Raw genomic sequence first — 72,089 nt, forward strand, 5'->3', positions numbered from 1 at the left:
CTGACTCATGGTCCAGCAGGCATTGACAGGGACGCTACCGATCTTTCATGGCCCATTGGGTCACTCTTCCGGCAGCTGGGAAGGATGCAGGACAAGGTTCAGTAGTGTTGGAGGTTGTTCCACTACCACTCCTCCAAAATGCTACTACTGGTTGTAACACACCACTCTCCTCCACCCCCTCCTCTTCTTCTTCTTCCTCCATGGCCTCTTCCTATGCTTTGTCCTCAGAACCAGCGGTGATTGGCCATGCTTCAGCGGCTGCACATGCAGCAGAGGGCCATCAATGAGTACCTGTGTGACTACGGCACCAGGACAGGGTCAGGAGAGCTCGGTTTTTTTTCACCACGCCAGTGGGGCATGATCAGGGATGCATGCACTGTACTGTCACCATTTGAGGAGGCCATGAGGATGGTGAGCAGTGTCAGTGCATGCATCAGTGACACTGTACCTCTTGTCCACCTGTTGGAGCATACGCTGCATGGAATAATGGACAGGGCACTTGAGGCAGAACAGAGGCAGGAAGAGGAGGACTTCCTTGCCTCTCAAGGCCCCCTTTATCCAGACAGTGTTCCTGCTGTCCCACCCATCACACAGGAAGAGGAGGAGGAGGATTGTGTTAGCATGGAGGTGGAGCCTGGCACACAGCATCAGCATCAGCAGTCTTTTAAGGATGATTTATAGTCCCAAGAAACCAGTGGACTTGTATGTGGCTGGGAGGAGGTGGCTGCGGATCATGTTATCCTTAGTGACCCAGAGGACTCTGGACCGAATGCCTCAGCTAACCTACGCTGCATGGCTTCCCTGATCCCGCAAAGCCTGAGGAAGGATCCTCGTATTCTTTGGGTCAAGGAGAAGGACCATTAGTGGCTGGCAACTCTCCTTGATCCACAGTACAAGGGTAAGGTTGCGGACCTTATCTTGCCGTCGCAGAGGGAGCAGAGGATGAGACATCTCCGGGAGGCCTTGCAGAAAGGTCTGTGCAACGCGTTCCCAGAGACTGGGAGGTTACAAACTCCTGGTCCTGGACGTGTTGCTAAGGCTTCGGTCAGTCACAGAAGGAGCGGTGGAGAAGGTGGCTGTCTGACCGATGCGTTTAGAAATGTATTTAGTCCGCAGCCCCAATGTATGATCGGTTCCAGCAACCATCGCCAGCGTCTGATTTACATGGAGCAGGAATACCTAGGGGCAAGGTCAGACTTGGACACCTTTCCCACCGAAAATCCTCTGGCTTACTGGGTCTTGAGGATGGATCACTGGCCAGAGCTTGCACAGTATGCAATTGAGCTACTGGCCTATCCTGCATCCAGTGTTCTTTCGGAATGCACATTCAATGCTGCTGGAGGCTTTGTAACCGATCACAGGGTGCGCCTGTCCACCGACTCGGTTGATCGACTGACATTCATAAAGTAAAATCAGTCTTGGATCACCACCAACTACCAAGCACCTGAAGCTGATGTAACCGAATATTTTTTTTTTAAATGACACATCCCTTCAAGACTGCCTATGCTGATGCTGAGTGACTGTCCTGTTATGTTGACTGACTATCCTCTTCCTCCTCAATGATCCTGCTGATAGCTTGGAAGAACATTTTTGGTTCTGTGTGCCGCCACCAGTGGCTAAGGCCTAATTTTTCAGCCCCTGTTTAACAGAGGCATGTAATTACAATTTTTGATGCAATACTTTGCAGCAGGGCTCATTCCTGCACTCCAACTAGAGTATCTGGGAGAGGTTGCAGTGTCGTGTCACCAGCACCAGTGCATAAGGCCCAATTCTTCAGCCCCTGAGGGGCATGTAATTACAATATTTGATGCAATGCTTTGCAGCAGGGCTCATTCCTGCACTCCAACTATAGTATCTGGGAGAGGTTGCAGTGTCGTTGCACCAGCACCAGTGCCTAAGGCCCAATTTTTCAGCCCCTGTTTAACAGGGGCGTCTAATTACAATTTTTGATGCAATGCTTTGCAGCAGGGCTCATTCCTGCACTCAAACTAGAGTATCTGGGAGAGGTTGCAGTGTCGTAGCACCAGCACCAGTGCCTAAGGCCCGATTTTTCAGCCCCTGTTTAACAGGGGCATGTAATTACAATTTTTGATGCAATGCTTTGCAGCAGGGCTCATTCCTGCACTCCAACTAGAGTATCTGGGAGAGGTTGCAGTGTCGTGGCACCAGAACCAGTGCCTAAGGCCCAATTTTTCAGCCCTTGTTTAACAGGGGCATGTAATTATCATTTTTGATGCAATACTTTGCAGCAGGGCTCATTCCTGTGCTCCAATTAGAGTATCTGTAAAGGGTTGCAGTGTTATGGCACCAGTGCCTAAGGTCCAATTTTTCAGCCTCTGTTTAACAGGTACATGCAATTACAATTCTTGATATAATATTTCACAGCAGGGCAGGGCCCACTGAGAGTAACTGTGAGGACTTACAGTGTTCTGGCACCAGCACCACCACCACCACAACCACCAAAGGCCCAATTTTTCTACCACTGGTCAACAATGGCATGTAATTACAATTCTGGATATAATAGTTTACAGCAGGGCGCTCCAGCACCCACCAAGAGTCACTTTGAGGGCTTACAGTGTTAACTTGTGGCAACACCAACACCTTAGGGCCAAATTTCTGCAGAGCATATAGGGCAGGCCCCTACTTTCAAACATCCAATTACAAACACCTCCTACTTGCAAATGGAAGGAGACAACAGGAAGTGAGATGAAAAAAGACGGACGGCCAAAAAAATTATACAGGGGTGATAACCCTTCCCTATGTTTTCCAAAAAGCTTAAAAAATAGATTTTTTGAGTGGAGCTACACTTTAAAAATGTACCAGTTCAAAATTACAAACTGATTCTACTTAACACAACAAACCTACACAGTCCCTGTCTTGTTTGCACCGCCTGTATACTGCTGTTTTGAGTATATGGGGCCAGGGGGCCCCACGCCTTTCCCTTTTTAAATTTGGGTACGGGGTTCCCCTTAATATCTGTACAAGACCCAAAGGGGCTGGTAATGGGCAGGGGGGCTAACCATGCCATTTTTCTTAATGATTTTCATCCGTATTGCCGGAACCAGACATGACATTAAAAACGCAAGCAGTTTTAACCACTTTCAGACCGGACCATTTTGCTGGTAAATGACCAGAGGTCTTTTTACACTTTGGCACTGCGCTGCTTTAACTGGTAATTGCGCGGTCATGCAATGTTGTACCCAAACAAAATTTGCGTCCTTTTCTTCCCACAAATAGAGCTTTCTTTTGATGGTATTTGATTGCCTCTGCGATTTTTATTTTTTGCGATATAAACGTAAAAAGACCGCAAATTTTGAAAAAAAATGATATTTTCTACTTTTTGTTATTAGAAAAATCCAATAAACTCAATTTTAGTCATACATTTAGGCCAAAATGTATTCAGCCACATGTCTTTGGTAAAAAAAAAGTCAATAACTGTATATTTATTGGTTTGCGCAAAAGTTGTCACATCTACAAACTAAGGTACGTTTTCTGGAATTTACGCAGCTTTTAGTTTACGACTGCCTATCTCAATTCTTGAGGTGCTAAAATGGCAGGGCAGTACAAAACCCCCCCAAATGACCCCATTTTGGAAAGTAGACCCCCTAAGGAAATTGATAAGTGGCATGTTGAGCCCATTGAATATTTTATTTTTTTGCCTCAAGCGATTGAATAATGACAAAAAAAAAATTTATTTTTTTTTTTACACAAAGTTGTCACTAAATGATATATTGCTCACACATGCTATGGGCATATGTGAAATGACACCCCAAAATAAATTCTGCTGCTTCTCCTGAGTACGGGGATACCACATGTGTGGAATTTTTTGGGAGCCTAGCCGCGTACGGGGCCCCGAAAGCCACGAACCGCCTTCAGGTTTTCTAAGGGCGTAAATATTTGACTTCACTCCTCACTACCTATTACAGTTTTGAAGGCCATAAAAGGCCAAGATGGCACAAAACCCCCACAAATGACCCCATTTTAGAAATTAGACACCCCAAGCTATTTGCTGAGAGGCATGTTGAGTCCATGGAATATTTTATATTTTGCCACAAGTTGCGGGAAAATTACAAACTTTTTTTTTTTTTTTCACAAAGTTGTCACTAAATGATATATTGCTCACGCATGCCATTGGCATATGTGAAATGACACCCCAAAATAAATTCTGCTGCTTCTCCTGAGTACGGGGATACCACATACGTGGGACTTTTTGGGAGCCTAGCCGCGTACGGGGCCCCGAAAACCAAGCACCGCCTTCAGGCTTTCTAAGGGCGTTACAGTTTTGAAGGCCATAAAATGCCAAGATGGCACAAACCCCCCCCAAATGACCCCATTTTGGAAAGTAGACACCCCTAAATTTAGGGGTACACTAGTGAGCCTAGGTAATAAATGGCGGGTACCCTGAAACTATAAAAAAATAACTAACCAACCAGCGTCACCTGTAACAGTTATATGGTGATCACTGGTGAAAGGGTTAACTAGGGGGCAATCAGGGGGCTTTATGCGGTAGTATATGGGGGTCCCTGGCGCTATAAAAAGCTGCGGCGAACCTAAATACCTACCTGCCTAACTAGCGTCACCTGTGACACTAATACAGCGATCAGAAAAACGATCGCTTATTAGGCTGGGTTCACACTGGAGTGATGCGGGAACGCCACGAATCCGCGGCGGGTTCCCGCATCGCATGCCTCCCGGCGGCAGTTCACACTGCCCTATGCGAACTGCTGGGAGTGTCAGTGAAATGTTAATGACACCCCCAGATCAGTTCGCATATCGCAGTGCGATCTGCAAACTCGGATCGCATGGTGTGAACACCCATGCGATCCGATTCTGCTGCGGACCAAAAAAAGGGTCCCGTGCGAGTTTGCGGCGGGTGCGGCGGGTGCGGCGAATGGCTGAACTCGAATCGCAGAGATCGGATGTGATTTGCACTGCAGTGCGGTGCGAATCACATCCGTTCTCATAAACCGCTGCAATGTGAACCCAGCCTTAGTAACACTGGCGACGGGGGGTGATCACGGGGTTAAACCTTTATTGGGGGGGGGTTAGGGGGGTACATTAGAACTAAAGGGGGCTAACCCTAACTGCCCTAACAGTTAGTACAGTCACAAATGACACCAATGCAAAAAAAATAAAAAATGCATTGGTGTCACTGTGACTGGGGGGGCAGGGGTAATTGGGGGGGTGATCGGGGGGGTGTGAGTGTGCCTGGCATGTTCTACTGTGAAGTGTCGTGTTGGTGCAACTCACCGATCCTCTCTCCTCGGTGCCGGAACGAAAAATACCGACACGGAGGAGAGATTACATCACTTCCTCTCCTCTGTTTACATTACAGGAGAGGAAGTGATGCAATGCTTCACTCCCATTCGTCAGGAGCGATTGCGAGGGGGTGGCCATGAATGAATGGCCGCCCCCTCATCCCGGATCGCTCCTGCATAGATACCGACCGCCGCTGGCACCAGGGGGGGGGCCCGATCGGGCCCCCCACCCGCGGGAAGGCAGGGACGTACAGGTACGCCCATATGCCTGCCCGTGCCATTCTGTCGACGTACATCGTCGTGCGGCGGTCGGGAAGTGGTTAAATGACTTTTTTTCTGTTAAATGTCATTTTGTGCAGGGACTGTTCTAAACACGGGAAACACGTGCCACTTACCAGGCATACTATAGACACCCCCCAGGCACCATATTTAAAGGAATATTTTTCACTTTAATTGTCATTAACATCAGTGCTCCCGAAAAAAATGCAGTTTTTAAAAAAAAAATTGCATTGATCCATGTCCCCTGGGGCAGGAGCCAGGTCCCCAAACCCTTTTTAGGACAATATCTTGCATATTAGCCATTAAAATTAGCACTTTTTATTTTGAACGTTCGAGTCCCATAGACTTCAATGGGGTTCTAAAGTCTGCACGAATTTTCAGTCCGTTCGAAAGTTCTGGTGCGAACCGAACCTGGGGGTGTTCAGCTCATCCCTAGTCAGAGCTATATAAATGTATAATAATAATAATAGTGTGTGACTGTGAGGGGAATTAGAGTGTAAGCTCCTCTGGTACAGAGACTGATGTGACTGGCTCAGTGATGTCTGTACAGCACTGCAGTATATGTCAGAGCTATATAAATGTATAATAATAATAGTGTGTGACTGTGTGGGGAATTAGAGTGTAAGCTCCTCTGTTACAGAGGACATTATGGGCGGGGGACATCTGTCACAAGCAGAGAAGGAGGCGGGGGCGGGGAGTGAGTGGGCGGGGCAATCCTCTGTACAGGTAGAACAGTCAGGAACATACAGATAGAGTGGGTGGCACGCGCACAGTGAGAGGGGGCGGGGACTTGACACATCCTCCCTGGTAGATGGAGGGGGGCGGGGACATCCACAGGGGAAGAGCTGAGCGGCCGAGAGCTCCCTTTACAGGTGAGAGGGGCGGGGACACCTGCCTCCCCCCCCTACTTGCGCGGTGATTGGAGGAGGGAGCGGCGGGCGCGCGCGTAGCGAGCGACCGATTGGTGAAGCAGGACCGCGTCGGATCGGCGCGCGCGCTCCCGAGCTGCCAGCGTGGTGACGTTGCTAGAAGGAGGAAGTGAAGCGTTCTTCCATAATGGCGGAGGTGAGAAAGAAGCCGCGGTTCAGGAGGTGAAGTGGGCGCTCGCTGCATCCATCCCCGGCTCGGGTGTGTATGATCGGGGGGGGAGGGCGTCAGCATCACGTGACTCAGCGCCGCCCTGGAGGTCCCATCCAGGTGTGTATGTAGAGAGGACACCTGTAATACCCCTCCCCCCCCACCACCAGATATACCAGTGTCGGGGGGAGACCTGACATCTGGGACACCCGAGGGTGATACATTGTCACGTTCCCTGAACCCCCCCCCCATGTGTAAATATGATACATTGTAACACCCCCATAAATAATATACTCTGCACCCCCAACATATTCAGTCTGATGTATCATAATAAACCTTGATCCACCCAATATATAATACATTCTAATATACTGCCCCGTATATGATACATTGTAACATACCCTGAACCCCCCCCCCCCCCCCGCCAATATGTAATGCATTATAATATACCCCCCATGTATAATATATAATACATTTTAAAGTACCCTGAACCCCCCCAATATATAATATACATCGTAAGATACCCTGAACCCCCCCCCCGGGACAATATTTAGTATATGATGCATTATAATAAACCTTGAACCACCCAATATATAATACGTTCTAATATACTCCCCCATATACGATGCATTGTAAAATACCCTGAACCCCCCCGCCAATATATAATGCATTATAATATACCCCCCCATGTATAATATATGATACATTGTAAAAGTACCCTGATGCCACAATCTATAATATACATTGTAACATGCCCTGAACCCCCCAATATAATACGTTATAATATACGCTGGAACACCCCCCCAATATAATGTACTCTGACCCCCCCCCCCCCCCCCCACACACCAATATTTAGTATATGATGCATTATAATATACCCTGCACCCCACAGTATATAATAGGATACATTGTAACATACCCTGAAACCTCCCCCCCCCCCCCCAGTCAATATATAACTTAAGATGCATTATACTCCCCCCCCCCCCCCCCAATATATAATATTATATACCTTGAACCATGTATAGTACATTGTAATATTTCCCCCCCCCCCCCCCCATATGATACAATGTTACTCGGTCCCATGTATTGTATGTTATCATATATGGAGTATGGGTGATCTCAGTATAACGTACATTGTAGAATGCACAGTGTATGTACAGCATGTTCTTATCATATATATGGGGTAGATTGTACTACGTCTGTATTATACAGGGAGATCCTCATATACAGTGTGATATATGGCCCCACTGAATGTTCTCTTCCAGCTCAATAATGCATAGTACGGGGGATGGGAATGTGATTGCACTGCGCTCTGTCGCTTCCTGTATGGAGTGGTGTGTAGTGCCCCCCCTCATATGGAATACACACACTGGGATCTCTATGGATATGTACTCCTCCCAGTATGGGGGATGGGTGAAAAAAAAATCCACATTTAGCAAATCTCTGCAATACATAAAACCCTGCAAGCACAGAAATAGTCCTGAGCGTCTGTCACCGAACGGTGTATGTCTCCCCCTTGGTGGCATTCGTTCACAGGGTGGGGCAGTGTATATCTATGCTGCTGCCCTTGTTTACATTCCTCCTGAATGAGTCATTTGCAGGACAGTGACAATGCCGATGCAGAAAAACGTTGGCCTTCCATCATTCACAGGCAGAATGTAAACATAAAGGCAGCAGCACATTGAGACTTCTCCAGATTCTGGGAATGGGCTTCACCACAGGGCCCAGGCAAATGTAAACAGCAGCGGCACATATAGACTTCACCACAGGACCCTGGGGAATGTAAACACCGGCAACAGCAGTGGCGCAAATGGATTTAACCACAGGGCCCAGGGGAATGTAAACACAGGCAACAGCAGCGGCACATATAGACTTCACCACAGGGCCCAGGGGTATGTAAATGTAAACACGGGCAACGGCACACATAGACTTCACCACAGGGCCCAGGGGTATGTAAATGTAAACACGGGCAACGGCACATATAGACTTCACCACAGGGCCCAAGGGAATGTAAACACAGGCAACAACAGCGGTACATATAGACTTCACAGTGCTCAGGTGTAAATGTAAACAAAGGCAGCAGTGTCGGCACATATCGATTCTAGAAGACTCTAGATGGACTTCACCAAGGGACCCGGGGGAATGTAAACATAAAATGCAGCAGCAATGGCGCATAGGGACTGTACCACATTCTCGGGATGAACTCCAGCACAGGAGCTATATAAATGTACACAGACAGAGGTACTTCTAGATTCTACCCCACTCCGAGGATGGACTTCACCCAGGGGCCAGTTGGAATGTAAACAAAGGCAGCAGATATGGACCCAGGGCCAGGAGGAATGTAAACATTAACAAAGGCAGCAGCAACGGCACATATGGACTTCACCACACTTTCAGACTTAACTCCACCTTTTCAGACTTAACTCCACCAGGAGAAATGTAAATGTACGCAAAGGCAGCACCAGTGACACCGTCACAGGGCTTGGGAGACTGGAAACTTCAGCAGCACATATGGACCCCAGAACCCCCCAGCCAAACTACAACTTATAAGCATTTCCAGGTGTGCTCATCTCCATGACACACGGTAGGGAGGTGTTCTGTAGTCTTGCAGAAAGGGCTGACCACACTGCTCGGGATCTCAGTGCAGCAGAGGCAGTGTTGTCAGCTCACTACAGGAATGATCGGTACCTGTAGCATTTTGTAAAGAGAAATGAACACGGGTAATCGCAGAGGTTTCTGCGTTGTTTTTGTTGTGGATTTTTGGGAGGAGAACCGGGCGCTGTGTGTAATGGATTTGCTCTGCCGGTGGATGTGTACATTAAATGGCTTGCAGAGGCACCATCCATCCTGTGTGACGTCTGAGCGATCCAGCAGCCTTTCACGGGAAAAGTTCTGTTCAGCAGTTCTGTTCCTCACCTCTTCATCATTGTGATTGATAACACATTTACATACCGCGCCGCCATGCATCCTACAAATTGGCAGAAAAGCGGTATGTATATTTTTTCTGCCACCGTCCAAAATGCGTCCTAAAAGATGGATTACAGAACTTGTCAGGAGAGATGGGGAGCTCTGCTTTTGCTGACCTCTTGAAAAGGTTGCCTGGCTGTTGTTCTGAACCACCGGCTTCAGTATTTTGAGCCAATGGCCCAAAACAAATTTACCCCTTCTTGTCCATCCCTGCCATCCGTTTAAATTGGGTGGGGGGGATTACCATTTACTGGCTTTCACAGTAGTCACATGAGGAGGCCAATCCTGCTGGCTCCCATTCGTGACTAGAGACTGAGGGCACAGAAATCTCAGCTGTCCATGGGTGCATGGCTCACATTCTGTATGCGTTACACAGATGGCGAGAGGTTACCAAAGACTTTGGCATCGGATATATATAGATAGATGTTTTTTTGCAGTAATGTCTCAATGTAATCTTTCCAGGTACCGTGCATCCAGAAAGTATTCACATCGCTTCACTTTTTCCACGTTTTATGTTACAGCCTTATTCCAAAATGGGTTACATTTATTATTTTCCTCAAAGTTCTACAAACAATACCCCATAATGACAACTTGAGGAGAGAAATCTTTGCAAATTTATTAAAAATAAAAAAGGAAAGAAATCCCATCTACATAAGTATTCACAGCCTTTGCTCAATACTTTGGTGAAGCACCTTTGGCACCAATTACAGCCTCAAGGCTTTTTGAGTATGATGCTACAAGCATGACACATCTATTTTTGGGCATATTCTCTTATTCTTTGCAGGGCCTCTCAAGCTTCATCAGGTTGGGTGGGGGACGTCAGTGCACAGCCATTTTCAGATCTCTCCAGAGATGTTCAATCGGGTTCAAGTCTGGGCTCTGGCTGTGCCACCCAAGGACATTTACAGAGTTGTCCTGTAGCCACTCCTTTTGTTATCTTGGCTGTGTGCTTAGGGTCGTTGTCCTGTTGGAAGATGAACCTTCACCCCAGTCTGAGGTCCAGAGCGCTCGGGAGCAGGTTTTCATCAAGGATGTGTCTGTACATTACTGCTTCATCTTTCCCTCGATCCTCACTAGTCCCCCCCCCAGTTCCTGCCACTGAGAAACATCCCCACAGCATAATGCTGCCACCACCATGCTTCACTGAGGGATGGTATTGGCCAGGTGATGAGCGGTGCCTGGCTTCCTCCAGACATGGCGTTTGCCATTCAGGCCAAAGAGTTCAATGTTTGTTTTATCAGACCAGAGAATTTTGTTTCTCATGTTCTTAGAGTCCTCCAGGTGGGCTGTCATGTGCCCTTTACTGAGGCGTGTCTTCCGTCTGACCACCCTACAATACAGCTCTGATTGGTGGAGTGCTGCAGAGATGGTTGTTCTCCTCTCTCCATAGAGAAACGTTGGAGCACTGTCAGAGTGACCATTGGGTTCTTGGTCACCTCCCTAAGACCCTTCTCCCCCGATCGCTCAGTTTGGTCGGGCAGCCCGCTCTAGGAAGTGTCCTGGGGGGTTCCAAACTTCTTCCTTTTACGGATCATGGAGGCCACTGTGCTCATTGGGACCTTCAATGCTGCAGACATTTTGTTGTACTCTTCCCCAGATCTGTGCCTCTCTTAGCCTTCATAGCTTGGTTTGTGCCCTGACATGCACTGTTAATTGTGGGACCGTATATAGACAGGGGTGTGCCTTTCCAAATCATGTCCAATCAACTTAATTTACCACAGGTGGACTCCCAAGTTGTAGAAACATCTCAAGGATGATCAGTGGAAACTTGATTGCACCTGAGCTAAATTTTGAGTGTCATAGCAAATGCTGTGAATACTTATGTACATGGGATTTTCGTTTTTTATTTTTAACTTTTCACATTGTCATTATGGGGTCTGGTGTGTAGAATTGAGGGAAAGTAATAAATTAAATTTATTTTGGAATAAGGCTGTAACACAAAAAAAGAAAAAAAGTGAAGCGCTATGAATACTTTCCCGGATGCAGTGCATCTATTTGCAGGGATCACTCCCCCTGTGTTCATCTGCTTTCCTCTCTGGAAGGACGGCTCCATCTTCAATTGAGCATTATCCAATTATGTAAATCCTGGTATCTGCAGTTCTTGGCTGTGTTTGCAATGTATAGTCTGCTTACAAGAGGAGAGGAGACTGATGAAATGCTTCCTCCTGCCTGCAGCAGACTAATTACCTCATATAAGCCTAGTTACCAGTTGAAGCTCCAGGATGTATTTTTAATGATAAAAGGTGGATTTTTTTTTATTATTTTTTGATGATGATGCTGCTGCTGTATATTGTGACCTTTCGAAAATATATTCATGCAACCAGGTCCATTTTTAACGGCCCTTTCACATTGGGGCGGTGGGTGCACCGGCAGTAAAGCACCACTATTTTTAGCGGTGCTTTACCATCGATTTCGTGGCGCTATTTGACTGCTGGCAGGGTGCTCCCCCCCCCCCCCCCCCCCGCTAGCGGCCGAGAGGGTTAAAACCACCCGCAAGGCTCAGCTGCAGCAGTGCTTTGCCGGTGGTATAGCTGCGCTGCCCATTGACTTCAATGGGCAGGAGCGGTATACACACCACTCCTTCACCGCTCCAAAGATGCTGCTAGCAGGACTTTTTTTTTTTTTAGCGTCCTGTTAGTGCACCGCTCCAGTGTGAAAGCCTTCGGGCGATGGTACGAAGCATTGAAAAGTTATTTACAAATGAAATACGTTTTATTTTTAATTTAATTTAGCGCTTTTTCCATGGGAAATGTGTAAATATGTGTAAAAATATTCCCAAGCAAACGCAAAAAAAAGTTTTGTTTCTCTTTTTATAAAATAGACATGAAAAAAGCAGGGAAATAATAATTACATGGAGAATATGGGTTAATTAAGGCTGAATAAAGGTTATGAAGGGGTTAAACAGTTATGTTCTTCCCTTTTGAGCTGCAGATGGAGAAACAGAAATATACATAAAAAATGTTTTCTGTTTATTTTAGTGTTTCAGGGCTGAGAAATGTTGGTAATAAAAAAGCAGCCATGTTTTTTTTTTTTTTTTTTTTTTTTTTGACAGCTCCAATTACTGGACCTCTTTAACACAGGGGAGACCCGCTGACAGCTCAAAGAGCCGAGCCTGAAAGTATCAGTTTCAAGTATTGGTGCATTTGCACGACTACCGATACTTGTACTTGTGCAAATACTCGGTATCAGTACCGATACTAGTATCGGTACAACCCTAATTTTTACGTTTTGTCTTAAAGGCCAAAGCCACAAGTATGAATGTTAGGCAAGTTAAGACGTTCTTGTTTTTGGGCTAGGGACTCATAGAATGGACACGAGGGTCAATACGAGGGCTAGGTGAGGTACATTTTCAGGAGGAGATGTCAGTAACGGGCAACCTTCTGTTCCTCTATGGTGCAAGCATTTCCCTTCACAGTGGGAAATCTCTGCTTTTCCTCTAGAGCAGGGGTCTCGAAACTTCTAAAACAATGGGCTCTAGCAGTGTTGTCAGCTCTACCTGGTGTCAACCTGGATCACCCGCTGGTGGAACTGTGCTTCCCAGAGCCGAAAACTTGTAGTTCCGGTGTTCACCAGTGGGTGTCTCCCAGCAGATCCCAGTAATCAGTTTCCACCTGGTGCTGGCTGCTGGGATGGTGTTTAGTTCCTCCTCTACATTTTCCCCTCGCTTTAGGATGGGTTCACACCTATGCGAATTGGATGCGGGTCCCCCCCTCCTCATCCACTTCGCATAGCAGCAGATTGTGACAGGCTCTCTATGGAGATGGTTCACACATCTCCGCAGCGGCTCTGGAGCCCTGTGTGTCCTTTTGTATATTTCAGGTCCGGATTCAACCCATAATTCTGGCTGAAATTGGACCTGGAACGGTGAATAGAGATGCACCACACTCTTGCTGGGAGCCACTGCGTGTTCCAGTGTGAACTCAGCCTTAAGCCCCATACACACTATTAGTTTTTCTACAGATTTTTGTCTTCAGATTTACCAAAACCATATAATATGATATCAAACAATAAGCGTTTCAATTTGTATGCAATCAAGCAGGCCCTTGCACTACATGGTTTTGGAAAATCTGACAACAAAAGTTGTATAGTGTGTATGGGGTCTAAATGTTTTTTTGCTTTGCCGACAGATATTGCTAGCTGTTTATCCTGTTCCTGCTTTGCCTTGTACATATGCCTTAAACACTGCTGCCTTCTTCCTACTCCCCACTTGTTCCTGATCCCAGTTTAAGTTTCTCCTTCCTATATGTTCCTTGCATCTGTTGTACCCTGCTTTTCTGTGTCCCCCGTTTTGTATATGTTAGGTAGGCTAGGCTTTCTGTTAAAGGTTGTTTAATTAGGTATGTTGTCACTTCATTTTTGGTTTACATATATTTCTGTCTGTTTGGATGGATTTTGGTTTCACCCTAACTAAATCTTAACTACTTCAGCCCCGGAAGGTTTTACCCCCTTCATGACCAGACCATTTTTTGCAATACGGCACTGAGTCACTTTAACTGACAGTTGTGTGACGTTGAACATAAACAAAATTGACTTCCTTTTTTTTTCCCTCCACAAATAGAGCTTTCTTTTGGTGGTATTTGATCCTCTGCAGTTTTTATTTTTTGCGCTATAAACAAAAAAGACAGACCATTTTGAAAAAAATACATTTTTTTTTTTTTACTTTCTGCTATATCCCAAAACAAATTTCTTAAATTTAGGCTGATATGTATTCTTTTACATAGTTTTGGTAAAACAAAATCACAATAAGTGTATATTGATTGGTTTGCGCAAAAGTTAGCGGCTACAAAATAGGGGATAGATTTAGGGGCTTTAAATATTTTTTTTTAATTTTTTTATTGTTTACTGGTAATGGCAGGTATCTGCGTTTTTTAAGCGTGACTGTGACATTGAGGCGGAACAGTGACACCAGTACAGTGATCAGTGTTATAAAAATGCACTGATCAATGTCTAAATGACACTGGCAGGGAAGGGGTTAACACTAGGGGGTGATCAAGGGGGTTAACTATGTCCTCTAAATGTGTTCTGTGTGGGGTTCTGGGCTCACTGGGACAACACTATCACATGCACAGACCGATGTACAGGTACGTTGGTTTGGGCAGCCGGGCCACCTTGCTGCAGTATATCTGTCTGGTCTCAGAATCCTAGTGTAGCCACATGCTGCTTCTGTGAATATTCGCAGCAGAAGCCAATCTGCGGGTGTCAGGGCACTGCATGTCCTCTGGCAACCACTGATAGTCTGTAAAGAACACGGGGATTAGAATCCATTTTTTCCCCAGTACAAACAGCACACAAAAACACTGGCTAGGCACACAATTAACACTTTAATCCCACTGATGTTTAACCCCTTCCCAGTCAGCATATTTTTAGCACTGATCACTGTATTGGTGTCACTGGTTCCCACAAAGTGTCAGAATGTCTGCCGCAATAACGCAGTCCTGCTATAAGTGTCTGATCTTGCCATTACTAGTAAAAATAAATAAAAATTCCAGTATATACCCCATTGTTTGTAGATGCTATAACATTTTCTTTTCCCCAAAATTGTCAGTGTTTTTTGGTTTATAGCGCAAACAGTAACACAGGTGATCAAATACCACCAAATAAAAGTTCCTTTTGTGAGAAAAAAACAACATAAATGTTATTTGGGTACAGCGTCGCACGACTGCGCAATTGTCAGTTAAAGTAGCACAGTGCTGTATCGCAAAAAATAGCCTAGTCATGGGGGGGGGGCGGTAAATCTTCCAGGTCAAGTGGTTTAAGGATTACAGCTTCACCCTAATTTATAACATCTCTGAAAAATATGGGTGGTTTCTGATTCCCAAGGATTAGGGAGAAGATTATTTATGTTCATTTAGACATTTTAATTGAAACTATAATGTGGCAGTCTGCATGTTAACATTGAATTGCAGACCAAAGCTTTTTTTGGCTGTACTTCTATGTAATACATCTCTATGTCATTTCTATCCATACCATATGTAGAGAGCAGAGCTGTGGGAGGGGCCTCATCAGACTCCACTGTCTACAGGCTGCCTGCCAAAAATGACAGGAAAGGGCGGAGACAAGACCAGGCACCCTGTAGAAGGTGAGAGAGCAGCAGGGGGCCGGTCTTTATTACAGGAAGTCTCGCACTGGATGACTGCGCAGATCCGGAAGAAGTACACAAAGCTCTGAGATTCAAGAAAGAACGCATGTGACAACTGTACTTGGACAATATTTATTGATCCCCGGAGCTTCAGAGCTGTGGGACCTCTAAGATTGGCTGAGCAGCAGTTGGCAGGAGTGTCGCCCTAGTGCAGGGATATGAAATTGGCTGACCTCCAGCTGTTGCAAAACTACAAGTCCCATCATGCCTCTGCCCCTGGTTGTCAGGCTTGTGGCTATCAGTCTTGCTACGCCTCATGGGACTTGTAGTTCTGCAACAGCTGGAGGTCCGCTAATTGCATATCCCTGATCTAATGCATCAGTGAGTGATGGTTGCAGCAGGACAATCCTGCAGCGATTTGCTTTGCAGTGCATTTGTTTCCTCCAATATGAAGATGATGCAACCATCTGATGAAAGCATTAGACGGAGCTGGTTCTTGTAGTGTCTTATTGGAGCAGATAGATTGATAGATGAGACAGGATACATGTGTGCTGAGTACAGATTCTCACATCGTTTTGTACAATATTGAATGTGACTTCCTGTAGCTGTTGTGACTGGGCCGGAGCGGCGGTGGGGAATTTCGGAGATGTAGAAAACCCCTGGGTTTATTCACACTCATTAAATAGAAGCAGGAAACCATTGCTCAGAATGGCAATATTTAAGGTGTGATCTCATATCATAATGGAAATACTATACTTTGTTTTCATTATGACTCCATCTAAACCCAATGTGACTGAACGCCCTTTATATCTGACAAGCAATACTTTTACTGCTGAAATGTACTGCTTTGGGCTTTGGGGTTGTCGTGAAGTCTCACTAGCCATATGATTGGACCACAGTGGCTCAAGGCTGACATTGCATCCCATTAGGCCCCCTCTGCTATGTATCCCAGGCTCTACTTGCCCATCTGTGGGCCCTGGCATCATGGACCGCTTCTCTTCCCCTTCTAGTTGTTGACCCAGAAGTGACGTCACTTTCAGATCCCTGTTGACAGTTTCTTCGGCTATCAAGGCCAGTGTCTCGTCGAATACTGTCCCTCGTTGGATAGTGTCCGCCCTGTACTGTACGGAGGAAAATGGAGATGCCGAAAGTCTCCGAAGATGAACGGCGCCTGCGCACTTAAAAGTACCTTCTGCCCTGAATCCAGGTTCAAGCCCCACCATCCAAGTGGACAAAGAGAATAAAAATTTGCCAAATGTAGCGAGGCCGTGCCGGAAGAGTGGCGAGCGAATCCAGCCCGCGAGGGGCCCTGTTACGAAGTGCTGTTTTACATCTTCTATGTCCACTTGGATGGTGGGGCTTGAACCTGGCATCAGGGCAGAAGGTACTATTAAGTGCGCAGGCGCCGTTGATCTTCAGAGACTTTCAGTCTCTCCTTGTCCTCCATACTGCGCAAGCGCTGCACCTGCGCAGGATGGGGTGGGGGCGCTTCTCGGCAGAACACCGGGAAAGAATGTAACAGGTTAATGCGGAGCACAGGGGAGACATTGGGGGGGTCCTGAGACTCCTGATCTTTCATTAAAGAGAACCTGTCACCAAAAAAAAAAAAAAAAAATCACAAAGGGGACTTTAAAGCAGTTCTCCACCCTAAAGTGGAAGTTCCGCTAATCTGATCCCTCCCCCCCCCCCCCCTCCGGTGCCACAATCGGCACCTTTCAGGGGGGAGGGGGGTGCAGTTACCTGGATAATCCAGGTATCTGCACCCACTTCCGGGACTGACCGCCGCAGATCCCCCCCGTTGTGTTCTGGGAAACACACCGTTCCCAGGACACAGCGGGGACCAGAAGAGACGCGCAGCGCGACTTGCGCATGCGCAGTAGGGAACCGGGCAGTGAAGCCGCAATGCTTCACTTCCCGATTCCCTGACAGAGGATGGCGGCGGGGGCAGCAGAGAGATGAGCGATCGCTCGTCATGTGCCGCCAACATCGCTGGACCCTGGGACAGGTAAGTGTCAATTTATTAAGTCAGCAGCTGCAATATTAGTAGCTGCTGGCTTTTAATATTTTTATTTTTTTAGGTGCAGAACCGCTTTAAGGCCTAAATTATTTTTTTTTTTTTTTTTTTTTTTTTTTTTTTTTTAACCGTGTGCAAAAAAAAAAAACCCACAACGAAAGCGTTCAAGGATAAGTTCATCTTCGGGAACATGTTACGTCTTCTACTCATAAGCTGTGTTAAAAAAAACAAAAAACTGGCTCATAGATCCAAATTAAATTTGTCAAGGCCTGCGTTAGGCTAATTAAATACGTTCATTAAAGGCTAAATATGACCTGGTATCGGTCTCTTGCAGTCCACTATACAGCAGAGCTCAGACTGGGAGATGGAGAAGCAGCACAAGCCAGTCAGTTGTAATGCTGTGCTCATAGGCTGACATTTTCTGGCACTAGAGGCCAAACTGTTCAGGTTTCTTTCTGGAAGAGCAAAGTTCAGAAAGGGCTTCACCAGCCACAGAATGCTCTTATAACATCTAGTGGGCAGGTAGGAGATACAGGAAGCTGCAGATATGTGGATGTGAAGCCTGAATCTAGCCTGTCTGATCTGGGGGTGCAAAGCATCAACACCTCTTCATTTTATCCTTGTGGCTATCTCATTATAGTGCTGAGGCAACTGGTCCGGGGGGAGGGGTGGCGCATAGTCGCCCCCCCCCCCCCCCGGCTAAGAAGTATGCCTGTTCTATACATGGCCCATGAGATTGGACTGTGCTAGATGGTTCAGTACACGTGCCAATGTTCAGTAGGCATGGCTCTGCATTGAGCTGGCAATGTGTGGGCTGCAGTGGGCCATATAAAACATTGCTTTGAAGACTTAAGCCTCATAACGATTGTTGGCGGGGAATGTCTGTCAACAGACTGTTGTCCGTAAAATCTTACAGTTAGTAGCGCTCCTTTTGACAATTGTTGTCCAACTTTCGGCCAACAAATGTTATGTTATGTTAAATCGTATGGTCCATATTCAAATCTGTCGCACAAGTCGAAAGTACAAACACGCATGCTCAGAATCGGTGCTCACCAAACATGAAATTAGCAGAAGGGGCCCAAAGGGTGGCGCTCAAGCTGAAATTCCTCTTAGTACGTCACTACGTTCATGTTTGTGGCACGACAATTGTGTACCGTTAGTATGCAAGGCAAGGTTCTGGCACACGCCCTTGAGACAAAATCGGACGCTCTATTTACCAACAATCGTACCTTGTGTATGAGGCTTTAGGCTAGGTTTACAGTTACACCAGAAGTTGGGGGTGACAAAAACAGGATGACAATGCATAGAAGCAGGGTAGTCTTAGATGGACATGTAGTTTTAAATTGACTTTTTAAATGGTGACAAACTGGGCTTTAAATTGTTTGCAAGGAAGTACAAGTCACGTGTCAGATTCTTGATTCTCCGTGTGCTTTGTGTGTTTCTTCCAGATCTGTGCAGTAATCCAGTGTGTGACTTTGTGTAATAAAGACCACTCACTGCTGCGCTCTCTCCTTGTGCAGGGGGATTGGTTTTGTTTTCGCCCACTGCTGTCGTTTTTAGCAGGCAGTCTGTGGTTGGTGGAGCCTGCTGGGCCCCTCTCACACTTATGCTTTTTGCATAGCCTATGTATAGTGATGATGTCATAGCTACTTTTTACAAATAAATATCTGGGTTTGCAAAGGCTTTTGGTGCAGACTAAGTAGATTGATATCCTTTGTGTTTAAAGCGGAGGTTCACACAAAAATTTAACCTCTGCTTTTCGGAACCCTCCCCCCTCCGGTGTCACATTTGGCACCTTTCAGGGGGGAGGCGGTGCAGATACCTATCTAAGTCAGGTATTTGCACCAACTTCTGGGCATAGATACCCACGGGAGTCTGTCTCTTCCCGTCCTCCTGCGCTGTATGCTGGGACAAACGTGGGTCCCAGAGACAGCAGGGACCATTCGGATTGCACAGCGCGACTCAAGCATGCACAGTAGGGAACAGAAGTGAAGCCAAGCCAAGGCTTGGCTTCATTTCCTGATTCTCTTACCAAAGATGGCGGCGGCAGCACCCGAGGGATGGTTCGGCCATCTCTGGACCCTGGGACAGGTAAGTGTCCTTATTTTAAAAGTCAGCAGCTGCAGTAGTTGTAGCTGCTGACTTTAAAAAAATAAAATAAAAAAATTCACTGAACTTCCGCTTTAATGAAAATACTAAAGTCTAGTTTTTTTTTTTTTTTTTTTTTTTTTATAAAAAACCTGTTATACTTGCCTTGCTCTGTGTAAATGGTTTTGCACAGAGCAGCCCAGATCCTCCTCTTCTTGGGTTCCTTGCTGGCACTCCCGGCCCCTCCCTCCTGAGTGCCCCCGACAGAAAGCTGCTTCCTATGGGGGCACCCAAGCTGATGCTCTATCTCCATTCAGACATGGAGCCGCAGCTTGGTCCCTCCCCATCTCTCCTCATTGATTCACTGACTTTGAATGATAGCAGCGGGAGCCAATGAGGAGGGAACTTCCCAGACAGCCAAGACTCTCAAGCAACATCGCTGGATAGAGATGGGGCTCTGGTAAGTATGGGGGGGGGGGGGGTTGCTGCAAATGGGTTTTTTATCTTCATGCATATTATGCTTTAATATAGAGCTGCACGATTAATTGTCAAGAATCGTTATCACAATTTATTTTTTTTCCCGTTCAGATCTTGACACAAGTGTTTCATGATTCTGTCTATGCAAAGAATTCTCTCTGCTCTTCTGGAAGCCACAGCCATCAAAAGAAAGGAAGAAAAAAAAAAAAAAAACAGGGCAGTGCCAAGAATCGCAACATTCTTAAAGCGGGAGTCCAACGGGACTCCGCGTTTTTTTTTTTTTTTTTTTTTTTTTTTTTTTTTTTTAAAAAGCCAGCAGCTACAAATACTGCAGCTGCTGACTTTTAAAATAGTGACACTTACCTGTCCAGCGCGCCCGCGATCGCGATGTCGGCACCCGAAGCCGATCTCTAGGTCGCCTGTCGGGTCCTGCCGCCGCCATCTTGGGTATGGGAATCAGGAAATGGAGCCTTTCGGCTTCATTTCCCGGTTCCCTACTGCGCATGTGCGAATCGCGCTGCGCAATAAGGACGCTCCCCACTGCCTCTGGGATCTGTGTGTTTCCCAGCAGGCAGCGGGGCACTTGCGGGAAGGGGCGGGCACTTGCGGAAAGGGGCGTAAGTTACGCCCCTTTCCGCAGAGAGCTATCCCGGAAGTGGGTGCAGTTACCTGGATTATCCAGGTAACTGCACCCCCCTCCCCCCTGAAAGGTGCCGATTGTGGCACCGGAGGAGGGGAGGGTTCCGATGAGCGGAAGGTCCACTTTAGGGTGGACCTCCGCTTTAAGTCTAAATGTTGTAACAATTTGTCAATGGAATAGACTTTTGTGTGTAAGTGAAGAAAGGTTTTTAACCACTTAAACACCAAACCTTTTTCTGACATTTGTTGGTTTCTAAGTGTTGGGAAATTACTTAGAACTATATATATATATATAATTTATTTTATTTGTAGAGCATAACATGGTAGTTGTTGCAATAGTTTGCCACACTGTATTTGCGCATTTCAAATGCAATATTTTGGGGAAAAAATAATGAATAAAAAAAAAAAACTAACCAGTAAAGTTAGCCCAATTTTTTTTTTTTTTTTGGTATAATGTGAAAGATTTTACGTCGCGAGAATCGTGATCTTTTTATTGTAAGCAAAAAAATTGTGATTCTCCAATTCTCATTTTGGCCAGAATTTGTGTAGCTCTATTTTAAGATAAAAAACCTTCTGCCCTTTTAGAACCGCTTTTAACATCCAGCAAGGATGACTGGTGAGCACAGTGAAGTCATCCCTTTAACTACTGATGAGTGTGATTTACATAAGTTCTGTAGCTCTTTAAAATTTGGGTAGGGCACGGACTCTAATAAAACCCAGAACCTTTATTGCATAGATCTGTCAGCAATTCCAGGGAGGAGATGGCTATTGTGATAAAGCGATCTTGTGACATGGATAATTTTCACTGAGCATTCCTAGAGAAACTTCTCCTACGTATATCTAATGACTCCTTTCCTTTTCCTCCAGAGTCATCTTCAGCAGAATGACTGATCGCCCCCTCTCTTCATTACATCCTGACGTGACAGGAAAGCCATGGATGAGATGAGGTAACTGCCGAGCCGTCACCAGAACCCTTTTTCAATGGATACAAAGTACAAAGAAGACCTCTTCAGAAAATATGTACAGTTCCATGAGTCCAAACTGGAAGCCTCAGACAGCAAACAGCGAGCCATCAGCGATGAGTACCTACGTACAGCCGCTTCGGCCTTACTCAGCCTCCCCAAAATCGACCCCGCTCATCGATTCCGGCTGATCCGCTTCTATGACGTGTGCGAGAATTCTCTCAAATCCCTGCGGACTTCCAATCTGCGCTCACTTCACAATGCTGCGGCTTTGCTGGAGACTGTCGGTATTAATCTTTTCCTTTATCCCTGGAAGAAAGAATACAAGAATATCAAGGTGAGGAGATGTTTTATTTTGGAGATATATTCTTTTATTTTTTTGCAGCTGTAGACTGCAGAAAGGCGATTGCATTTATTTATTTTTTTACAGGTCAGACACTGACCACATGAACCGTGTACACGCTGCTTGTATAAAGACGGGGGGGGAGGGGTCGCAACTGCGGCCTGGCCCCATGCATACCTGGATAGTAGGGGTGCCATTTAGAAGACCCAATCCATCTACAGTTTCCTCCAAGAGCCTTGCAGTGGCTGCAGGAGGAACATTGAAGAGGATCGGTTTCTCTACATCAGATCAGGGGTCTCCAAACTATGGCCCTCCAGTTCTGGAACTACAGTTCCCATCATGCCTAGTCATGTCTGTGACTGGAACTAAAATTCCCATCATGCCTAGCCAGGTCTGTGACTGGAAGAGTTTTAAAATGCCTCATGGGATGTGTAATCTCTGCAACAGCTGGAGGGCTGTAGTTTGGAGATGCCTTGTCAAACACAAGGCCGCAAAACGCGCTCCCACTCACCAAGAGCTCTGGACCCTATACTAACGAACAAGACCCGGAGCTCCCGATTTCGGGTGACCTGATCGTTGTAATAGCCCCTGATTTGGCTATCATAGCCATCGGTCACTGTGAAGCACGCCTCTGACACTGATACTAATAAAAAATACTGAAACTGACCTAGATCAGGGTTTGATCTAGGTTGTGGTCGGTAAATGTATGTATTTTTAATTTTTTATTAGTGTGTGTGTGTGTGTGTGTGTGTGGGGGGGGGGGGCGGTTGTTGGGTAGGATAAAAATAAATGTGCATGATAGTTTCTGGGCTGTACTACAGTTACCTACAACAACTAACATACACATGTGGTATATCTGCGATTTTGTCAGGAGCAGGAAAAATAATTTTGGGTTGTTGTTTGGTGGAAAGTTATGGTAGTGGCAAATATACAGCTAAATAAAAAAAGTGTGTTTTTCTTCTTCCTCCTTTCTTTTTTTTTTTTTTTTCTTTTTTTTTATAATTTGGGCCTGTTTTAATTTGATAATAGAAAAATATATATATAAAAATAGATATCCATTACAATTTACCACCAAATGAAAGCCCCATTTGTCCTGACAAAATGCAGTATAATCCACTTGGATGCACAAAGTAGTTGTGGTGATATGTACAGTTTTAATAACGCATGTCAAAGTTGCTAAATTGTGCTTCGGCATTTAGATTGGTTTTTTAGGGATTAAACATTGTTACTTTATTCTTTCCATTTACTCTGCAACGTGTCTAGATTTTATTCCACATCTCTGTTGGTGTTTTCTGTTTTGACATTTGTTTCTTATATTGCAGACTTACACCGGGCCGTTTGTTTACTACGTTAGAGCTGCTTTAATTGACGATGACATCAGGCATATATTAAATAACATGGGCTACGTTCAAGAATACGGCACGGTCTACAGGCTTAAAGACCACGTGGACACCACGCAAGTCAAAAGAGTGGCCTTTGAGCTTTTCCTGGCACGAGTGGAATGCGAGCTTCTGCTGGAAATTTACTTGCAAGTCAAGGCTAAAGGCTACTTAGAGGTGGACGTGGTGAACGAGCGCAAGAACAGCAATGAGGACGTGAGGGGCTGCACGGACGAAATGAAGAGGCGGTCAGAATGTAAAGAGAGCCTGAACATATCCATGACTAGGATGGTCCTTCAGAAGTCAGCCAGCGAGAGAGCGCCGTCTAAGGACTTTTTAAAACAGAAGGTCACAAAGCCATCGAAATCGGTCGACACGTACGACAGCTACTGGGACAGCAAAAACAAGCTTCCTTTGACGGCCTCCCTTAACTTGAGAAAGGAGCCCATTCTGGTAGACTTAGAAGATGACCTCAAGGATGAGATTATACGCCCCTCTCCGTCTTTACTGGCCATGTCTAGCTCCATGCACGGCTGCTCCGACGAATTTTTAAATATTTCCTCCAACCCCAACGGACTTATCCGAGCAAACCACACCTACGGTTATTACCCTGCTGACGATGAGGTAGATTTATACACCGACATTGATTCTAGAATGATCGGAGTGAAGCGGCAGGAACTTGCCAAAACCGACTTCTGGCTCTTTGAAAACAAGATTAATCCGTCTCATCACAAGCGTTCACTTTTAGCCAAAGAGACAGTATTCATGAAGTGCCAAAGCTGCGGCCTGTCTTCTGGTGGTCCCTTATGCCAAAAGTGCGAGAGCTTGCCTATCTATCGCCCGGAGGGTACTACGCTCAAGCAGAGCAACCTGTCTATCAATACTTCGGCTCAAATTGACAGTTACTCCTCGGGTTTGGGGCTGCGCGAAAAGTCTCCTTACGTCAGTTCCTCCCAAGACCCGTCGTCTCAACCCAACCCCAAAATGAAGTTTTCTTCTTCTTCTTCTGTGCGCTGCAGTTTCTGCAACAGGCCCGGTGCCTCTCTCACCTGCACAGTCTGCTCCAAAGTTTCCTGCGAAGCTTGTGTCAGCGCTTACACTCGCGATTACTGCTGCCGGAAAAGCGAATATCATAAATTTGCACCAAACAATCAGCTAAATTACAAATCCTCCCAGCTAGCCCACCTTGTGTACAGATAAACTTTTTCTTTTTTTTTTTTTTTTTGAAAGGGCTAAAAGGACTTGGACCTCGAGACTGAATATATCCTACTGACTGCTTGAACAAAAAAAATATATACACGCAACAAACAGGAGTGGAGAGTATAATTTTATCAGTGTTCAAAGTCATTTGTGATTCTTGCTGCTACACCATGGTGCAATAAATCCTTACGGCTTGCTATCTAAATTAAAATTTGAAGGTAAAGTGATGCATATTTCCATTTTAAAAATTTTTTTTTCCTTTTACAGGAAAAAAATCTCATATATGGTTTTGTTTCTGGTTTTATAAAATCTTAGCTGAAGAATTGGTATTCTCCCAGTTACAAAATTTGCATTTAATTTCTATAGCAAGCGGGCACTCCCCAGGATTTAAGTAAGCGCGTGTCAAAAGCTCAATTCTAAGAGATATTTTTTTATTTTACAGAGGTATATACCAGAATTATATCTAGTTCCCCCCTTTCCTGCGTAACTGACTTTTTTTTTTTTTTTTTTATATTTATGCAATTGTAACCTTGTAAGCTATTTCTAAATTAATCAACATTAGCTGTACCTGTCTGGTTTGCATGCGGTGATCCTGCAAAGTGACCTTCGAGATTCAGTGTCTGTTCTTTCTGAGAAGGCCGTGCCCACCTTCCCCTCCCCCCCCCCCCCTCCCCCTGATCTAAGGCAGTTTAACCATCTACATTGTAAGCTGTTGGAGCTGAGAAACCATTTATTTAGTCTGTGGCCTCGCAGATAAAGACTAGTTTATAAAATGGCACAAAACAAAGTTTGTTTTTTTGTTTTTGGGTTTAAAAAAAATAAATCCTTGTTTTGCTGGATAAATAAAACATCATTATTATTATATATAATAAAGGCAGAGAGAGCGCCTCTGGGAAAGGATACATTTAACTTGTTTGTCCTGTACAATCGTTTAAATCTATACACTACCATATTACCTATTGTTAAGCTAGCTGAGCCAGAGAGAATTTAATCCCAGACAATATTAAAAAAGAAAAAGAGAAAAAAAAAAAGCACTTTCTAATCCAGATGCGTGGATTAGGTAAAAGGAAAATAAATGTATTAATACTGCATGGGGATAAAAAATACCCGGGGTTCTGTTTTTATATTGGCTTCCTGTCATTTTCTGCATGCCGGGTCTTGGGCAGAGCCAAACAGATGGCAGGGTGACCGAGTCGGTTAATGTGGCACAATGCTGTCAGTCTAACACTGGCAGCTTGGTCACAGAAGTGGGCTGGGGGTGCAGAGATGATAAAGGAAGCCGATCTACAGTATTTTAGTACACCTACCCATCAGAGGAGTCGAATTTGGAGCATATTTCCAGTCGTGTAACAGTTTGTTGTGCTGTGGTACAGGTCAGTTAATCTATGCAGTGTGTACACTTATCTTGGTTGATATCCGCAGCACTAATGTTGGCGGGCAAATCCCCATGTAGTCCTTGCCACTTGACAAATCTGTGTGGTTCACGCACAGAATTGAGGGTTACAACCCTACCACTGAATTTATTTGCACCTTATGCCAGATGACTTAAAGTAACATTAAAAGTAAATGTAAAAAAATAAACATGTTATCCTTGCCCACTGTGTAATAGTTTTGCACAGAGCAGCCCCGATCCTCCTCTTCTCAGGTCCCCTGCGGGCGCTCCTGGCCCCTCCCTCCCTGCCTAGTGCCGTCATAACACACAGCTTGCTGTGGGGACACCCAAGCAGGGCTCTCTCCTCGTCAATCCTCCGCTTCCCGGGTCCCCCGCCAGTGCTCCTGGCTCCTCTCTCTTGCCTAGTGCCCTTATAGCATGCCCTCTATTCACACGAAGCTCGGCCCCACCCCTGCTCGGTCCTCATTGGTTCACTGGCTGTGATAGACCATAGCGGAAGCCAATGGCTACTGCTGCTGTCTCAGTCAGTTTTAGGGGGGGGGCTGCTGTGCATAAGTTTGTTTTTTATATAATTATTATTATTTTTTTTTAAACGCCTTCAGCCTTTACAGCCACTTTAATAAAGTGAAATTTACGTTTTGCGCCCCACCAATCCCCTCTGTGTTGATGACAGCGTGTCACCGCTACTCCTCCTGCTTTCTTCTTTGTACTAGGGACTCTGTATTTGAGATCTGAACCTCCCATTAGCCCACCTTTTCTGTCTCACTCTTCAGTTAAGGGCAGGAACTCTCACTGAAAGCCAGATTTTTAGGTTTCTCAGCAAGAAATTCTTTGTAGGTAAGTGCTAAGTTTTAGCTAGTGTAGGTAAGTGCCAAGCTATGTGTTAAAAAAAAAAAAAAAGTTGCCTAGGGTGAGCTGATACCATGGTGACACCCCCCCCCCCCCAAAAAAAAACATCCAATAGGTGGACAGGGGTGTCACTGAAGGCTTGGCTTTTTTTTTTTTTTTTCAAGGACAGGAAGCAGCCATGTTTTGAGCCAAGTCTGTTTACTTGGGGCGATCCCTGTATGATGTCTTTTGTATCTTTCACTATGAAAAAAATATTGTTTATATACCAGACCTTATAAGAAGTGTGCTGCTTCATTATAATAGTTTCTTATTGTGCCTAATCTCCCCGATCATGTATTTAAAGACCTATATGGGTTCACTTACTAAAACCTGGAGCGTGCAAAATCTGGCGCAGCTCTGCATATAAACCAGCTTCCCAGCTTTCTTTTGTCAAAGTTAAATTGAACAAGCTGAATTTAGAAGCCGATTGGCTACCATGCACCAGGTTTTGCACTCTCCAGTTTTAGTAAATCAACCCCATGGCCTACAGACTCCAATAATATGTGAATAGTGCAGTGAAGTTACGTGAGATCTTAGAAGTTGAGGATTTTTTTTTTTTTTTCTTTCAAGAATCAGAATTCCCTAGGTGGATGCAGCATCTGTCCCCTGCTGTCTCTAAGACTGAGAACCGAGTGATCAAAGACTGCTGATCGCTTTGATTCCTGAGAAGAATCAGTGACTGTCAGTCAGCGGCTCTCTGCTCTGCCCCCTGCACTCACTGGAGCGCTGGGCTGTGGAGGGAGCGGGAGCAGCTGGCTCATGCTCTCAGTGGCTCGCTGAGAGGCTGAACCAGGTGCCAATCCAGAGTTGTGGGTGGATCCTGACCATATTGTTGCAATCTTGCCCCAGCCTGGACCAACTCTGACATCAGCCGACAGCGGGCTTCAGCCCAGTGTCTGCTGAAAACTGGTCACAGGAGTTTAAAAACTGCACTCCTGTGATCCACAAGAGAAGTACAGCCAAACAAGCTTTTTCCGTACTTTAATTGCACAACCCCTGAGAAGTCTATTGATTTTTTGTTTTCATGCTGTGAAACAAACAAGTCCACCAGCATCCCTGTATAATTGGAATAATTATGTGCAGCTAATTCTACATTAAGGCATCACCAGCACTACATCGGATAAAATCCCTACTGAGGGGGCCTGTCCTGGTCTGTGGTCCATCACACAGCGTCCAGTAGGAAGGATGCACTCCGCTAAGGGAGTATTTGAAACTTTTTGTTTTCCCACTACCCAGTGCCCATCTGGAAGTTATTATGAAGAAAAATCTGTCCTTAATAGAACTGATTTAATATTGGTTTTAATTTTTAGGGGTCAGGGCATCCTCAAGTGTTATTTCAGACCCCTGCTGTCTTCCTGTGGGAGCTGACTACTTTGTGAAAGATGTCCAACTTGTTTTAGCTGAAGTTAAGGTTGCTATAAATGGCTCAATTATTGCCCAATTTTTGCTCGGTTGGATGCAATTTAAGCCCATGAGAGGCATATGGAAAATTGTCAGCCAAACACCACCTGAATCCATTCAGGTACAGTTACCTTCGAGTATACTGGCTGCCAGCTGTCAGAATACAATGGCTGGCAGGGAAGATTCCTCCATCCACGTAGCTTAGCATGGATGGCAGAATTTATTCGATTTCTCTTGTTCCTTTCATAAAATTATCTACCTGTCTGGCTAGCCTTAGGCTTCATGTATACATAGCCTACTTTGACCACTGGTCAAAACATTCCTATCCTGAATGCTATTGTTCCACGTTCAGGCGAAGGAGGTTGAAGCTCCCCTAGCCTCAGCAGCTCCTAAACTCTGATAAAAGCATATGTGTACATGGACACACAGGTTTTTATGGAGTTACGTTTAGTAGCTTTGACAAAAAAAAAATTGCCAAAAATTCCTAAACTCAAGTTTACATGAAGCCTTAGGCTTTAAATGAAGGTACCCTCCCCTATATTTATACATAAAGTGTGCTGGTCTTTTCTGAAAGTGAACCTAACTAGGCCTAGACACCTAACTAAGGTAACCTTGGTCCTGAAGTGCTGCACCTTGTGGTGCCTGCAAGTACTTCAGTAAGTCTTCAGTTCAGATCTTGTGTCCATGTAGAGCCACCATGCATCCTAGGCCTAAGCTCAACACAGACGAGAGCCTAGCGCTTTACCTCCAAAACCATTTATCAACCAAAAAATAGTATTCAGTTACACATGGTACAACAGACAAAGCTCATCAAGAAAATGTGGCTACACAATCCACTCAGCGTGCTTCTGGGGCTCAATCCACTCAGCGTGTGCTTCTGGGGCTTGGGAGGATGTACCATGGACCCAATCGGCTTACGCGTTTTGAGGGTTGTACACTCTTCCGAGCCAAAACCTTTTTGGAACCCTACAAAAGCACTAGGAGCACACCAAGTGGATTGTGCAACCCCATTTTCTTGATGAGCTTTGTCTGTTATGTGTAAGTAGATGCATGTTTTTCAATGGGCAAAGCTCATCAACAAAATGTGGTTGCACACACAATGTACTTGGCATGCTCCTGCGGTTCTGTAGGGTTCCAAAAGGTTTTGGAATGGATTGTGCAATTGCATTTTCCTGGGGAGCTTTGTCTGTTGTACCATGTGTAATGAGATGCATGTTTTTTCTTTTTATTAATAAATGGTTTGAGGTAATGCGGTAAGCTGGTGCGCCCTTCTCATGTCTGTGTTTTTCTCCGTGTTGTGTCGGACTCCCCCAGTCCTGAGAAGGGAGCAAGGATGGTTCCTTTTTGTATCTAGAGCCAGGATACGGAAGTGTAGGAAGCTCTTGTGGTAGACCACCATACTCATGTGTAGGAGGTGTATTGTTCATCTAAGCTCCACACACTCCTGACAAAAGATAAAGCATAGCGGCAAAATAATTTGAGCCTGCATTTAAAAGGTAAATGAGGGGGCATGGCTTATAGTAGTAAACCCTCAGTGTGAACTAGTTGTTAAAATTCTTAGTGCAGTTTAAACTTTCAACGCTGTTGGCTTTCGCTCTCTCTGCTTCCTTAAACTTCCCTTCTTCAAAGCGTGGACAGTGCAGTCTCCAGTTGGTCTTTTTAACTTAGAAACAGGAGGGAGGAGAAAGAGGGGTTGCCATCCCCTCCTAGGTTATGGGGCTTTGTGTTTTCTGTTAATGCACAAAGTGAAAGTATGCTAGAGAAAGGTGCCACCCTAAAACTGGAAACCTGGGGCAGTGGTCATGGCACCAGTTTAAATTGGAACATAGGCAAGGATTAAAAGATAAGCAGCATACTCCATAAGTGGTTAAATCGGCTGATGACTGTTTTAGAAAATTGGGGTTTAATATAATTTTTAATGTAGACTTGGAAATCAGCTGCGGTTTGATGTACAATGTGATTCTGGTAGGGCTCTACATGTACACAGCCATTGATCTGAAGACAACCGTTCTTGCAAATAAGCTCTGACATTATTCCTGAAATATTCACTTTAATTCCCAACAGTACCGGGGGGGGGGGGTAGTTAATATGGACAGCACAGACAGTAGTTCTTTCAGAATAATCCCCATTGGCCAAGATCCATGTTGGGGAGGGCCTACAGAGCTGGGAGAAGCATGGAGTTCTCCATTTCTGTCCTCTTCTGAAAGTGCTGGTTCCCTGGGCTTCCATGTCGATGACTCTACTTTGATTCTTTGGTTCACGCAGAACATGTACACAAACAGGGCTCATTGACTGTCCTGGTCTGTATGCCAGATCAGTGATGTTTAAACCAGATGGGCAACATAACAGCCAGATCATCCAGTATTTTTCTTCAGGAGGTCATCATTGGTGGCTACCATATTCTTCTTTCAATACTGAAGGAGATCGGCTGTGATGGCTGCCATATTCTTTCACCTCTGAAGGAGGTCAGCATTGGTGGCTGCCATATTCCTCTTTCAATACAGGTCAGCATTGGTGGCTGCCATATTCCTCTTTCAATACAGAAGGTCAGCATTGGTGGCTGCCATATTCCTCTTTCAATACAGGTCAGCATTGGTGGCTGCCATATTCCTCTTTCAATACAGAAGGAGGTCAGCATTGGTCGCTGCCATATTCTTCTTTCAATACAGAAGGAGGTCAGCATTGGTCGCTGCCATATTCCTCTTTCAATACAGAAGGAGGTCAGCATTGGTGGCTGCCATATTCCTCTTTCAATACAGATGGAGGTCAGCATTGGTGGCTGCCATATTCCTCTTTCAATACAGAAGGAGGTCAGCATTGGTGGCTGCCATATTCCTCTTTCAATAGAGAAGGGCCAAAATCCTTCCTTTTCAGATTGCCCTGCTGCGTTTTTTTTTTTTTTTTTTTGGTAAAGGATCCAACTAGAGCATACTAGATTTTAAACACTGGTCTGGGAAATAGACAGGGACACTGCTCTCCCGACCAGCCCATGTAATCCAAAGGTGTGTGGAATGGCCTCGGCCTATTAAAGCCTATGACTAAGCCCCGGTAGGCGGTGCAAAATGCGTCAGCGGGTGTGATTTGTTGGCAGAGATGTAGGCTGAGGCCATTACACACTCTCGATTACACAGGCTGGTCGGGAGAACAGAGCACCCCTTTCTATCTTTTACATGCATTGTTTCTGGATGAGTACATAGACATGTCTGCACCCCCTTATCCCTGTGAATCATGGAAATAAAGTCCCCAGCTTTGAGTGGTCTTATAAGCTTATGTTGAGGTCACTGGTCAGAGAGTTGTGTTCAGAAGGCATTTTAAAAATGAAGAAGCTTTCTTCAGACTTGCTAAGCGCATCTCTGCTCTGGTCCGAGAGCGCTGGATCTATTTAGTTGGCTTCCGTAAGCTTCATCAGTCATTTCACAATCTCTAGGAAACTATTGGGATGAGCTAGATGTTTATTAAAGGCCTGCTAATGCTTTGAAAATGCCACTAAATATGATGCTCCTAGGGGGTAGTTTAATAAAATACCCTGCAATAACCTGTCAGAACTCTGCAGCGGCCTAGCAGTGCTTTCACATTACTTGTGTGTCCCGGGGGCCCCCGAATCCAGGGGGACTCCACTATAAAAATATAAACACTATCTAGCAGTATCTATAGCTAGCGCTTCCTCTCCTGCCTTCCGTACCTTCCTATTGGCCCATCAATGACGGGCAGCCTTACTGGCCTACAGAAAGATACAGGATTGGACAAGCCAGCTCTTGCCTGCTAGGGAGTGTTGGGTTGTCAATATTAAAAGGCCCCCAGGTTCAGGAATTATTCCAAGCAAATGAAACCATGTGACGCAGCTCCACTGTGTACCAGATAGGGACACTAGCAATTCTGGCACAGAAAATTCTTGGAGAATTTTGGTCACTGCAAGTGGTGTGTGTGTTTTTTTTTGTTTTTGTTTTTCTTTTGTGACCATAATGCAAGGTTCCCTTGGAACACTATGAAGAACAATGTTTTATATGTTAGCACCACATTTAATGAAAACTGTATTTACTTGAATGTTTGAATAGGAGAATCTGAGATCTCTGCTTTACCATAACTCGTATTTAGCCTGTAGACTGTGCTCAGGACACTATTGGTAAAATTACACTGGATTCCAGTACCATGGCGTTTAGATCGGCCTCTGAATTTTCTTTGCCGATCCACCCTCTTCTGCCTAGTTTGACCATTGCCATTATGTGTTGGCCTCCTTGGCTTCAGTGGTGAATCTTCTTCTGACCATGGGTGGGCAAGAGGGACGACTGCCCCAGGCACAGTGAAGTATGGGGACAAAGAATAAACACGGGGTGTTGCACCCATTATATAACATGTACTAACTGGGGGGGCAGTTTTAGATCCTTACCCTGGGCGACCCTGTCCAGGTACTGCTTCTGGAGAGGAGGCATTGGGCAGGAGAACTTGACAACCGCTAGTCTTTGTACAATGGAGCTTTGGCAGTAGCCGCTTCAAACCTTAAAGAAGCCTCTGCTGACAAATACAAAAGCTTGACATTTACTGCATTTCTAACAATGCTACCTGCCTGGTATCGTGAAGATTCTCTGGGTGTTGGTACATTCTGTGTCACTAGTACTTGTTCCGGGTCAGTGACACAGGAAGTACTGAATTAGCCTTTTCAGAGGCAATGGCAGCCCCCACATTTCTCTCTGCACAGTTCCCCTAAAGTTATACAGGGTGGAGATCTCGCTGTTAGCGTGCTAATTTTTTTTTTATTTTTTTTTATTTTTATTTTTTTCAGTTGTGGGTGTTGGTGTCTCTAACGACAATATGGAATTTCTTTGATCTGTGTGACTTTGCTAGTTTTGATGTGAATGGTCTGATGTTCTTTTTTTATTTTTTCCTGGAAATGGTTGGTGTACATAGGGAACGTGTATATTAAAAATACTGGATCGTGGAGGTGAAATGACTTATTATAACACATGTACAGCGCCGATCCTCTTTTACTGTTACTTGGATGCCTGCTGCTTCTAGGTAAATAGAGGTAAGACTTCTTTCTGGTGGTTGTTTTCCACCTGCAGACGTCCAGCACTACCTGTCTGTGCCCGCAGGGCCGCTCCCCTTGTACAGCGAGGACAGCTGGAGCAGCCGAATCCTCCATGTGTATATATATATATAGTGCCATATACTTGTATCATCCGTATAGAATTGCCGGTTCTGTTCTGCTATTTTGTGTATATTTTGTTGTATGGGGTTGCTGTGTAAACAGTAATGGAAAACTCTGAAATATATAAAATAATTTAAAAGATGGTGTTTTGGATTTTTATTTCTTTTTGTCCCTTTTTTTTTTTTATTATTTTCTTTTTTTTTTTATACAATTGCATTGTGTGCATTTTAAATCCAAGGTATAACACTCTCAAAAAAAATACACGAATGAAGTCCTCTCTGATAATAGTACATTTACATGATTGTTAGAGGAATTCCTCTTACAGGTATTTGTTGTGGGTGGTCAAGCAGAGTTGAGGGTAAAATCTTTCTCTTAGAAGCTCCGTTATACATCAGGGTTCTCCAGACTTTATAAACAAAGGGCCAGTTCCTTCAGACTTTAAGGGGGCTGGACTGTGGCCAGCAGGAGTAGAAAATGACACATCTGTAGTGGGAGGAATAACACCCCATCATTGGTGTCAGTGGAAGGAATAGTGTCCCTTTTTATTGGTGTCAGTGGAAGGAATTATGCGCCTATTCTTGGTGGTAGTGGGAGGAATAGTGCCTCATCATTGGTCAATTGCAGGAATTGTGCCCCTGTTTGTGGTGGTAGTGGGAGGAATAGTGCCCCATCATTGGTCAAAGTGGCAGGAATTATGCTCCTGGTGGTAGCGGGAGGAATAATGCCCAATTGGTGGCAGAAATTACACCCCTGTTGGTGGTGGCAGTGGGAGGAATAGTGCCCAATCGGTGTCAGTGGCAGCAATTATGCCCCTATTGGTGGTGGGAGGAATAATGCCCAATCGTTGGTGTTGGTAGTGAGAGGAATAGTGCCCCATCATTGGTCAGTTGCAGCAATCATGCCTCTGTTTGTGGTGTTAGTGGGAGAAATGGTGCCCTATCCTTGGTGTCAGAGGGGAGAATAGTGCTCCATCAGTGGGTGGAAGGGTGCCTATCATTGGGAGGAATAGTACCCCCTTTGTTGGTGTCAGTGGCAAGAATTATGCCCCCCATTGTTGGTGTCAGAAGGAATAGTGCCCAAGGGCCGGATAAATGCAAGCAAAGGGCCGCAGTTTGGAGACCACAGTTGTAGATCATAGCTGGCAATACACTAACCGATTCCTCCATCCACACAGACAGGACATTGAATTCTGACAGCTGCTACTACGGCTGTCAAAACACACTCATCATAGGCTACAGCAAATTTGCTCCACCTCCTGATCTAAGACAATTTTCCAACATGTCCCTATGATACTATAAACACAGGAACAGAGCTACATAAACATTTTAGTACCCTTTTATATGTATATTAAAAAAAAAAAAAAAAAAAGGAAACCTCAATACGTGTTAATCATATATCCATCTAACCATTGGTCGATGTTGTCCCATAAACGCCATATAGGGGTTATTTACTAAAGCTGGAGAATGCAAAATCTGGTGCAACTCAACACAAACCAATCCAATTTTTATATGGTTTTCTTGCCAAAGCTTAATTGAACAAGCTGAAGTTGGAAGTGGATTGGCTGCCATGCACAGCTGCACCAGATTCTGAGTGCTCCAGTTTAGGTAAATCTCCCCCACAGTGTCCACACAAAGGCAAAGAGTGTTGCTTCAATCCTCCAATTTGTGAACACCGGTGTGAGAAAGTAAAAAAAAGTCAGATGCACTCAAATTAAAAAAAAAAAAAACACTAGCTTCTTACAAGATCAAATTGACCATTAATATATGCCAGTGGTCAATTGGCATAAGTGCCAAAATATGCATCCAAATCCGCTCTCATTAAAGCGGAGGTCCACCCTAAAGTGGACCTTTCGCTCATTAGAATCCTCCCCCCCTCCGGCGCCACAATTGGCACCTTTCAGGGGGGTGCAGGCACCTGTACAGTACAGGTATCTGCACCCACTTCCGGCATAGCTATCTGCGGAAAGGGGCATAGATTCTGCATAATCGACGCCCCTTTCCGAAAGTCCCCAGCTGCCTGCTGGGAAACACACAGATCCCAGAGGCAGCGGGACCATCCTTATTGCGCAGCGTGACTCGCGCATGCGCAGTAGGGAACCGGTAAATTAAGCCGAAAGGCTCCACTTCCTGATTCCCATACCCAAGATGGCCGCGGCAGCACCCGAGAGCTGATCGAGAGATCGACTTCGGGTGCCGACATCGCGGGCGCGCTGGGCGGGTAAGTGTCCTTATATTAAGTCAGCAGCTGCAGTATTTGTAGTTGTTGGCTTTAAAAAAAAAAAAAAAAACGGCAGGAACTCCCGGTGGACTCCCGCTTTAAGGCTCCATCCATGCACACTATAAGATAATAGAAATGCCAGAAAATGCTGATAATAGAACAGTACAGTGCAGTACATAAAGAAAAAGCTGTTGGTAGCATTTAGAAGCAGTTCGGTGCATTTAGAATATTTTTCTGCTGGAAAAACGTTCCAAGAAACTCTACAAAAACAATTTATTTTTCTGCTCCTAGAAGCTGAAGCTAAAAAAAAAATGCTAATAGCCTAAAGTAGTGTGCATGGACATATAGGATAACACTATTTAGCTTCTAAGAGCAGAAAATAAAAGCTTAACAAAAAGGCTAGTTCGTGTGCATGGAGCCTTAACCAAAGAGAGAGAAAAATAAAAAACAGGGCAACCCCATAGCATAATACCAAAACTGCTTTAATAAAAAAAAAATGCAAAGTGCGCACTTGCAAACACATCTGAGCCTGTCACAATCCGTGTAAGTGCTATGGGCAAACAATGCAATCCAGGCCATATGTCAGGTAGCGCGCATGATGAGGTCACTCTCATAGGCCCCACCCTATGCGTTTCTTCATAGACCGCGTCATCAGAGGGACTTTGATAGGAGTCCATCAAATGATGGACACGGAGGGCCACACACTAATAAAAATTCTGCTAGTCCCTGCTCAGCCAGCTGAATTTTGATTGGTGTATGGCCAGCTATTCTACACACGGTTCGAATTTTGAAAATAATTTTCTTTCGAAAATTGTATCTAAGAATTTTCGTACCAATTTCGCACCATTAGTGGGCTTCAGCAACAGCCGATTTTCATGCGGCAATCAAATTTGAGGAATCGGACATGTTGGAAATTTTTTGAAAAACAAACGATTTTCTAATCAATGATGGGAGAATCGTGCGAGGAATCTAATAAAAATGCACATGTGCAAGAAATTTACGGGGAGAAAAGAAGATTCCCGGCCACGAAAATTATTTTTCTGTAGCAACATGAGGTGAAATTGAAGGCTTGGTTGGCCAAATTTTAAAAATCAATGGTGGCGGATCACAAAAAAAAAAAAATTTTTTTTCTGATTTTGAGAAGAAAATTTGTTCGAAATTCGACCATGCCTGCTTTAGGCAGGACAAAGTTACAAAGTCTCTTAAAAGCCTACCTTCTGAATTGAGTTCTTCCCAACCTTACTGTGCTGCTCTGCCCATCTTTGGAATCTGGGAGTTCTTATAACATCCTTCCCCACCTTACATAACCGTTATGTAAAAACGTAAAACAAAGGGCGTGGGGGGGGGGGGGGGAGAGAGTGCCACTGTCTAAGCATTTTAGGGGTAGGAAAATCAATACAAAAACAGCATAAGCACTGCACTCACCCATGGATAAAAGAGGGTGTGTCAATTTGTTTCAGTGGAAACATCAATGGACGGTAGATACTTAAGAATATTCCAATGGCTATAAAAAAGAGAACAAAGGGGAAGCACAACACTCTCAGAGGAGTAAAAATAAAAGGCAATATACAAAAAAGTAAGAGATGCACTCACATGAAGATTGTGTAACACAGGCATTACTTGAGGTATCCAGCAGGTGGCGTCCTTGGTGGATGGTCTCATCAGTAGATGTACAAATATGGTGGCAAAAACCAAAGGGAGGATGGGTCAGAGAGCAAAGCCATGATCCCCTGTAGGTAAGTATGGCTGTAATGTCAGTGAACTGCCTTCCAGTGCTGGATGCAGGATGATGTTATAAACAGTATGTGCATCAGGGTGGATTTGATTTAAATCAAGTCTATTTAAATCACTAATAAAAAGGCTTGAATTAAATCGACTCGATTTCAATCACAATTTTTTAATTTTTTAAAGAGTAACTGTCATCTCTGACCCGCTGGTGACTCTCTGACAGTCACATTCACTTTAATGGGACGGCTGGTGAAGTGGCAGTGACACAACATGGTCAAGGGACGTGGTGGCAGCAGGTGAGTGGATGCCCGCTAACAGGCACTGCCATCATGGATCTGAAATGACAGGTACTCTTTAAATGTGAGGACTTCTTTCTGGTGGTTAGAATCTTAAATATTTACAAACAAAATGAAGGTTTCCTATTAAGAATAATAAGCCGCGGGAGGGGGGCGTGGTCGGATGCGGGCGGATCCGAGAGTGAGTGAGTGAGAGAATGTGAACGCTGGACGTCCGGATTTAGTCTCCCCTCACTCCCCCTCCATGCGAAAGAAAAAGGAAAAAAAAACAGCCTCGTTGTAGAGTCGGTATCTTGCCGAGTCTGGCGCAGCCCAATGTAGCGGCCCTAGTCCCCTCACTTTGAGTCCGTGGAGATCACCACGCTGAACGCCGAACGCTGTAGAGCTCGGCGATACTAGCGGGTGCTCTCGCGGGAGTTCCTGTATCAGCACAAGTCCAGGACCTTTTGTGGCATCGGGAGAGAGCCGAACGAGCCAGCGGGAAACCCAAAGAAACCTTCTCAAACAGAGTCGGGACACCGCGAGACCGGCTACAGCAACCCGGCGGTGCGTACCGCGAAGATCCTGGTGGTGGCCTGTGGATACTTGCGAAGAAGCCTATGGCATCTGCCTAGGCTAAGGGTAAATCGGAAGCGAGCCGGGGGGCGCTGAAGCCGGTTGCTGGCATTTAAATGATCATATAAATATAAATGTCTAATATAACGGTTTAGTTGCTATTACCCCACTAAACTCCCCTGCTGGGAGGTATAGGTTGCTGGCTTCTTGGTGCCATTGAGGCTTTTTGAACGGCCCAACGATCCTGCTTCCAGGAGGGACTTGGGGAAAGCCCTCTCTCCCCTCTTCCTTTTTTTTTTTTTTTTTTGGCTGTATGGGGGTGTTTTTAGTGCGATGAACTGTGTTAACTACTCTCGCAAATTCAATACAGTGCTAAGCATCAGATAAATTGTCGATTGAACAACCTCCTCCCCCCTGCTTACATGGTCAGCTTGTATGGTCAGCCTGTTGCCCTTTTGATCTGAGGCCACTGCAGAATTCTGGCTATTCCGTACGGATTTATACCATACTATACTATATTATACTTACACTAACCTTTTCTTCTTTTTGGGAGTAACTTTGTTGCAACTTAGTAATTCCACTATTACTCCTATAATATAATATATCCTAGGTAAGGTCTATTGTGATCTATTACTTCTAGCTGCCTGCTATGCTGAGTAAGCGGGCTAACGAGGATGGGCTGATGGGCGACGGGATTCAAAAAACCCGGGCAGCTAAAGAAAAAGCAAACCAGGCATCTGCTACAGCGGCAGCAAAACTGGAACGCTTCGCTCATGCAATCTCTCCTACCAGAAAGGGGCCCCACCAGACAGCAGGGCAGCCAAGGTCGCAGGGGGGTACCTCAGAAAGGAGAAGTATTACTCAATTAACATCTAACCCAAGCCGATCACCTAGTGGTAGCAAGACGCATGACGCTGCTACAGCAGCAAGTAAGATAGTGCATAACGCAATAACCCCATTGGAATCTCCTCTGACAGAGGATGGTGAACCTACACTGCGGGACATATTGCAAGCGGTTAACGAGTGCAAGGTGTCTATAGGCGGCCTCGACAATCAGCTAAGCAGCATTAAAACTGAACTGCACTCCATGGGCCAATTACTGAGCAACACAATGGAACGAACCACGGCCCTGGAAGGAAGAATAAGCACGATTGAGGATGATTTTTCCCCATTACAGCAAAAAATAATTGGGTTACAGAAACAAATGGCCATACAGACAGCGAAATTAGATGCGATGGAAAATAGGAACCGTAGGAATAACGTTCGTCTGATTGGCCTACCAGAGGGAAGTGAGGGGCCTAACCCTATAAACTTTCTGGAAAATTGGTTCAGGGAACTTCTGGGCGACACCTCCTTTACTACCCTTTTCGCCATTGAACGGGCCCATAGAGTTCCCATAGGCATGCACCCACCAGAGGGCCGTACTAGGCCCCTGATACTGAGACTGGTGAATTATAATGACCGGACTATTTTGCTACGAAAGACCAGGGAATTGAACGATGTCTTCTATAAGGGATCCAGGGTCTCGTTCTACCCAGACTTTTCACCAGACCTACAGAAACAGAGAGCCGAGTTTGTCCCCACTAAGCGAACTCTCCAAAAATACAAGATAAAGTATGCTCTGCTGTACCCTGCCCGACTACGTGTAACTGCCCTGGGCTCAACTTTCTTTTTTGGCACTCCAGAGGAGGTGGAAAAGTGGCTGGAGGAACACAAAAAGGATCTCTAGCCACTTTCTCCATCACCGGACCCGGGGGCCCGGCTTCTGGGGGGCCCTTCTTCCTTGGGGGGGTGGAGGGGAGCGTGACTGTTATCCTTCTTCTTTTCTTTTTTTTTTTTTTTTTTTTTTGCATTGCATAGTATCTGCACGAGAAATAATCTCATCCACTAGTAATGTTGATTGTCCACTATGATAGCTAGAGTTAGCGTGAGGCACGACACTACAAGGCTACCTAGTACCTATTAAAGAGGGGTGAGTTAGGCTGATGGTAGGAATAGAATAATACAATATAAATATCACTATAAATGTCACATAATCAAATCCTGGAGAGGCCGGTATTGAATATCCTCGGCCTTTTTTTTATTTTTATTTTTTTTTCTTTCTTTTTTTTTTTTTTTTTTTTTTTGCATGGTATAATATTGTAGGACACTTGCACTTGAAATAACCTTATTTACTAGAAATGTGGAATGTTTATTATATTATTATGGCGATATGAGGTATGTTATTATAAGGTCACTTTTCACTGGGTAGTAAAGTGGGGAGTGTCAGGGGGAGGGTAGGAAGGGTACAATATAGTATAAATACTATCAAAACGTTTAGTAGTTAAGTATTGAGGGGGCTGGTATTGAATATCTCCCGCCCCTCCCCCCCCCTCTCTCCCCCCCCCCTTTTTTTTTTTTTTTCCTCTCCATGGTATAATATCGCAGGACACTTGCACTTGAAATAACCCTATTCACTAGTAATGTGGAATGTTTATTATTATTAGTATGGTGATACGAGGTATGTTACTATAAGGTCACTTTTCATTGGGTAGTAAAGTGGGGAGAGCCAGGGGGAGGGTAGGAAGGGCACAATATAGTATAAATATCACTAGGAATGTTTAATAGTTAAGAATTGAGGGGGCCGATATTGAATATCTTCCCCCCTCCCCCCCCCTCTCTCCCTCCTTTTTTTTTTCCTTTTTTTTTTTTTTTTTTTTTTTTGAGAAGGTGGCGGGTCACCGCAGACCAGCGTGGGCATATGCCGCATTGAAAGTGGAGAGCTCGAGGAGTGAAGGGCCCCCAGCTAATTTGGGAGAGAGGGGGGAGTGGGGGGGGTGTGGAGATGGACGTCCAGGGTGTTGGTGAATATGGTAAATCGGGCCACAATAGTGACCCCTAGGGGTTGCCCAGCTGGGCTGGGGGGGGTGGGGGGGGGAGGAGAGGGGGGGGTGATGGGGTGGGTAGCAGGGCTAAGGGGGGCACCTCGGGCACGCATAGCTGGTACAACGGAATCGGGGGGGGCGGGGCGGTGGGCCCGTCGTGGGAGGGCGGGCCTCCTCCTCTCCCTCCTCCTTCCCCCCGCCCGGCTTAGAAAGTAGCAACATCTATGGGTAGTGTACACATTATATCATGGAATGTGAGGGGGCTGGGAGATCCAAAAAAGAGGGCAGCAGTCTTGCTGGAAACAGCAAGGGGAGGTCCCGGCCTGCTCTTTTTTCAAGAGACACATCTTACCCCTAGCACAGCCCCACTGTTAAGGAACCGGAAGTTTTCGGCATATTACCACTCCTTTTACACATCCTACTCTAGAGGGGTGAGTGTTCTTGTTAAAAGGGGTACGCATTTTCTGTGTAAGGAGTCCTCTATTGACAAAGAGGGAAGATTTGTTTTTCTATATGGCCTGCTGAGCGGGAGACAATGTATCTTAGCCAATATTTATATACCCCCCCCTTTCAAACTGGAGGTAATGATTAAACTGATGACGTTCTGCTTAGACAAGCCAGATGTCCCATGGATAGTAGTAGGCGATTTTAATGAAACGCTGGACTCACATATGGATAGATTTCCGGCTCCAGCGGTGACCAAAATAGGGCGCTTGCAGGGCTTTGCCTCCGAAATAGGGTTAAATGATCTATGGCGAACACGTCACCCTCAAGCAAGACAGTATTCTTGCTTCTCCAGTACCTATTGCACATTATCAAGAATTGACATGGTGCTGGGTAATAAAGAAGCTGCGGAGGTGGTCCAGGAGATAGAATACGGAGCAAGGGGGGTTTCAGATCATTCCCCCTTGTCCATGACACTGTCTTTGGGTGCTAGACCAGGTCCAAGGGAGTGGAGGATAAACCCGGGTTGGCTGGCATTAATGGGTGGCCCAAGTCCCCACCAGGATAAGATAGGGGAATTTCTTCAAATAAATAGGGGCTCTGCCCCTTTGGATGTAGTCTGGGATTCCCTAAAAGCCTACATCAGGGGCACATTAATACAACAAGTCGCAACTATTAAGAGGAAAACTCGAGAACAGGACCTAGCAATGAGAAATAAGGTCGCCCAGGCAGAGCAAGCTTATATAGTAGCTCCATCGACTGCAAGCCAGCGGGATTGGTTGGCTAGTCAACAAGTCTATAAAATAGCTCTTCAAAAAAAAGCAGAGAATAGACGGATATTTCAGCGCCAGCATTACTTTGGCGAAGGAGAGAGGGTAGGTAGAACCCTCTCCCTCCTGGCTCAAACTAATGGCGCGCCAACAGTAGCCCAGGCAATTAAGTCCTCTACAGGCGATCTTGTCACCAGCCCCCCCGCGATTATGAGGGTACTCCATGATTACTATAAAAATTTATACAAATCCGCCATCCAGGGACAAGGTAACTTAGCTACCGATTTTTTACTTCGGACAGTAATACCAACTTTATCAATGGACGACAAACTATCCCTCGAGCTACCACTTACGCTGGAAGAATTAAAAAATGCGGTAGCTGCAATGCCCAACGATAAATCTCCAGGGCCAGATGGCCTCCCTGTAGAAATTTACAAACGTTACGGGGATGTGCTACTTCCGGAACTCCTGGGGACATTGAATTACGCATTGGAGACGGGGGAACTCCCCGCCTCGATGCGGGAGGCCAATATTATCTTAATCTTGAAGGAGGGGAAGGACTGCCAGGAAGTTCCATCATACCGCCCGATATCCCTGCTATGCTCGGATATTAAAATACTAGCCAAAGCACTAGCAATTCGGCTAAATACATATATCCATAAACTCATACACCCAGACCAGTCGGGCTTTATCCCGGGCAGGGCAACCAGTGCTAATATTAGAAGAGTCTTCCTTAACGTTCAAATACCCAGAGATAATGAGGGGGCGGGGGCTATTTTAGCACTGGACGCTACTAGGGCCTTTGACAGTTTGGAATGGGGCTATCTGTGGAGGGTCCTGGAGAGGTTCGGATTCGGCCCCTTATTTATCCAGTGGATAAAATTAATGTACAATAAACCCAGGGCCAAAATTAAGATGGGTACTGAAGTCTCTGAACTATTCCAACTGGAGAGAGGTACAAGGCAGGGGTGCCCGTTGTCCCCCCTCCTTTTTGTGCTGGCCATGGAGCCTTTGGCGGCTCTGGTAAGATCTTCCCCGGATATACAGGGATTTCGGCGGGGTAGTGATGAGGAAAAAATTGCCCTATTCGCGGACGATGTCCTATTTTTTATCGGCGACGTGGACTCTACCCTGAATAGAGTGATCCACCTGATGGGCGAGTTTGGTCAACAATCAGGCTTAGAGATCAACTGGGGCAAATCAGCCCTTCTACCACTGTCCAGGCATGGGGAACAGGGGGTGCCCTCAACGATAGTAGGCCTGGAGACGGTGACCAAGCTGAAGTATCTGGGTATCTGGATATCTGGGGATGTAAGCCAATATGCCAACGAGAACTTAGCACCACTACTGCTGAAAATGAAGATGAAACTTAATAGGTGGTGCGGCCTCCCTCTCTCGGTGGCGGGACGCTGCAGCCTAGTAAAAATGCTTTGGCAACCCCAAATACTTTACATTTTACATAATTCTCCAATTTGGATTAACCAGAAATGGTTCCAAACCATGGACTCGCTCATCCGGGAATTAATCTGGAAAAAGGGGCATGCTCGGATAGGGTTGCATACGCTGCAGCTCCCCGTCGCGGAGGGAGGGCTGGCCATTCCCCACCTGGGCGCATACTTCCTGGCCGCCCAACTTCAGCATTTAGCAGGGGCAGGGTGTCAAGAGGGGGGCCTACTAACCATAAGTTGATGATGTTGGGAGCACCTCATAAATTGGTACCCGAAGCCCTGGAGGCTAACTCCTTTTTTTATAGATGCCCTACTAATATTCTAATGAGGAAGGTATGGCAGCAAGCAAAGCAAAAGCTAGGTTATGCGGGTGTAACTACTTATACCCCTCTATGGCGCAATTGCCATCTGCCCGAACTAAATAAGGTAGATAGAGCTCCGGAATGGGATAGCCAGGGGATTAACAGAATAGTGCATCTCTACGAGGGGAATGTAATGAAACCTTTTGAAACGATCAGACAGGAATTTAATGTCCCTAATAGGTCGTTCTATAAATATTTGCAGTTGAGACATGCAATTCAAGCCCAATACGGGTCATTTGCTATCGAACGCACTGAAATCCCCCAGCTCCAGGCCCTTATAGATCATAGGCATGTAAAAGGCCAGATTTCGAGGCTATATACAAAGCTTAGAGGCAGCTTTTTGAAAGGGGAAGGCCCAGCCAAGAGTAGGCAGGGTTGGATAGGGGACGTTGGCCCGATATCTCGGGAACAATGGGCTAAAACGCTGGAACAGGGGCATTTGGCCTCTATATCTCCATCTCAGCAAGTGTCCCATTTGTTCCTTATATACCGGGCATACTACACCCCCCAGAAGCTATGGAAAATGGGCAGGAAACCTAGGGATGAATGTCCTAGATGTGGGGCACCGGGTGATCTCTTCCACATGGTATGGAAATGCCCAAAACTGTATAGCTATTGGCTAGAAATAGTTCTTAAAATAAACAGAGCTTTCAAGACCACTCTGAAACCCGAGGCCAGGGCCTGTCTACTGGGGATATTTGAAGAGACAAATATTCCGTCGCCGATTAAGCCATCTGTCTTGAAGTGCCTATATCAAGCCAGGCGACTGATAGCAATTAATTGGCAAGCTAAAAATCCCCCGGATACTGGACATTGGGTTAATGCAATTAACTCTTTAATATGGTGCGAGAGAGCAATGCTTATAAAGCTAAATAATTTAAGAAAATTTGAGATATTATGGTATCCTTGGCTGAGCGACATGGGGTTCCCTTTGGAGTGAGGCCAACACAAGAATGGTTTAGTACCCGCTGGCCGGGGGGTAGGGAGGAGCATCTTCCCTCCCCCCCTTAGGTGGACTCTTTTTAGGGTGGATTTTTCTACCCCTTTTCTTAAACGGTTATAGCTATCTGGTTATGACTGGGGCGGTTGCTGCCGGCGCTGCGTGCTCGAGGTGGGGCTAGGGTTGGGAGGGAGGCTCGGGGGGAATAGGGGGGGGGGGGAAGCGTATTGAGGGGAGGTACTAATGAGTAGCTGTGGTACGGCAGTCTTAGCGTAGCAATTTGCTTGATATGTAACCTGTCTCTTTTTTCCCTTTCTATACGGCACAATACCGCTATCCATGTGCGGAAAACTCTTAATAAAAAGCATTTCAATTAAAGAAGGGTAGGAGGAGAGTAAGAGAAGGAGAGTAAGAAAGGAAAGAAGGGAAAAGAAAGGATAAGGAAGGGGAACGAGGAAAAGAAAAAGAGAGAAAAAGAAGGGAAAAAGAGGAAAAAGGAGGTGTATGTTGGTATAGAGCAGGGGAGGGGGGGTTTCGTCTCCCGCCCCATAACACAACTTTTAGTTGGGGCGTTGAGGTGTGGGGTCGATGCCACCACCCCTCGCCTATTACTAGCAATATACTTACCATTTAAGCTCAAACATGATTGAAGTTATGTCTACGCTTTACTCAATTGCATTATATCCTATACCCCAGAATATATTAGGCTACGCTACCCTGCCCTTTTAATTTGTTTCTTTGTATATGTGGAAACCTCAATAAAAATCATTGCAATTGAAAGAAAAAAGACGAGCTACAATGATGTGATGTGAAGACGAGGAAAACTAAAATGAACGCTAAGTTGATTGGCGCCTCGCAGATGAACTCGCTGAAGTAGCCCAGAAAAAAAAAAAAAAGAATAATAAGCCGCTAGGATAGTAAAACAGCGATATCAGAACCGATTCAATCATGCAGTTTGTAGTGTACATAGATTTGCAAAAAAATGCGATAAAGGAATATTCCTGAACTTTGTTTTATCTCATGGTTACAATGCAGTGCATGTTATCCCGCTTGGATTCACTGAATGAGTTTACCAAAAATGCTACATGACTAAGCTCCATTTCATGCTGAATATACTAAAGTATTAATGTATCTTAAATAGAAACTATCTCTAGATTTTTACTCCAAAGGCATTTTATTAAAATTTGATTTCAATTTAAAAAAAATCTGACTTTAAAAAAATAAATCATTTATTTTTATCCACCCTGATGTGCATGCACTTACCTGTAGGATCAATTTTCACTAGGGCTGTTACTGATTTTCGTGTTCGATTAATCGATTTATTTTTTAATCGATTAATCGACTAATTTTGTTTAATTATAACGCACATACAGATTCAACTACTTTTAGCTGATCTCCTTGCATTGCAGCTCTGCATTAGTCAGTGGTAAATGTGGTATACACTATATACAATGACCTGACACTAGTTAGTTTCCACAATCCATGACTTAACGTCACAGTTCACACACATACGTTTTAAATTTAAACTGTAGCACTGATGTAATTTTTTTTTCCACAGTAGCGTGACAATCCCTCCACCTCCTGTCTAATCTCTCTCACCTTATGGCATGGACCCCTGTGCAAACAGGTGGTCATGCAAGCGGGTATCAAAAGGGTTACCATGGACCATAAACTTCTCTCACGTCTCCTTAGATCTCAGCAAGGACGCCAGGTCATGGGTAGAATGAAAAGATCGAAGTGCTCACCGCTTAAGTATAAGATTTCATTTTTGTGTTCAAACACAAACTACTCAAAGCATGTAAAGCCGACAATCGTGTTAGTTCCATAGGGCAGCAGCGGGTGACGTCATGCGCAGCTCCTCCCCCGTACGCGTTACGTTCAATCAGAATTTCGATGTCACTGGACTCCTCCTTCCCTTCGTTAGTAGACAGAGGCACTTGGGGAAGGGGGGGAGGAAGACCCGGAAGCCGGCAGAGAGGTGAGAATTTTGATCGATCAAAAAAATGAATGATTAATCGAGGAATTAATCTTTAATTTCCACAGCCCTAATTTTTACCCCTTGGGGGGTCATATTTGATACTTCTTTTCATTATGTAACTGTTATTCCAGCCTCGCCGTTCACGCCTAAGCATTGCATCGTGGGAGGAGGTCACATGGTCCCTCATACCTTGAAGGGTTAATGGTTGAGGAGAGAAGAGAAAGCAAATAGATGTGTGCTGGAGGTTGACTTCCTTTTTGACGTTCTTCAGGAAGTCTGTTCTCTCCTCTATCATTGGAATTTGTTGGCTGTTCCAAAAATGTCCTTAACAGACAGACAGAGGAGTGGGAAAAAGTCCATAGAGCAGTGATGGTGAACCTTGGCACCCCAGATGTTTTGGAACTACATTTGCCATGATGCTCATACACTCTGCAGTGTAGATGAGCATGATGGAAAATGTAGTTCCAAAACATCCGGGGGTACCAAGGTTCATCATCACTGCCCTAGAGGAACCTCTGGTCTCAATCCACATTGTGTACCCAAAGGTACATGTAACTTTTGCAGGTGTCTGAACAACTTCTATCATTTATAACCATTTTACACCCATTTTTTGAGATTGTTACTTCTTCATGGAATTTAGCATTGCTACTAGGATTTGACTTAAAAGCTCCGTTCGCTGAAGGTTCAGTCCACTACATCTTAAGTGTACTTGGAAAAGTTATACTCCACCAATTTCTGTATGTTCCTTTCCTCGCTGCAGAAGCAGGCTTTTTGCGGTTGGCCACCCAACACACTCGTTTTCCACAAAAAAGAGAAGAGAGCTGCTTACCTTAAAAGCCACAGTAAGTTTATTCAAGCAATAAAGCTACACTCGCAAATCCACCTGGTTCAACAACAGGCTAACGCGCTTCGCTCCACCAGAGGAGGTCATCATAGAGGATTTAAAACCTCTTTTCCATGCAGGTTCAGACTACTACATCTTAAGTTTTTCAGTGTGGGCACCCTTAGGAACTTTACTGTTCTCCCCTACCTCTGCCAGGGCTGGTTCACTAGACCAGATCACCTTCTCAGTTACAGGCCGTTTATAGCATGTTACTTTAACCACTTCCAGTCCAGGCTAATTCTGGCATTCCTCTCCTACATGCAAAAATCTTTTTTTTTTGCTGGAAAGTTACTCAGAACCCCCAATTTATTTTATATATATATATATATATATATATATATATATATATATATATATATATATATACACAGTGCCTTGCGAAAGTATGCGGCCCCCTTGAACTTTTCAACCTTTTGCCACATTTCAGGCTTCAAACATAAAGATATAAAATTTTAATTTTTTGTGAAGAATCACCAACAAGTGGGACACAACTGTGAAGTGGAACGAAAACTATTGGATATTTTAAACTTTTTTAGCAAATAAAAAACTGAAAAGTGGTGCGTGCAAAATTATTCGGCCCCTTTACTTTCAGTGCAGCAAACTCACTCCAGAAGTTCAGCGAAGATTTTCTGAATCATCCAATGTTGTCCTAAAGGACTGATGGTGATAAATAGAATCCACCTGTGTGTAATCAAGTCTCTGTATAAATGCACCTGCTCTGTGATAGTCTCAGGGTTCTGTTGAAAGCGCAGAGAGCATCATGAAGACCAAGGAACACACCAGGCAGGTCCGTAATACTGTTGTGGAGAAGTTTAAAGCCGGATTTGGATACAAAAAGATTTCCCAAGCTTTAAACATCCCAAGGAGGACTGTGCAAGCGATCATTTTGAAATGGAAGGAGTATCAGACCACTACAAATCTACCAAGACCTGGCCGTCCCTCTAAACTTTCAGCTCAGACAAGGAGAAGACTGATCAGAGATGCAGCCAAGAGGCCCATGATCACTCTGGATGAACTGCAGAGAACTACAGCTGAGGTGGGAGAGTCTGTCCATAGGACAACAATCAGTCGTACACTGCACTAATCTGGCCTTTATGGAAGAGTGGCAAGAAGAAAGCCATTTCTCAAAGATATCCATAAAAAGTCTCGTCTAAAGTTTGCCACAAGCCACCTGGGAGACACCAAACATGTGGAAGAAGGTGCTCTGGTCAGATGAAACCAAAATCAAACTTTTCGCCCACAATGCAAAACGATATGTTTGGCGTAAAAGCAACACAGCTCATCACCCTCAACACACCATCCCCACTGTCAAACATGGTGGTGGCAGCATCATGATTTGGGCCTGCTTTTCTTCAGCAGGGACAGGGAAGATGGTTAAAATTGAGGGGAAGATGGATGCAGCCAAATACAGGACCATTCTGGATGAAAACCTGTTGGAGTCTGCAAAAGACCTGAAACTGGGACGAAGATTTATCTTCCAACAAGACAATGATCCCAAACATACAGCAAAATCTACAAAGGAATAGTTCACAAATAAACGTATCCAGGTGTTAGAATGGCCAAGTCAAAGTCCAGACCTGAATCCAATCGAGAATCTGTGGAAAGAGCTGAAAACTGCTGTTCACAAACGCTCTCCATCCAACCTCACTGAGCTCCAGCTGTTTTGCAAGGAAGAATGGGCAAGAATTTCAGTCTCTCGGTGCAAAACTGATAGAGACACACCCCAAGCGACTTGCAGCTGTAATCGCAGCAAAAGGTGGCTCTACAAAGTATTAACACAAGGGGGCCGAATAATTTTGCACGCCCCACTTTTCATTTTTTTATTAGTTAAAAAAGTTTCAGAAATCCAATAGATTTCGTTCCACTTCACAATTGTGTCCCACTTGTTGGTGATTCTTCACAAAAAATAAATTTTTTATATCTTTATGTTGGAAGCCTGAAATGTGGCAAAAGGTTGAAAAGTTCAAGGGGGCCGAATACTTTCGCAAGGCACTATATATATATATATATATATATATATATATATATATATATATACAGTATATATATAATTTTTTTTTTTTTTGCAGAGACCCCCCTAGGGAATAAAATGGTGGTCATTGCAATTTTTAATGTCACGCTCTATTTGCACAGCAATTTTTCAAATGCAATTTTTTTTATTTTTTAAAAACACATTCATGAATGGAAAAAAAAAAACACAATATTTGCCCCACTTTTTTTTTATAATGTGAAAGATGATGATATGCTGTGTGAATAGATACCTAGCATGTCACGCTCTAAAATTGCGCATGGTCGCGGAATGGCGCCAAATTTCGGTACTTAAAAGTCTCCATAGGCTATGCTTTACATTTTTTTAAAGGTCCCAGTTTAGAGTTACAGAGGAGATCTAGTGCTAGAATTATTGTTCTCACTCTAACGTTCTCGGTGATACCTCACATGTGGTTTGAACTTCTTTTTTTTTTTTTATTTACTACAAATAAACAGAAAAAATTAAGGTCAAATCATCATTCTAAACAACCACATCTAGTTTTCCCATAATATTCACAAATGCTCGAAAAGCTGTTCAGAATTATTCAGAAACAATCAAAAATATTCAAATGTGAAAGCTGTTTACATATGCGAGCGCGACCAAGTAAGCACTTGCTTCTGTGTGCGGGGATGGGGCACTTAAAAAAAAAAATATATATATATTATTTTATTTTTACACTTTCCCCTTAATTTCTTTTTTTTTTCACTTTTATTCCTATTACAAGGAAGGAATGCAAACATCCCTTGTAATAGAAATAGGGCATGTGCCTTCATTTCTGCAAAAAAAAAAAAAAGGTGCATGCACCTTTTCAAAAACGCAGCTGCGGGGAAATCGCATGGTCTTTTTACATGCATGGGGTGCCATTCAGAATGAATGGTGGCAATCCCACGTATTTTTCTGCAGAGCAGTGCGTTTTCACTGTGGGTGTGGGAATCTCTGAGATTCCCACAGCCACATGCAGAGATGTGAAAATAGGGTGAGTCTGTGAGTATTTTTTTTGTCTTTTGGATTCAATAAACAGTGTTGGCGGTAATGCACTAGGCGTTTGCGTCCTCCTGTGTGTTTTTACAGGATGAAGAAGATTCTCTGGGCACTATAACACTTGAAGTGGAAAAGCTTGGAGGAAAAAATTATAAATTTTCATTACAGGGAATCCTTCATTCACATTTTTTAATCTTGCGATGGTCACTTGCAGTAAAGTAATAAAAATAACAAAATCAATGTGCCGTGTTTTATCTCTGGGTGATTACAAAATTATCTCAGCGGTTTCTATCCAGAGGACGGGTGACTGAGTGAAAATGCTGTGCAATAATCTATTGCATGATAATTGTATAGGAATTGCTAAACCACAATAACATTTATTATAACTGGAAGACAAGTGTATAAGAATTGGTACGCTATAAAGGGCTCATGCACACGGACGTTTTAAAAAACTGGCTGCAAAGCTAGCTCAGACGCCTGGAAAAATCGGCATTAAAAACTTGATTTTTACCGCGTTTTGTATTGGCGTTTTTGCGCGTTTTTTAGCGTTAGCGTTAAGTAGCGTTTTTAAAGACATCTCTTGGCTATAGCACTCAGAAAACAAAGAAAATATGTTGCGCGTTTGTGCGCGTTTTCCCGCGAATCGTGTTTTCCGTGTTTTCCGCCACGGAACGCACTGGTCCTGGTTTTTTTTTTTTACAGCTTAAAAACGCCTATGCCATTTGCAGCTCAAAAACGCCTAGGTGGGCATGAAGCCATAGACTAACATGGACAGGCCTTTTTAAGCTGCAAAAAACGCTCAAAAAAGCGGCTGTAAAAACGTCCGTGTGCATGAGGCCTAAAGGGCTCATGCACACTGCAGCTCAAAGGAGCTCACTCAAAGAAGCTGCTCCTACAGGCTTTTGAGCTTTTTTCTGCCTGGAAACTCCCCTCCATGTTAGCCAATGTGTCCATGCACACTATGGCTTTTTCAGACATTTTCTCCTACAGGCAGAACCCCCCACACCCCCTACCAAACTTGCGTTTTTGATCGGAGCTAGTGCCTCAAAGAGTTCCAAGAAGCTCAAAAACATGCAAAAATGCTTGTTCCAGCTTTTTGTTTTGTTTATACAGTGGTTAAGAAAATACTATCTAGGGGGGTTTGTGAAAAACAAAACAAAACACTTATGCTCAAAGAAGCTCAAAGGAGCTTTAAGAAGCTCAATAAAAACGTGCACAAAAAAAAATACAAGCTTCTTCAAGCTGAAATAAAAGCACAAATGCCTGTAAAAGCAGGTTTTTTTTTTTCTTTGAGCTGCAGTGTGCATGAGCCCTAACAATATTTTAACTGTGACTATGTGGTCACTGAAAGATCCACTCAATAAATGCATGTTATTTAACTTGTACTACTGTGTTTTGAACACTAGAGGGCACTGTGTAGTTTTGACATATGTTTATTATATCTGCTATAAGTTATTGCTCTTAAGGCAGGTCATAATCGCCCACTGAGAAAGAACACAAGGTGCCTGTCAAGACTCGCCGCAACTGTATATTAGGAACACAGAAGAAAGCTATAAGTGGTGCCCAGTCATTTTTGCCTAATGTGTAACAATTGAATCTTTACAAGACCCAGCTTTACAAGTATGTTTGGTGGCCATTTAAATTCCTGTCTTGTGTGTTCTCAGGCATTTTACCTTTTTTTTTTTTTCAGCTTTTTATTTTTATCCCCGTGCAGTGCCCTCCTTGCTTGGCGTCTTGCAACTCCATTTGTTGGCATGGCAACACGGAGTCTCAGATGTGTTGGCAGAAAGTGGCGAGTTATGTAATTAGGAGCTTTTCTCTTCCACGGTGAGACAAAATTCAATTTTTTTTTTTGCAGAATCAATTAGGTGCCATGTATCCCGCTCCCAAGAAAACATCTTGTGGCATATTTTTATCCGACATTGTTGGATGATGATGTTTCTAGATCATTTCTTCTGATTTCTGTCATATACAGTAAGAGTGGAAAAAGACACTTACATTATGCAACACAAATATTACATGTATTAGGGCTACTCCAAAGCTGTAGGGCCCCTTCGCACTTGTATAGTGTGGTAATGCACGCTAAAACGTACACAATGGTGAATGTTGGCCCACAGCATGGCAATGTACCTGCTCTATATGCAGTGCCATTGATTGTAAATGGCGCCACAACACACTGTAACCCACCACACTGCATATACACTATATAATATAAATAGTTATATATAATAGTAATATATATATATATATATATATACACTGTATATCTATACTTTTACACTATATTGTCAAAAGTATTGGGACACCTGACTTTAATAAACTTTAATGGCATCCCAGTCTTATGCCCGATACACACGGAAATTCCGCCGGAAAAAGTCAGATCGGATTATGTTGTCGGAAAATCCGATCGTGTGTGGGCTCTATCAGACTTTTTTCCATCTGATTTTCCGACGCACAAAGTTTGAGAGCAGGATATAAAATTTTCCGACAACAAAATCCGATCGTTTAAATTCCGATCGTGTGTAGACAATTCCGACGGACAAAGTGCCACGCGTGCCCAGAATAAACTAAGACGAAAGCTATTGGCTACTGGCCCGTTTATACTCTTGACGTATGTGTTTGACATCACCTCGTTCTGAACGATCGGATTTTCCGACAACTTTGTACGACCGTGTGTATGCAAGACAAGTTTGGCCCAAAATCCGTCGGAAAAAATCAGATGGATTTTGTGGTCGGAATGTCCGACCGTGTGTATGGGGCATTAGTCCGTAGGGTTCAATATTGAGTTGGTCCACCCTTTGCAGCTATAACAGCTTTGACAGTCCTCAAGGGACCCCAACAGGTCATGTTTTCAGGATTTCCCCCGAGATGAAATGGCTGTGTCAATTACTAAGGCACTTAGTAATTTTCACATTGTCATTATGGGGTATTGTTTATAGAATTTTGAGAAAAATAATGAATTTAATCCATTTTGAAGTAAGACTGTAATATAATAAAATGTGGAAAAAGTGAAGCGCTGTGAATAATTTCTGGATGCACTGTATATGGTACAACAGACACATACCAAAAATATGAAATGTTGGGGTAACAAACACTTTAAAGTTCACAGAGGCTGTCTACAATGTCTATTTCCTAGAGTCTCCACTTCTGTAAAGGGGATCTTGATGTACAGATGAACTTAAATGGGGACCCTGATGTAAGGGGGACTCTGATGACTTTTGGATACTGATTTCTGAATGGGGGTGACTTTTTCATTTTAGATCAGGTGGCACACTTGCAGTGCTCTGAGGAATTATTGCATCCCTTTAAAAGTGATTAACCCTTACGGAGCATCTTACCAAAAATGTAAATTTGCTGCAGAGGATATATAAAAAAATGTGACCCGAATGTGACCTGCAGACTTCTGGGAAACTTATGATGTATCATCCTTTGTGGTGTGTTGGCAGTCCATTCATAATGAATAGACTGTCCTAACATAATGCACATTAGAGAATGCCATAACGTACATTATTGAGTTTGCATTAACGCACCACAATGGTGCAAATTGTAAAAGCCGTAATACCAGCTTTCCCTGCATAGGCCCTTAATGATCACATGACCGCGGGCTGTGTTGAGCTTTTATGGCATTGGCAGTAAGGGGTCAGCTCACACAATCAATAACTTGTCAGAGAATGATCACTGGATGTCTTTTCTTTGTCAACTTTCCCTATCTTGGCTTTTTAATATTAACCCTGTATCACCTACCCAAAACATGTCCCCATTGGGGAGTTTACCTTAACTTCCTGTCCTGGAGATATAGCAGGAAGTGAGGGGGAGGATTCATAGACCTCTCACATTTGAAAAATTTAGCGATATCTTTGTCCCACGCAAATAACGAATTTACCAAATTATATTGCTGAATGGAAAAAGGAATTACAGTGCCCAATACCTCGAAACAAGGCCAAAAAGCATTTATATTAACTCATAGGATGTCTGTTGCTAGTAGGATATGGGAGAGAAAATGTAAATCTTTATCTAGATGGTATCAATATCCTGTTAGGCTACATAAAATATTCCCCCAACGATCTGACCTTTGTTAGAGGTGCCAATGTTATTCAGGCACACTCTTACATTTGTGAAAACATATACAAGAGGGCACAATCGCCTAATGTGTTACCCCCACAACCATTTATTGAAATCATAAGACAATGTTGTACTCACAAAGGCAGGATAAAATCATGTTCGACAATAGCACCACTCCAGCAAGCGAGATGGGCATTCCAACCGACTCCACATGATGGAAATCTTACGCGTTTCAGGGGACAGATGCACTTCCTCGGAGCTCTGAGGAATTGCTGAGCTTGATTTTATTCTGCCTTTGTGAGTACAACATTGTCTTATGACACCAATACCATTTCAACAAATGGTTTTGGTGGTAATGCACTTGGCGTTTGCACCCTCTTGTAAATGTATTCACAGTTTTCTGAAGAGTGCCCAGTCTGGAGAGGGCTGCATCATTGAAACAATTACGTGCCATAGTCCCTGTGAAGGTCCTTGGTCTGAGCGCTGGATGATCTTTTTACTATTTGTCTTGACACTCTAAGCCCTTGTACACATGGTCGGAGATTGTGGTCTGCATCGGATTGTTGTTTCCGTCGGAATGTCCGACGACCAACTTTTCCAACTTGCCGGTAAAATTTTCAGACAAAATGCTCCGATCGGACATACTCCGATCATGTGCAGCCTACTCCGATGGACAAAGTGCCACGCATGCTCAGATCAAATTCCTAGACCAAAGCTATTGGCTACTAGCCTGAACGTAGTCCCGTCGTAACGAAATAACGTCATCACGTTATGTACAATCGGATTTTCCGACAACTTAGTCCGACCGTGTGTATGCAACATCACTTCCGGACCTCTTCTGGAATTAATCCGTCAAAATTACTCCGGCGGATTTGGTTGTCGGAATCTCCGACCGTGTGTACAAGGGCTTACATTTATGATGGTCATCCCCAAATGTTGCGCCATTTTGGTCTGCAATTTTTAAATTTTTGCTAAATACAGTGGGGAAAATAATTATTTGACCCCCTGCAGATTTTGTAAGTTTGCCCACTTACAATTTATAATTTTTATCATCTGTGTATTTTAAATGATAGAGACAGAATATCAACCAAAAATTCTGAAAAAACACAGTTATTATTATTCGCCAATGGAAGAAATACAAAATAACCATCAATCCCCCTCGGTCTGGAGCTCCATGCAAGATTTTGCCTCATGAGGTAAGGAGGATCATGAGAGAAGTGAGGGACCAGACCAGAACTACACGGGAGGAGCTTGTGAATGATCTCAAGGCAGTTGGGACCACAGTCACCAAACAAACCATTGGTGTCATAATACCATGGATTGAAATCCTGCAGTGCCCGCAAGGTCACCCTCCTCAAGAACATGTACAGGCCTGTCCGAAGTTTGCCAATGAATATCTAAATCAGGGGTCTCAAACTGGTGGCCCTCCAGCTGTTGCGAAACTACAAGTCCCCCATGAGGCATTGCACTACAACTACAAGTCCCCCATGAGGCATTGCAAGGTTGACAGTTACAATCATAAATCCCACAGGAAGTGGCATTTTAGGACTCGTAGTTTCACAGCAGCTGGAGGGCCACCAGTTTGAGACCCCCGAAATGATTCAGAGAAGGACTGGGAGGAAGTGCTGTGGTCAGATGAGACCAAAATTGAGCTCTTTGGCATTGACTCGACTCACTGTGTTTGGAAGAAGGAAAATGCTGACTATGACCCTAAGAACACCATCCCTACAGTCAATCACAGAGATGGAAACATGATGCTTTGGGGCTGTTTCTCTGCTAAAGGTACAGACTGACTTTTCAACTTTGAGAGGCCAATGGACAGGGCTATGTATTGTAAAATCTTGAATGAGAACCTTCTTCCCTCAGCCAGAACAATGAGGATGGGTCGTAGATGTGCCCAGCATTTCAATGGGCCAAAACATACAGCCAAGGCAACGAAGAAGCGCCTCAAGAAGAAGCACATTAAGGACATGGAATGGCCTAGCCAGTCTCCAGACCTTAATCCTATAGAAAATTTATGGAGGGAGCTGAAACTTTGAGTTTGCAAGCAACAGCCAAGAAACTCCTAAGTTTACCTTTACAGAAAAATCTTTGCAGGGGTTCAACTCATTATTTTCCCCACTGTATGAACACATACTGTATTGGTGAATCATATAGTACCAAAAATAGCACTAGTGTCCATTCTCCCAGGCCTGAGGAAGGAGGCACATTCTGGACTTCTGAAGTTGGCCACACACAGTTCAAATCTCAGCTGGTTCAGCAGGAAGCGGCCAGGATCCGAACCATGTATGGGAAGGGCGAATGTACCCAAATTGACCAATCAATTAACTTGGGTACAACCCGCCTGTAGGATTTTACATGCGATTATTGCTGTTATAGTCAGCGGGGACAGCTTCCCCTGCCCCCTTCCCCCACCGGGAGAACACAATAGCTCCACGGGAGTAATTACCCTATCAACACTGACTGTGGTTGCAGGAAAGAAAATTGCTCCATCCATGGCTAGCTTAAGTTTTTACTTAATGGCCACCAAAGTAATCATATGCTATTGTTAGCGACTGTTATAGCCAGCGGGGGCGGCTTCCCCCGTGCCCCCTTCCCTCGCCAGGAGAACACATTGGCTCCGCGGGAGGGATTACCCTGTCAACACTGACTGTGATTACAGGAAAGAAAATCGCTCTGTCCATGGCTGGCTTAAGTTTTTACTTAAAGTGGTTGTAAAGTCAGAAGGTTTCTTTATCTTAATGCATTCTCTGCATTAAGATAAAAAGGAGGAAACACATACACAATATTGGTACAATGTTCAGCGCTAAGCCATCTGACGAAAAAGATTAAAGTTTAAAATTTAATTGAAAAGGCATGCATCTGCATGCTGATACACAAAGGTGCAACCATGTGAATGGTGAGTGGATTGAAAGATCTGGGGGATGAACCCCCTAAAAATGATTCTCTAAAAAAAGTCTCTAAATTGAGGTTGTAAAGGGAGCAAAGCTGCTTCAGGCGCAGGCTGGGGAACCCGATCACTGCCAACAAAGAGAAAGCAAAAGGAGGAGAGAGAAGCGCCAAGCCAATCCTTTAAACAGTTTAGGAATGTATTCAGTATATAAGTATAAAACAACACTAAAAACTTGCGTGAAAAATGTTGGAGCACTTGCAGAGTGCTAGAGCGTGTGGCAGCTTCCCAGTGCAGTGTCACAGGAGCATGGGAGGACCACCGGGAAGTCTCTATTGAGGGATCCACGAGCGCCTTTTCAAACCGGGAAGCTGATGAAGAAGGCGAGGTCGTGGCTTCAAAACGTGTTCTGATTGGCCAGACAGGGTGTGGGCGGCTCCCCAGTTGGACAGCCCTGGACCACTCCCACCCAGAGACACACAGCCGTCGTCACCATGAGGCTTATCGAGGCTCCAGCTGCGGCTAACACGCGGCGCTCGTGGATCCATCTATAGAGACTTTCCGGCGGTCCTCCTGTGACACTGTACGTGGAAGCTCACACCCGCTGTAGCACTCTGCAAGTGCTCCAACAAGTTTTTCACGCAAGTTTTTAGTGTTGTTTTTATACTTAACGGATTGGCTTGGCGCTTCTCTCTCCACATTAAAGTGGAGGTTCACACAAAGTGAACCTCCGCTTTTCGTAACCCTCCCCCCCTCTGGTGTCACATTTGGCACCTTTCAGGGGGGAGGGGGTGCAGATACCTGTATAATACAGGTATCTGTACCCACTTCTGTGAATAGACTACCGCGGGAGTCACGCCCCTTTCGCGTCACCCCCCCATGTGTTCTGGGAAACACACAGGTCCCAGAACACAGCGGAGACCAGTGAGGACGGATTAGGGAACCAGGAAGTGAGGCAGCAACGCTTCACTTTCTGATTCCCTCACAACGGATGACGGCGGGGGCAGCCGAGGGACGAGCGATTGCTCGGCTTCGCCTGCCGACATTGCTGGACCCTGGGACAGGTAAGTCTCCATTTATTGAAAGTCAGCAGCTGCACTATTTGTAGCTGCTGGCTTTTAATTATTATTTATTTTTATATATATGGACCTCCTCTTTAAGATAGAAAGCCTTCTGTGTGCAGCAGCCAACCCAGCAACCCCTACCTGAGCACCATCTCTCTCCAGCAATGTCCACGAGTGCCTCAGCCACCCAGGACTCTCCTCCTGATTGGCTGAGACACAGTAGCAGCGCCATTGGCTCCCACTGTCAATCAAAATCAGTTAGCCAATTAGAAGACAGAGGGGGCGGGCTGAATGGGGGCTCCATGTCTGAATGGACACAGAGAGCCGTGACTCGGCTCAAGTGACCCCATAGCAAGAGGGCCAGGAGAGCTGAAGTGGGACCTAAGAAGAGGAGGAATTGGGCTGCTCTGTGCAAAACCATTGCACAGAGCAGGTAAGTATAACATTTTTGTTATTTTTAGAGAGAGAGAAAAAAAAAAGAGACTTTACAATCACTTTACTGGCCACTAAAGTGATCGTACCAAAATACTTGAAGTCACCGTCCCAACTTAATTTCAAGACGTGGGTAGTAAAAATGTCCTATTTACAAAGAATGGAGGAATTATCTGCTACTTTATGTTCTTGGAAGTGTGGTCCCAGTAGAGAACTTTCTGTTCATCATCTAAATTCAGGGAACTGGTTTTAATATGGACCTTGCCGTTGGAAGACAGTAGATTATGAGAGGCTGGGTGGGGTGTGTCCTGGGGGCATCACCCCATGCAGAGGAAATATATTTAGATACATATAATTCAATTCAAGGAGGGAGAGAAAGAGATGTTGTTTTCCTTTTTCTCTGTTTTTCCCTCTTTTTTTTTGTGTTCCTTCTTTCCTTTTTTTTTTTTCTTCTTTTGTGCTAGTGAATGTAAGGGGGTCCTCTCCATATGGAGAGACAATATGGACACTAAATGCTATCAGGCTGTTGTTTGGAGCAGTAGCAATAATTGTTCATTTGGAATTGGTCTTAAGATACTAGAATTGTATTTAAAGTTATTATATGAGCGACGGTCAAAATTTTTGTAAAATTTAATAAAACTTTGAATAAAAAAAGAAAGAAGTGAGGGAGCATGTCTCCAAAGTGAGGATGTGGTATAATTACAGTTGGTCCCTACTCGGCTGAAGGTGGGTAACAACCGGGTGGTAATTCTAATCTGTTGTTGTGTAATAACTCAAGAGCGTATGTGTTTTTTTTTTTTTACCGCTTAAAGAGGAACTGCAATCTTCTCACATAATTTGTAATAACAACATCTTTGCCATTCTGAATCTTCCCTCCAACCACTTTGCATATTATTTTCTATATACTGTGATTCTGTACTTGCCAAATATGCTGCAGAAATCTCCCTCCACTGAGTCTGGCTGCATCCATTTTAACTGTCGGCAGTTGAAGCTGCTGCCTGTTCACTTCCTGGATTTACACAGACACACACAGAGGCACACCTCCAGCTCTGCAGCTCTGATTGGCCCTCTTATGACTCACCCCCCCCCCCCCCCCTTCCTGGCAAACTCTCACGAGAGTGAGATAGAGAGAGCTGTGCATGATATCATAAGCCTAGGCTAATGACCAGACAAGAAACAGGAAGTGGGCTGTATAAAGTTTTCTATCCAAAGTTAAAACAACAACAAGGGCAGAAGATTTAATAGATAGAAAGATGAAAAAATTACTGAAGGTCCGCTTTAAGGACCCTCGCCCTCCCGTAAAGTGATGTACTGGTACATTGCGCCCCCCCCCCCCAACACCTACTGTTATTGTACACAGCAGGAGTCTGTCAGCAGATCCCAGCCAATGATTCATGGCTGGACCTGCTAATTGGCTGTGTCCAATCACAGCCCAGAGCCGTGTGTTGACAGTTAAGAATCAAGAATGATTTCTCTGTTTCTTGTAGCTGCAAAGGATAAGAAACAAAGTGATCATTATTAAAAAGCAGCAAACAATACCCATTGTTAGGCATATATTTAACCCTTTGATTACCCTAGATGTAAACCCCTTCCTATCCAGTGTGTCAGTTAGTACAGTGACAGTGTATAGTATAATCACTGATCATTGTATATTGTATTGCATCAGTGTCCCCGGTGATGTCGGTGGCAGTTAGTCAGTACACCCCGTAGTGTCAGTTAGTGTTGGTTTTCCCGATGCACTATCGCAGTCTAGCTGCAGAGATCCACAGCTCAGGTGGAAGAATCTGTCCACAGGACAACTATTAGTCATGCACTCCACAAATCTGGCCTTTAAGGAAGAGTGACAAGAAGAAAGCTATTGTTGAAGAAAGGCCTAAGAAGTCCCATTTGCAGTTTGCGAGAAGCCATGTGGGGGACACAGCAAACAGATGGAAGAAGGTGCTCTCGTCAGATGAGACCAAAATGTAACCTTTTGGCCTAAAAGCAAAGCGCTATGTGTGGCGGAAAACTAACACTGCACATCACCCTGAACACACCATTCCGTGAAACATGGTGGTGGCAGCATCATGTGGTGGGGATGCTTTTCTTCAGCAGGGACAGGGAAGCTGATCAGAGTTGATGGGAAGATGGATGGAGCCAAATACAGGGCAATCTAAGCCCTTGTACACAAGGTCGGAGATTCCGTCGGAATGTTTCCTATCGGATTGTTTTGTCGGATATTCCGACTGTGTGTGGTTTGCATCGGACTGTTTCCGTCGGAATATCTGTCGGACCAACTTTTCCAACTTGTCGGAAATATTTTTCGTCAAAATGCTCCGATCGGACATATTCCGATCATGTGTAGCCTACTCCGACGGACAAAGTGCCACGCATGCTCAGATCAAATTCCTAGACCAAAGCTATTGGCTACTAGCCTGAACGTAATCCCGTTGTAACGAAATTGTCGATTTTCCGACAACTTAGTCCGACCGTGTGTATGCAACATCACTTCCGGACCTCGTCAGGAATTAATCCGTCGGAATAACTCAGACGGATTTGGTTGTCGGAATCTCCGACCGTGTGTACAAGGGCTTAGAAGAAATCCTGTTAGAGTCGGCAAAAAAAACTGAGACTGGGGTGGAGCTTCACCTTCCAGCAGGCAACGACCCGAAACATACAGCCAGAGCTTCAAAGTAATGGTTTAGATCATGGGTGCTCAACCTGTGGGCGTCCAGCTGTTTGCGGAAATACAATACTTCCCATGAGGCATTGCAAGCCACTGGCAGTTACAAACATGACTCCCAAAGGCAAGAGGCATGATGGGTCTTGAAGTTCTTCATTCTTCAACAGCTGGAGGGCCACAAGTTGAGCACCCATGGTTTAGATCAAAGCATATTCATATGTCCGAATGGCCCAAAGTCCAGACCTAATTCCAATTGAGAATCTGTGGAAAGACTTAAAAATTGCTGTTCACAGATGTTCTCCATCCAATCTGATAGAGCTTGAGATATTTTGCAAAGAAGAATGGGCAGAAATGTCACTCTCTGGATGTGCAAAGCTGGTAGAGACATCCCCAAAAAGACTTTCAGCTGTAATTGCAGGGAAAGGTGGTTCTACAAAGTGTTGACTCAGGGGGGCGCCATACAAATGCCCCCCCCCCCCCCCCACACACTTTCACATATTAATCTGTAAAAAATGTTGAAAACCATTTATCATTTTCCTTCCACTTAACAATTCTGTGCCACTTTGTGCTGGTCTATCACATAAAATCCCAATAAAATACATGTTTTTAATTGTAACATGACAAAAAAATTTATGACAATTTTGACAATGACAAAATTTCAAGGGGTATAAATATTTTTTCAAGGCACTGTATAAATCGCTGATCACTGCTATTAGTAGCATAAATTAAAAAAATCTATAAAAATTCTAATATAAATACCAGGGGTCTCCAAACTTTCTAAACAAAGGGCCGGTTTGTTTCCCTTCAGACTTTAGGAGGGCCGAATTGTGGCCAGCAGAAGTGGAAATTTTCCTGGTATCAGTGGGAGTAAACATCGCTACGTTTAGTATGGGGGGGGGGGAATAGTGTCCCATTGCTGGTATCATAGGAATAGTGTTCCATTGTTGGTGTCGGTGCGAGAACCGGTGCCCTCATGTTGTCGGATGGCAGAATAGTGTCTCGTATCAGTGGGAGGAACACTGCCCCAAGGGCCGGATAAAGCCAATGAAAGGGCCGCATCCAGCCCCCGGACCGTAGTTTGGAGACCAATGATCTATACCATAGTTTGTAGACGCTGTAACTTTCATGCAAACCAATCAATATACATTTATTGGGATTTTTTTTTTTTTTTTTACCAAAGACATGTAGCAGATTACATTTTGGCCAAAATGTATGAAGAAATGTGATTATTTTTATGTTTTATTGGATATGTTTTTATAGCAGAAAGTAAATAATATTGTATTTTTTTTTCTTTTTTCATTTAAATAATAAAAAATAAAAAACCCAGGGGTGATCAGATACCAGAAGAAAGTTCTATTATTTTTTTTTTTTTTAACAAAGACATGTAGCAGATTACATTTTGGCCAAAATGTATGAAGAAATTTGATTATTTTTCTTTTTTATTGAATATGTTTTTATAGCCGAAAGTAAATAATATTGTATTTTTTTTCTTTTTTCATTTAAATAATAAAAAATAAAAAAACCCAGGGGTGATCAGATACTAGAAGAAAATTCTATTTGTGTGAAAAAAGATATACATTTTGTTCGGGTATACAGCGTTGCATGACCGCGCAAATACCAGTTATATTACTGCAATGCTGAATAGCAAAAAAATTGGGGTAAAACCTTCCAGAGCTGAGGTGGTTAAAGAAAAGTCTTGGCTGGCATGGGGGTTGAGGTCATTGTTGGATGGAATCGCATTATATGAAGCTGCTACTTTGTTTGAGCGTTAGTATATTTTACCCTGAACATGGACATGCACTAGTGGCCTGAGGACAAATCCAGAATTTTCATTACCACCAAATGTAGTTCTCCTTTATCAAACGCTTTATTCATCCAGACTGGCTGAGTAAAGCTGTCACTCGGACCGTCCTCTGAACATAATGAATGGACTTTGGTTTTCCATACTGCATCCATCTGCTAAGGCCAAATGAGAACAATATGGTTTTCATTAGGAGCAAAACAAAACTCACATTGTTTACTTCTGATTATTCCGTTTATTTTAGCCCGTTACAAATCCAAATTGAAATGGTCAAAAAAAAAAGCATGCAAATTTTGATCTTAACTCTAAATTGTTCTTCCCTGAATGCCCGTACATGGGCTGGAGAATGGGCAGGTTGGGTGACTTTGCCCTGATTAGCGTGTTTGTGTTACATTTTTTTAAAGATGGCGAATCGCCTGATTTCAGTGGTGGTTGCAGTGTCAAGCCCCAGGAGGCCCCTGTGTGGCCTGCAAATCAGTTCGGGGGGGGGGGGGATACAGACTGTGAAGGTGTTACTGGGGGGGTTAAAGATCCAAACCCCATAAGGATAACGTTTAGTTTGCTTAAGCACTGCACTTTTTTCATCCCTTGTTACAACTCAGTGCTTATGATCTCTCGAAGCCTATTTGCAGCCACTAAGGCTGCTTTCACACTGGGGCGGGAGCGGCGTCGGCGGTAAAGTGCCGCTATTTTTAGCGGCGCTTTACCGTCGTTTTAGCAGCGGTCTGCGGGCGCTAGCGGGGTGGTTTTAACCCCCGCTAGCGGCTGAAAAAGGGTTAAACCCGCCTGCAAAGCGGCGCTTTGCCGGCGGTATTGCCGCGGTGTCCCATTGATTTCAATGGGTAGGAGCGGTTTAGGAGCCGTGAATACACCGCTCCTTCACCGCTCCAAAGATGCGGCTAGCAGGACTTTTTTCACCGTCCTGCCAGCGCATCGCTCCAGTGTGAAAGCCCTCCGGCTTTCACACTGGAGTGAAAGGGGCCGGTTTTTTTCAGGCGCTACACAGGCGCTATTTTTAGCTCTGTAACGCCTGAATACCGCCCCAGTGTGAAAGCAGCCTAACTGTCTTCAAGCACTTGGCATTTCTCTAGGTGGGTTTCCTGGTGGTAACAACAGTAGGCTAGGGCTGCGCAATGAAAGTTGGCATGGCCACTTAAAAGTTCCAGGCAGTGCCGGGACAAGGTCATCCAGCGTCCAGGGCAAAGATCCCAAACTGCACCCACCTCCCCTGTTCATGATGTGCAAGCTTAGAGGATCAAATACCCAGCAGTCACTAACTTGTTAAAATCACTGCCACTGTTACTACCTGCGTCAGCCTTATAACAGAAGGAAACCATTGCGCCCAGGGCAACTGACCCTCCTGCCCACCGCTTCTCCCTGCCCTGGTTCCAGGGGCAGCACTTGAGAAGGTTGTGAGACAAGGACAGAGAGAGGCCCATACCTCCCAACTTTTTGAGATGGGAATGAGGGACTCCTATCATCAAAAGTATGTAGGCATAGGACACACCCCTAGACCTGTACACAACAGAAAATTTTGTTTAGTTTCGGTTCGTTGTCATTCGTAAAATACATAATTTCGTTCTGTTATATTCGTTATATAACGTTAATACGTTTTCGGATAATTCGTTCTTTCTGTAAAGTGTCCATATTCGTTATACTGAATCTCGAATCATGTCGAATTCATTTGTTATATGCGCTATCATTTTTTTCGTATTCATTGAATTTCAATATTTATATATGTATATATATATTCGTGATAATTATTCGTCGTTTGTTTATTGAATCTTTTAACACACACAGTGACAATATCTCTTCTCCTCGGCTCAGATACAATACAACACCCTTCTCACTCAGTTCTCAGGAATGCACTTTGCCAGTAATCCAATCTCCGGCACAAAATTACTCAGCTGGTTGGACTGTAAGATTTACTTTGAGTTTACATTTTGTTTCATTAGATCTTTAACGAATTCCCGAATCATGTTGAATTCATTTGTTATATCCGCTATAATTTCTTTCGTATTAGTTGAAATTCGTTACTTTTTTTATTCGGACATTCTGACACATTCGGCCAAATTTTGATTCGTTACAAAACAAAATTGCACAAGCCTACACACCCCTGTCATGTCCCTTTAAAGCAGAATTATACATACAAGATATTAGTTAAAGCACACCTTCAGTCATTTTGAAAACTTTCCATCTATTATTAAATATTCTGCCCTTGTTGTTTCAACTTTGGATAGTAAAACCTTTTTTTTTCTGCCAGTAAATACCTTATACAGCCCACTTCCTGTTTCTTGTCTGGTCATTAGCCTAGATTTTCGGGGGGAGTCATAAGAGGGCCAATGAGAGCTGCAGAGCTGGAGGTGTTCCTCTGTGTGTCTGTGTAAATCCAGGAAGTGAACAGGCAGCAGCTTCGGCTTCAGTTAAAACGGCTGCAGCCAGACTCAGTGGAGGGAGATTTCTGCAGCATATTTGGCACAAGTACAGAATCACAGTATATATATATATATATATATATATATATATATATATATATATATATATATATAAAATAATATGCAAAGTGGTTGGAGGGACGCTGCAGAATGGAAAAGATGTTTTGTATTACAAATTATGTGAGCAGACTGCAGTTCCTCTTTAAACCCACAAGTTCTTTTTTATTTACCACTATTATTTCTAAATACTGCCTCTTGAAATTTACAAATGCAGCAATTTAGAAACTGGATGAAAGGTTTAGCACTGAAAAAAACACTTTTTTAAAGGTAAATAGTGCATTTTTTATACAACTATATAGATCAGACCAAAATGAGGGACAAATGAGGGGGAAGGAGGGACAGAGGGACTTTATTCCAAATCAGGGACAGTCCCTCGAAATCGGGGACAGTAGTCCCTCGAAATCAGGGACAGTTGGAAGCTATGGAGTCCCATACACATGTACTGTAAGAAAAGCAGCTCTGTTCTGACAGGAGGAAAAGGATGGATTTTGTGTCCGCCGCGCGGCCTCCCCACCCCAAAGCACCCTGGCCCCATGTTGATGAGGACAAGGGCCTCTTCCCAACAACCCTGGCCGTTGGTTGTCGGGGTCTGCGGGCGGGGGGCTTATCGGAATCCAGGAGCCCCCTTTAATAAGGGGGCCCCCAGATACCGACCCCCCACCCTATGTGAATGAGTATGGGGTACAATGTACCCCACCCATTTACCTGTGAAAAAAAAAGCACAACACAAGGGTTTAAAATAATTTATTGCACAGCTCCGGGGGTCTTCTTCTGTCTTGGGGTGTCTTCTCACCGGACTCCTCGGCTATCTTCTGCTAGCTCTTTTACTAGCAGAGGAGCCTGGCTTTCTTCTTTGTCGCCGCCCGGGGGTCTTCTTCCCGACTTCGGGGGTTTTGCCCCCCTCTTCGGTTCTTCTTGCCGGACCTCCACTTCCTTCCTTTAGCTCTTCTGTTGCCACCTCTTCTTGCGACTCTGGGGTCTTGTCTCCCTCTTCGGTTCTTCTTGCCGGGCCTCCGCTCCTTCTTCCAGCTCTTTTACTGGCGGTGGCCCGGTCTACTGTCGCGCCTTCTCTTCTTCCTTGAGATGTTGCCCATTATGATGTTGCCCATTATGATGTCACAGTCCCAGCATCCTCTGGGACTGTGACATCATAATGGGCGGGCACATCACCCAGTGACCCCACCCATTGTCCCTATATAAGTCGCAGCGCAACACGTCCCTGTCATTACGGCCAGAGACGGAGAAGAAGAGAAGGCACGACAGCAGCGACAGAAGACCGGGCCACCGCCAGTAAAAGAGCTGGAAGAAGGAGTGGAGGCCCAGCAAGAAGAACCGAAGACCCCCGAAGTCGGAAGAAGAGGCGGCGATAGAAGACCGGGTCACCGCTAATAAAAGAGCTAAAGGAAGAAAGCGGAGAGGGGGACAAGACCCCCGAAGAGGGGGACAAGACCCCCGAAGTCCTCCGCTAGTAAAAGAGCTAGCAGAAAATAGTGGAGGAGTCCGGCGAGAAGACCCCCCAAGATGGAAGAAGACCCCCGGAGCTGTGCAATAAATTATTTTAAACCCATGTGTTGTGTTTTTTTTTTTGACATTTTTTTCACAGGTGAATGGGTAGGGGTACATTGTACCCCATACTCATTCACATAGGGTGGGGGGCCAATATCTGTGGGCCCCCTTATTAAAGGGTGCTCCCGGATTCCAATAAGCCCCCCGCCCGCAGACCCCAACAACCAACGGCCAGGGTTATTGGAAGTGTTGAGGGCAAACAGCCTGGTACGGCTCAGGAGGGGGGGGGCGCTCGCTCGTCCCCACCCACTTTCCTGACCTTGGGTGGGACCGCCACGCCTTTTTTTTTGGTGTAGGGCTTCCCCTTTAAGTCCATACCAGGTGACGGGGCCAGCAACGTGTCAATCTCGCCGCCAAAGGCAGCAACATTGACCTCCTGTGCTAGTCCCGTCTACCTGGAGCCATGTTCAAAAAGAAACTGACTTTCCTCCGTGTGAGGGCAAGTCCGTTCATTTTTAAAAATGACGGACTCCCGCCATAGTCCGGCGGACCTAGTCAACCGGAAAAGTCCGGTTGTGTGTGGGCAGGTCCGCTCGTTCGGAAAGTCCGGCGGACTTTCTGGTTGTTTGTCCGCCAGACTAAGTCCACCGGATAGTCTGATCGTGTGTACGCGGCATTAGTGTCCGATTGTCTGCTGCAATTGTCTGTAGACCTCCGAGACAGGATTGTATCGAGGCCCAGATCCGTGGAAGGGTGCAGAAAAAATTTGCAACATTGAAAGTCCCAATGAGCACAGTGGCCTCCATAAGTCACAAATCACCACCATTACTAGTATAAAAAGAAAAAGTGTTAAATAAAAATTCCAGTATACAGTGCATCCGGAATATATTCACAGTGCTTTACTTTTTCCACATTTTCTTATGTTACAGCCTTATTCCAAAATGGATTATATTCATTATTTTCCTCAAAATTCTAAAAACAATACCCCATAATGACAACGTGAAAAAGTTTGTTTGAAATCTTTGCAAATGTATTTAAAATAAAAAAACTAAAAAATCCCATGTACATCAGTATTCACAGCCTTTGCCATGACGCTCAAAACTGAGCTCAGGTTCCTCCTGTTTCCACTGATCATCCTTGAGATGTTTCTACAACTTGATTGGAGTCCACCTGTGGTAAATTCAGTTGATTCAGTTGTCTATATAAAGTCCCACAGTTGACAGTGCATGTCAGAGCACAAACCAAGACATGAAGCTCCAGGAATTGTCTGTAGACCTTCGAGACAGGATTGTATGGAGGCACAGATATGTGGAAGGGTGTAGAAAAAATTCTGCAGCATTGAAAGTCCCAATGAGCTCAGTGGCCTCCATCATCCATAAATGGATGAAGTTTGGAACCACCAGGACTCTTCCAAGAGCGGGCTGCCTGGCCAAACAGATTGATCGGTGGAGAAGGGCCTTATTCAAGGAGGTGACCAAGAACCGATGGTCACTCTGACAGAGCTCCGGCATTTCTCTGTGGAGAGAGGAGAACCTTCCAGAAGAACAACTATCTCTGCAGCACCCCACCAATCAGGCCTGTATGGTAGAGTGGCCAGACGGAAGCCACTCCTCAGTAAAAGGCACATAACAGCCCGCCTGGAGTTTGCCAAAAGGCACCTGAAGTACTTTCTGACCATGAGAAACACAATTCTCTGGTCTGATGAAATAAAGATTGAATTCTTTGGCCTGAATGGCAAGCGTCATGTCTGGAGTAAACCAGGCACCGCTCATCACCTGGCCAATACCATCCCTACAGTGAAGCATGGTGGTCGCAGTTTTGTGTTTTTTATGTTTTTTAGCCACAGGAACTTGGAGACTAGTCAGGATCAAAGGAAAGGTGAATGCAGCAATGTACATAGACATCCTGATTCCTTGATGGAAATCTGCTCCAGAGAGCTCTGGACCTCAGACTGGGGTAAAGGTTCATCTTCCAACAAGGCAATGACCCTAAGTGCACAGCCAAGATAACAAAGGAGTGGCTACGACACAACTCAGTGAATGTCCTTGAGTGGCCCCAGCCAGAGCCCAGACTTGAACCTGAACATCTCTGGAGAGATCTGAAAATGGCTGTGCTCCGACGCTCCCCACCCAACCTGATGGAGCTTGAGAGATCCTGCAAAGAAGAATTGGAGAAACTGCCCAAAAATAGGTGTGCCAAGCCCATAGCATCATACTCAAAAAGAATTGAGGTTGTAATTGGTGCCAAACAATTGTGACTCAACAAAGTATTGAGCAAAGGCTGAGATACTTACAGTGGCTTGCGAAAGTATTCGGCCCCCTTGAACTTTTCAACCTTTTGCCACATTTCAGGCTTCAAACATAAAGATATAAAATGTTTATTTTTTGTGAAGAATCACCAACAAGTGGGACACAATTGTGAAGTGGAACGAAATCTATTGGATTTTTTAAACTTTTTTAACTAATAAAAAAATGAAAAGTGGGGCGTGCAAAATTATTCGGCCCCCTTGCGTTAATACTTTGTAGAGCCACCTTTTGCTGCGATTACAGCTGCAAGTCGCTTGGGGTATGTCTCTATCAGTTTTGCACATCGAGAGACTGAAATTCTTGCCCATTCTTCCTTGCAAAACAGCTCGAGCTCAGTGAGGTTGGATGGAGAGCGTTTGTGAACAGCAGTTTTAAGCTCTTTCCACAGATTCTCGATTGGATTCAGGTCTGGACTTTGACTTGGCCATTCTAACACCTGGATACATTTATTTGTGAACCATTCCTTTGTAGATTTTGCTGTATGTTTGGGATCATTGTCTTGTTGGAAGATAAATCTCCGTCCCAGTTTCAGGTCTTTTGCAGACTCCAACATGTTTTCATCCAGAATGGTCCTGTATTTGGCTGCATTCATCTTCCCCTCAATTTTAACCATCTTCCCTGTCCCTGCTGAAGAAAAGCTGGCCCAAACTATGATGCTGCCACCACCATGTTTGACAGTGGGGATGGTGTGTTGAGGGTGATGAGCTGTGTTGCTTTTACGCCAAACAGATCGTTTTGCATTGTGGGCAAAAAGTTCGATTTTGGTTTCATCTGACCAGAGCACCTTCTTCCACATGTTTGGTGTGTCTCCCAGGTGGCTTGTGGCTTGTGACTTTTTATGGATATCTTTGAGAAATGGCTTTCTTCTTTCCACTCTTCCATAAAGGCCAGATTTGTGCAGTGTACGACTGATTGTTGTCCTATGGACAGACTCTCCCACCTCAGCTGTAGTTCTCTGCAGTTCATCCAGAGTGATCACGGGCCTCTTGGCTGCATCTCTGATCAGTCTTCTCCTTGTCTGAGCTGAAAGTTTAGAGGGACGGCCAAGTTTTGGTAGATTTGCAGTGGTCTGATACTCCTTTCATTTCAAAATGATCGCTTGCACAGTGCTCCTTGGGATGTTTAAAGCTTGGGAAATCTTTTTGTATCCAAATTCTGGATATTCTTCTCCACAACAGTATTACGGACCTGCCTGGTGTGTTCCTTGGTCTTCATGATGCTCTCTGCGCTTTCAACAGAACCCTGAGACTATCACAGAGCAGGTGCATTTATACAGAGACTTGATTACACACAGGTGGATTCTATTTATCACCATCAGTCATTTAGGACAACATTGGATCATTCAGAGATCCTCGCCGAACTTCTGGAGTGAGTTTGCTGCACTGAAAGTAAAGGGGCCGAATAATTTTGCACGCACCACTTTTCAGTTTTTAATTTGTTAAAAAAGTTTAAAATATCCAATAGATTTCATTCCACTTCACAATTGTGTCCCACTTGTTGGTGATTCTTCACAAAAAATAAAAATGTTATATCTTTATGCTTGAAGCCTGAAATGTGGCAAAAGGTTGAAAAGTTCAAGGGGGCCGAATACTTTCGCAAGGCACTGTATGTACATGGGATTTTTTTTGTTATTTATTTTTAATAAATTTGCAAAGATTTCAAACAAACTTCTTTCACGTTATCATTATGGAGTATTGTCTGTAGAATTTTGAGGAAAATAATGAATTTAATCCATTTTGGAATAAGGCTGTAATATAACAAAATGTGGAAAAAGTGAAGCGCTGTG

At 44.5% G+C, this 72,089-nt stretch overlaps 1 protein-coding gene across 3 annotated transcripts; it reads left to right on the forward strand.

The window, feature by feature from the left end:
• Positions 1–6,461: 6,461 nt before the first annotated feature.
• SPATA2 (spermatogenesis associated 2) lies at positions 6,462–33,731 on the forward strand. Of its 3 annotated transcripts, none has more exons than XM_077460515.1 (3): positions 6,462–6,734; positions 21,746–22,177; positions 23,506–33,731. In XM_077460515.1, exons 2-3 carry the CDS (start codon positions 21,860–21,862, stop codon positions 24,760–24,762), a joined length of 1,575 nt encoding a protein of 524 aa, XP_077316641.1. In that variant the 5' UTR covers positions 6,462–6,734; positions 21,746–21,859; the 3' UTR covers positions 24,763–33,731. The 3 variants fall into 3 exon arrangements, with proteins under 3 accessions (XP_077316641.1, XP_077316643.1, XP_077316644.1); XM_077460517.1 differs by having other exon boundaries at positions 6,462–6,665; XM_077460518.1 differs by having other exon boundaries at positions 6,462–6,602.
• Positions 33,732–72,089: the final 38,358 nt, after the last annotated feature.

Source organism: Lithobates pipiens, unplaced genomic scaffold, assembly GCF_037356315.1.
Source record: "Lithobates pipiens isolate NorthernLeopardFrog02 unplaced genomic scaffold, aLitPip1_a1.2 Scaffold_28, whole genome shotgun sequence".
Classification (NCBI taxonomy): Eukaryota; Metazoa; Chordata; class Amphibia; order Anura; family Ranidae; genus Lithobates; species Lithobates pipiens.

What these genes read in the sequence shown, in the direction of transcription:
- SPATA2 (XM_077460515.1), top strand. Translation starts at nt 21,860, where the DNA reads ATGGATACAAAGTACAAAGAAGACCTCTTCAGAAAATATGTACAGTTC. An exon ending in AAGAATACAAGAATATCAAG is followed by an intron (nt 22,178 to 23,505) that starts GTGAGGAGATGT and finishes CTTATATTGCAG; the next exon opens with ACTTACACCGGGCCGTTTGT.